Genomic DNA, 67,536 nt, shown 5'->3' with positions numbered 1-67,536 from the left:
CTGCACCCTTGCGCCTCAAATACAATATCACATGTCCCAATCGAAGTTCTTTGCAGTGGATGACGGTTGTCTTGCCACCTGACATGCTTCGCTATGGGTGATGGTCGTTGGAATGGCTCAAAACTGTGCAGTTGCGTCTCAGACGTGGCCCAACTATGGCAGCCAGCATTGTCAAATAGAGAGAGAGAGAGAGCTGCTTATCTCGAGAAAGAAGGAAGGAATTGATCGCAAGAGAGAGGTGGGGGATGGACTTTTAGTATCAGAAACTTTATGATAGTCTGAAATCTATGTTCAATCCTAAATATAAAATTTTCACATTTAAAAAATATGCAGATCAATATCCATAAACATTTAAAAATCATGAAAATAAGTGGTCCATATAACTTGTTAAATATGCTCTACTTTTAGGACTTGGGATTCTTATATATATATATATATATATATATATATATATATATATATATATATATATATATCTATCAAGGTCCACATGATCAATTAGAAGGTTTTTTGATGACGAAACTCTCTTTTCGAGTGGCTTTTGAAGATACTATCTTGCTTTTATAGCATAAAATTGCAACCTTATATAAACTTTTTCCTCATTAGATTGAGAGATGGAGAGAGGATCTCATCTGTTTGTTCTTTCGACATATCCAGATAGGAAATCTTTTAGTGGTGGAAATGGGGTTGTGTTCGATAGAGAGAGGGTAGAGTTGTATTATGCTATAGTTCACATTCTCTTTAACAAGTATAGAAAAGTTTGGATAGCCGACGAACATAGAAAAAAAAAAAAAGACAGTTAAAACTGCCTCTATTATATTAATGAGTGAGAATAATTATGACTTCTATTTACAAAAGATAATCCCCGTTATATTATTATCGTAAAGTTCATTTCTTTTGGTAGTTTTTCTGGTGTGAGCTGGAGTTTCATAGTGGCTTACTTCGCCCTCGAATGGACGTTAATCTAGCCGCCCAACTACTAAACTAGTTGACATTGGTTAGGGATAACATAAACAAACTACTGGGTTTAATTATTTATTGACATTGGTTAGGGATAACATAAACAAGCCACTGGGTTTAATTATTTATTATACCATACCCATCACTTCTATAACCCACCCTATTTCTACTATAATCTCTTTAGAAAATGCCATCTGATATGAAACTCGACATTTTTAAAAGGCAGTGTCTATCGGCTCAGAATTATGCTTATAGCTTGGATGGTAGAACGTGTTCATCTTTTTTTTTGTCATTTTTGCACAATTGTAAATTAAAAAATTGTATTACATTTAATTTGTTATTTCTTATGCATTAAATTATTTTAAAATATAAGGATTACTTGATGGTTGCTTGAAGAAAGATCATGCAATCATTTCAAATATTTTTATCTTGAGTTGCATATAATTATTTTTTTATTATCATTTTTTGCATATTTTATTTATTTATTTATGTTTTTTTTTTGCATATATTTTACTATATTTTCTATTGATATTTCAGTTATTATTTTATTTTATTTAAGATTCTTTATCTTTGAGCATTTCTTCTCTTTTTTTTTTGGTGATGGAATGATTTTTTTTTTTTTTTGACTTTGTTTTTTGGTTAATTAGGTGATAACAAAATATGAAGCTATCAACTAAGATTATTCTTATAGCTTAGATGGTAACCTGCCTACATATTTTTTGTAATATTTTATTTAAGTTAAAAAATTTATTGTATTTAATTTGATATTTATCATGTATTAAATTATATTAAAATATAAGAATTACTTCATGGTCTTTAGATAAATAACCGTGTAGTCGTTTTTCTCTTTTCTTTTTAAAATGTTCTAAATTTTTTCACTTTGATGTACATTGCAATTGCTGAAGAATTTGCTAAATTTAAGATCTTCAAGATTTTAGTCCATATATTTTTTATTTTAAATACTTATTAACTTACTTCATATTCTCTATTTTTGCTAGGTGGATTAATGTTTTATTTTATTGGATAATTGGTGTTAGCTTATATAGAAATATTATTTTATTTTATTTCTAATGTTATCACGGGCCCCTAACTTAGATGCTCTCTTAAGAAATAATTTTATAAAAAAACATTTATGACCTTATGGGATGGGAATTTCCCTAATATTTAACAAACATTATAAGATATTCATTTTTGGATCTCTGTTTTTTTTTTTTAATGTTGCATGTATATGCATTAGCAATATCTATTATTAAATTGATAGATCAAGATATTAGTCCTCTAGTAAGTGTAGTTTTTATTAATGTTGATAGTATGTGTAGTTCTCCACTCTTTGATTTAATTGTGTATACTGAAGTCTTTGGACTTAGTACACCAAGTAATTACTTACAATGCATGTGAAATTTATATTTTCTTTTCTATTTTGTTTTTTAATAGAAGTGAAATTCATATGTTTTACCAAAAGAAGAGTATAGAATGAGACCATTTACATTTGATACAAGATGGTCACAATTATTCTTGACCATTGGATGTGAAATTCAGTGGCTGCATTTATTCCATTTACCAAGCTCAAACTTCAAAATAAATTTCCTCAAACTTTGTTATACATCCAAAGCTATCAAATTTCACATTGGATGTTTGTAAGTAATTGTGACCACCTTGTTTCAAAGATAGATGGTCTCGTCATATACAATCCCTTTATCAAATAACCAAATATCCATAAAGAAAGTTGAGCTATTGAATGTACAAAGGAGGAGAAATAGTAATGACTTTTGTATATTCCAAATTATTCATGATTTTTTATTTTTAGATTCTTTAATTTTCATTCTATGGGTTATTCTTGTATTTTGTAGGATACCAGGGTGTTGGTGAAAATAGTAAATTTTTATTTTTGTAACAAATTTCTGATTTTTACATAAATCTTTCATATTTTTACTTTTTGAATTTTAAATTATTTCAATTTTCCATGGCACATTAACATATTTCTCAAGGATTTTCACAATATAAAACAGTATATTCTTAGATAAGTTTTGTTTCCCTATAAGAGTAGTTTTTTCAACTATTTTTATCATACAATTATAAATTAGCAAAGTTTTCACAAAACCCATATAAGCTGCATTTTTCTTTTTGATAAACAAAACAAAAATCAGTATCATATTAAAGTATTTTTTAACACAAAAACAAAAAATGTTCTATATGGCTGGTTTTAAAAAGTTTGTAACAAATAATAATTAAGAAAAACATATTTTGTACTTTTTACTATCTAACATCAAATGGTTGCCTAATAGATCTCTAACATCAAACTATTGCCTAATAGATCTCTTTGGTCAGTCTTCTACCAATCAATTTTGCGTGCAACCCATTAGTTAAATTTAAGAAAATCTTTTAACAATGGATAAACATTATAATAAATACACATGAGATTCCTCCCATAAAAATAAATTTTGTGTGCAACCCATTAGTTACATTTAAAAAAATCTTTTAACAATGGATAAACATTATAATAAATACACATGAGATTCCTCCCATAAAAATAAGTGAGGCAACATGAGGCCTCATGGCCACACCCGCCAGCACATATCCTAGTTAAACTACGAGACAAAGCTAAGAATAAGTAAGGTTCCAATCCTAGTTTAACCACTCAAAGAATAATAAAGAACATTTATCAAAAATATCTGAGTGATGAACTATTTAAGATGCCACCCATATTATTTGGTTTAATTTTGAAATACCTATCAAAAGACACGTAATCATGAGTTAGGAATATTTATAAAAAGATTAAACATTGAATGGTTCATCTCTTATGGGCATTTTAATAAACTTTTCAATTAAAAATGAGATGAAAAACTCAGCAGGGGTTACTTTTGAGCTGGAAGTATGAGAAGAAAAGGCCATGGGAGCAGTTGATGCAATCCTTTGCACCCAACGAAAGCACCTTCACATGAGGAGGACGTGCTCAGCACTACCTGCCACTTTCTGCCCATATATATGCCCCTGTGAGAAATGGATTCCCAAAAATTTGAAAACATTAACAAAAGAATTCTAAATTAAGTTATATTATTATGGCCTGTGAGAAATTTGACGTGTTTGTTAATTGTTTTCATTAATGAAAATACCTTAATACTGAAAGTTTGGTTGCTGTTTGAGTTTGATTTTGGATTTAGATCCTTCATATGTCTTGCAAGCCATGAGAAGTGATCATGAACATGTTCTTATAGAAAATGGATCCAAATTGAGAGAGAATGTGGCAAATTTCATACAAATCTTCTAGATAACTTATAAAAGAAGAATATGCCTCAAATTTCACAGAAAATGAATGAAATGCATGAAAGAGGCAAAATGGCGGGTTGCCTTCCGAAAAGGGAAACAAATCTACGCAAATTGTTCCTCTGGTTTCTTTGATTTCAGATTTTGATCCAAGAATCGCACGTCGATTTTCTCCGACTTATCAATGACCAACATAATGACTCAAATTTTAGAGAAAACAGTTGAGTAATGAGACAGAAAGGAAAAAGATTTGATCGGTCCTTTGAGCATGAAGAAATCATATTCAAATAGTTGAAAATGGTAGAATACCTCCGGTCTTAGGGACCTAGGCATTTTGTCAGAATATCGCCCATTTCACTAAAATGCGGGTGAGTTCATGGTCACTTATGTTTGAATGTACATTTAAATTGATGTGACTATATGTGTATAAAACATACATAATTACTATTCCCGACTATTTGATCTAAATGAATGGTTGGGATAGTATATGTATAATGCCACAATTATGTCTTATTTTTATTTTTTTTTAGAAACCATGTTGACGTGAAATTTTGCGATTATTCTTATTACTAGGGCACACTTAATAAAAATGAAAAATAAATATTTTAAAAAATAAAATAACCAAAATACCACTACAAGTTACATGAATATTTTTATCATTTGCTTTCATCAAAAATATTTTTTCTTATTTTTATTAGATGTGCCTTTATAAAAAAAACTAGCCATGCCCTAAATTTCATATTAAAATGATTTATAAAAGAAAAAATAAAACCCAAACACACCCATAATTACCTCTAAGGGAAAATGTAATATCCAATACATATGGTCCAGGTAACAACTATTAGTGAGGTTTATCACGGCCCCCCAAATTTTGCCCATGCGTGTAAGTGTACATTCCACTCCTGTGGGTGTATAGATTCTTTTTTTTTTTTTTGTTTATTCTTATCCAATTACTTTTGCAATGCATTTTCATCAAGCAAATGTGGATATAAAGGATTAGACATGTTCAGGGCCTGAATCAATCAATGTCAATCTCGATTGGATATAACGTTTATGAATTGCTAGTTTTTGTCATTGATCAAGGACAAGTACCAAATTTCACAATGAAGGCCAAAACATAGATGCGTGTTTCCTTTTCTTGCTTCGTATTGGAAATTATGTTATTATTTTTTGGATTTAACTCACTACCATGTCTGAAAAGTTATTTTTAAGAGGGCAAGCGAATTCAGGGCACTATGATGCGGACTAGGAATGCAATGTCATACATGAGCCCATTTTCTTTTTTTCTTTTTTTGGGTGAGTAAGCGGGGAGAGGCCCCTTCCCTTGGTAAGGACGTAGCATTACAAATTATCAAACACTAACCAATTAAGCCCGGGTTCTTTTCTTTGAGTACGTGAATTTTAACATGACCAGAGAAAAAAAAAAGAAAAATGTTTATATAAGGACGCAACCTTATAATATAGAACTACGGATGCACTTCAAAAATCTATTGAAAAAGGTAGTTTTAATGTTGAAAAACCCTTTGATTGATCATCTCGACATCGAGATGTATGACCACGAAAAATAAAAAAGATTTTAAGTCTTAGAAATAGTATATTTTACAACATATTATCTATACCGTTCATTTTCATATGTTTATAGATCTACTTGACTTTAACCAATTTTGAAATTTAAAATTTTATAATTAGATATAAAATAGATTTTGAGATAACCCTAAGAACATTTTACATCAAAATTATATACCATGATAAAATTTGAAGGTGCATCTTACCTCTACAGCTACAGATGCATCAGTATGCAAACTGCACCCAAAGGAAACTGGTTTGAAAAGGCCCTATCAAAATAAGTCCCCACCTCATAATTTATCTAAAATTACAATTCAAGCATTGGAAAACCCTTACATTAATCATCTCAACTTGAATATTACGGTTGTAGAAAAATTTCTAGATGGTCCATTTCGCTCTAAAAATCAGTGTTCATATCTGCAAGATTTGTACCATTTATTAGAGTTTCAATTTTTATTTCGGTGTTGGAAATTGATTTCAGATCCATCTTGGTGATTTCCATTGCCGAAAGTGCTTTCCAGATGAGTATTTAAGGTGAGGCTTTATTTTGTTTTTATAAAGCCTTGGCCTTATAAAAACTTCATCCGTTATTATAAAGGGGAAAAGCTTTCTATGTTCCCCCTACAACATAGAAGTTCTATGTTCCCTCCACCAACCAGCCGTCCATTTTTTATCAAGAGAGTCACTCACCGTTTGATCTTAGATCCGACGTCTCAAAGTATTTTATTTTTAGTTTTTTTAATACAATTTTTTCAATATGGGATTTGGTACGTGCCATCTTCTCATTGGGGCGCACCTATAGAAAATATTAACAATAATTTTTAGATAAAAAAATAATGACCAAAATACCCCTTGAAGCTTTTAGGGGTATTTTGCCCATTTTTATTTTATTGAAAATATTTTTTTTATATTTTTCGTTAGTGGGAGTTTAATATAGGAATGGACGTTCAAATTTTGGTGTCAAAACAGTTTATAGAAAAAAATTAAAAATAAAACAGTTTAGAGACGTGACATTATGATTGGGGCAATCTTGGCCCTCCATTAAAAAATAGACGGTTGGATAAAGGGAAACGTAGAACTTTTATGTTGTAGGGGAACATAGAAAGCTTTCCCTTATAAGGGTGCGACTCTTTTTTAGTAAGTTTTAGTTTTAACATAACTCGAAAGATTTCATCATCATGTGGAAGTACACTAATTATTTACACCCTCAAATAAAACATAATCTACAGGTAACTTTAGGACCTAAAATCCATAAATCTAAAATTTTCAACACATAGACTTTCCATATAAAAAGGAAGAAAAAAAATAAGAAAAGTATCAAATGAAACTGTTTACATTTGGTACAAGGTGATCACAATTTAATATTGACCATTAGATATAAAATTGGGTGGCTGCATTTATTCCATTGTCCAAACTCAAATTTCAAAGAAATTTTTTCGATTTTTGTGACATACCCAAGCTATCAAATTAGACATCGGCCGGTTGTAAGTATAAAATCCAAAAAAAAAGAAACTTCTAAATTGTACTCTCTATGCACTTGAAAAATTTAGTATCTCAAAATTGAATAGAGACCATTCATTATGTGGAGAGTGAAATCTCAGTGCTATGAAACTCAAAACTTCATATATGTTTTTTAAAATAATCATTGCAGCTCTAAGGTGTTTCCAAAAATGTCAAATTGAAAAAATCCTCCCAAACCAATTCCCCACTGATTTGCCCCCGAAAAAAAAAGTGCTTATTAATTTTCACTTTTATTAATCTTTTATGTTCTTTATGGATCTTCGTTTTTATTTATTGCTTTCAATTTTCATCTCAGAGCTATGACTTCCTCGTTTTTCTTGCATAATATCAGAAATTATGGTCTGATTTTTTTGATATTATCAGAAAGTGAAGACTATTTCATAAGAATAATAAGGGAACCCTTAATAATAGGGTTTATCAAACTTATTTTAGAAGAATTAGTTGATTTCATGTGGTCTATGGTCGGTCAATTGTTAGCTGAAGCTTTGAGATATTCACGAATAGCTAGCTCTTAGCGAATTGGTTCTCATTGAAATTCGAAATGATTTTTTTTCTTGGTTGATTCTTTTGAACCAATGTAATATTATAGATGGTGAATATGGCCAAATGTACATTCAATGCTTATTGGATAATGTGTTGGAGTTTTTTATTTGGCCTAGTGTTTCTATTGGTTGTTTCATTAGGTTATGGAATGTTTAAAAAAATTGGATGGCAAACCCAGATCGCTCATTTTAAAAACCAGCCGGGATCGGCAGATTAATATTTCGGATCGGTAGATCGGCCGGATCGGCCAATCTGGCCTTAAAAGAATTGCAAAAGAGGTATTAAAAAAATGTTTAAAATATTTTCTTTTGAGTTTCCAAAAAAATAGGGTAGTGCATTATTGACATTCAATATTTTATCTAAATTTAATGTAATACTGTTACAAAAAATTTATACTCATTTTGTGATTTTTAGCAAATAAATGAGGGAGAAAATGTTTTTTTGTGAGTTTTTATACAAATTTCGTGATACTAATTGTGACTTTTTATACTAATTTGGTTTTTTAAAAAAAAAAAAAATTTGCATACACCTATCAAAAGTACACTTCTAGACAACCCCTCGACCAAACTTCTTTTGGATAAAAATACCCTTTAGTCAAAAAGTCACATTTCTCAACATGATTTACCTACGGTCCGGCACTCTAACTAAAGGGTCCGGCACATCCGTTTCTCGGTCTGGTAGTTGTGGCTTGGTTTGTCTTCACGCGGCCAGCACTTTTCATACTCAATTGGGCACTTTGGCTTATGTCTCTTTCGCGGTTCGGCAATCTCATGATGGGCTCCAGCAAGTGAAGAGCAGTCTGGCAAGTGGTTCCCTTGGTCAGACATTATTTTAAAGGGTATTTTTGCCCAAAAAATTATGACTTTTTGTTTTGGGGCGTATTTGCCATTAAACTTGATTTTGGGGTAAAAGTCAAAAAAAAATTTTGGTAGGAGGAAGTTGTCTAAAAAGTCTACTTTTGAGAGGCACTTGCAATTCTCTTTTTTTTTTCTTTTTTTTTTTTTTGAGTGGTAAGAAGAGAACTCAAATTCACTTAATTCAAGTCACATCTTATGAACCAAATTCCATTAGAATGAACACGAACCTATGGTATAAATGCCGAAATAATAGGTGTTTTGGATCCGAACCATTTAATTCGGTTTGGAAAAAATGGATTTCAAACGTGCTGTGCTATTGCCATAAAAATATAGATGCCGTAGTGGGAGCATGTAGAAGAGAATACCACAAAACTAGGGTCGGCAATGGGGCTGACAGCCCAGCCCATTCAGCTCGGTCTTAAAAAAAAAGGTAGGGCCTGGGGCACAAACTATAGCCCAACACTAGGGCTGGCTAGCCCTTGCCCATCATGCTGCCACCCTTACACAACAGAGAAGTGCCTCTTATCTACAAAAATTGGCTCTTTATCTCTTTTTCTCTCTACTAGGAATCGAATATTAGGAGAGTTCGCCGCTGTCCAGCAAGATAACCAATACGCCATTGATAATTTAGAAATTTAAAATACTAAATATACATATTAAGTATTTGTTTTCTTTTTTTAAAAAAAAAAAAATGAGTTGGACTCTGATGAGTTACTCGGACAATCCCGAGCAAATTGCCTTGGCCAGGGCCCGTGTACTTTGGCCGAGTCGATTTTTGAATACCGATCGGTCCTTTCATGTATATGAAAATACTGCTCAATAATGCATGTTTTCCCAACATGTAGGGGTTCATCGGGTGGTGAACTCTGAAGATGCAAATCATAGACATTCATTATTATGACATATTGTGGAGCACAACCTTGGAATATGGAAAGCCTTCTTTCCATTTTATCGGATATCTCCAAAGAGACAGGAAAGCACACTTTCTAATGTTGGAACCAATTTAAATATACATTTCGTACATAAATCAAGACTGTAAATTCCATAGCAATACTACACAACTCTGGCAGGATGAGAAGAGCCCAATCCAATGTGAAGATACGGTTTTATAGGCGGACACTTCGAGGAACAAAGTCGAAAAAACTATAATTTTGGGGGACAATTGAGGGACAAAATTATGGTACAAATATGGGTTGCTTATCGACCTGGTCAAAACCACAATTGAAACTGACATGGATAAGTCGCTCTCTCTCACTCTCCTTATATCTATCTTCTTTGTTTTTTTCTCTTGGGCCCCTTAATTCTATCTTCTTGATTTCTTCACGGGAAAAGTTGTGGGAAAAGTTGTAGAAACACTATTTTAAAACTGGCAGTGGTTTTTCTGAATCTTTAGGACCACATTATTTTAGTAAAACACCTAGATCATAGATCACCATAGTCTATATTACCTATCTTGGATCCAAAATCTTGCAAAATATTTTATTTTACCAAAAAAGAACTCCAAAAATAGTAAACTAACTCTGTTTTACCCAAATTTTTTTCAGAAGCATCACAAGAGCATGTGGAACATACCTGAATTAAAAATTGTTTAACTTTGGTCAGTTTTGGTCTGAGTGACCCTGGTAGTGCCGCCCAACCCAGACTAGGTGACATTGGCAGTGCTGCCCACCAAACTAGGCAACGCCTCCAGTGTCGCCCGGTTGACACTGGTAGTGCTGCCCAACCCAAACTGACCCGAATTTGAAGATTTTTGGCCGGACAACCCCAAAATATGCCCTACATTGGAACCTACCATTTTGGGTAGATCTGGTCTAACCTAGATTGACCCAAAACGGACGATTTTTGGTAGGCAGCATCTTGACAGCTCCAAAATCTACCCTGAATCGGAAAGTGCCACTTTTGAGCAGTTTTGTCTTGGGCGACACTACCAGTGCCGCCCAGATCTAAAACCCTGGATACGGCAGTTTCTGCATGCAAGGTTGTCCCTTCCATTTTTTATCCAAGTTCAGTGAACCTGGACGATCTTTGGCTGGGCGACACTGCTGGTGTCGACCAAGCCCGAGACCCCCAAAAAAGCAGTCCAAGCTGGGTGATTTGCTGGTTAGGGCATGTTGCCTTTTTCAGTCGATTCCCAGTCCATAAAATGACATTTTTGTGGCTGCTTGAGGGGTCTACTCTGTCGGCTCTGGAGTTAGGTCAGAAAGTTGAAACCCTAGCTGGAGAACTTTTGTAAAACCCTAAACCTGAGAAGCCTAAACCTAAGAAAACCCATTCAACCAGGCTAAGGTCTGGTCAACACACCCATTCAACCAGGCTAAGGCCTAGTCAACACTTGGAGAAAGAGAGACAAAGAGAATACCGGTTCTGATACGGGCGAGGCCTTGAAGCCTCGGGAATCCTGAGCCATCTAGCCCGATTTGGTATCGTTTCTTACTCTTTTTATTATTTCTTTTCTTTTTTATTCATTTAAATTAGAACTACTTAGTTTTATTGTTTTTATACGTATTTCATGTCTCGGATCTATGCTGGCTCTGCCACTAATCTGAGAGCAAATCTGCTCACTCTTGAGTAGATCTGACCTCATATCATAATTCGATTGTCCTCACTATCTCTATCATCTTTTTAAACTCAGTTTGTGGTGTTCAATATCTGAGGGATCTCAATTTGAAGTTCCCTCTAATTTTGCATTATAAACAAACGTTTATATAGAGCCTAGGCTCTAAACAATCAAATTCGAGCCTACCTCAAAATATTCAGTAGAAGAGGTTGTTTTGATGCCCAAATATCATCAACTTGATCATCTCGACATCAAGATGCATGGACATGAGAAAAAATTGGATTTCAAGTTTTGGAAATAGTGCATCATATAATACATTTTTTGACAGTCAATTTTCAAGATTTTCAGGTTTTCATAGATCTGCTCGATATGCACTATTTTTTAAGCTTTAAAGTTTATAACTAAAAATGAAAATACAATTTAAAGCTATCACAAAACTTTCCAGTTTTGAAACCATATTTCTCAACATTATTTGAAGGTGGGCTCTAATTTGATTGTTTAGAGCCTCGGCTCGATACAAACCTCACCCTTACTTTAAACACTCAGTATCATACTTGCTATATACTGTTTGGGTGTGGTTTGTATAGAGCCTACCTTTAAATAGTATCGAGAAATGTGGTTCCAAAACTAGAAATCTTTGTGATAGCCTTAAAATATATTTTTATCTTTATTTATAAAGTTTAAAGCTTCAAAAATGGTGCAGATCGACAGATCTATGAAAACTTGAAAATCTTGAAAATTGAGAGTCACAAAATGCATTACAAAATACATTATTTTCAAAACTTAAAATCAATTTTTTTCTCATGTCCATGCATCTTGATGTCGAGACGATCAATTTGAGGATTCTCATCTCATCTAGTAAAATGTTTGAGGGAGGTTCGAATATGATTGTTTAGAGCCTGGGCTCTATATATATATAAACTTCTCCCATACTTTTTTGTTATAACGTACTTTGAAGTCACTAATTTGTGAATGAACAAGACTGCTACAAATTAACAATGAATGGATTGATCAGAGGGGGAGAGGGAGAACACTAACAACTCTATGATCTTAACCATTCATTATGTAAATGATGACATGGATAGTTACAATTTAAAATTCCAATCAAAATTTAGGTTTTAGCCTCTAATCATTGAGTTTCATAACCAACAATTAAATCAAGGGTTTCCAGATTGCTAGGTTAGCAAACAGGTGAAAATACTAGCATCAGATTTTTTTCTCGGTTTTCACAGGCATATTGTTAAACAAGGTTCAAGGGTTCTCAGCTTCCTACTTTTTTCTCAGGCTCCGAGTTTACTCAAAGATTCTCCAGAAAAACAGCTTTCTCAATTACCGAACATGGCAGGTTGACACTAACACGGCTTTCATTGTATAGCCTCACTAACCATGACCTACTCATAGTTCGCTCCCGCTCCAGAATCTCGCTTCAGCGTTCTGGAGTCAGGATCTCACTCGAAACCCGCTCTTATCTTTTTGGGATCTCGTTCAAATTTTTAGGATTCTCGATCCTATTCACAACGGAGCTTGCTCCCGATACCGCACGGAATGTGCTCCTTAAATTTTAGGATCTCATTCCTGAATAAATTAGATCCCGCTCTCAGAATTTTAGGAACGCGATCTCTACATATCTGGAACTCTATCCCTATTTTCCCAAAACATCCTAAAAGAAACTTCTTAAATAAAATTAATAAAATAGTTATATTTTAAGCCAAATTTTCATAAAAGTAGAGTTTTGAGATGGGAGCGTAGATTAATCATGCACAGAACGTTATCCTTCCTTGAATGGAGCTCGATCCTTTCTAAATAGGAATGCGGTCATTCTTATATACAGGCACAATCATGTTGTTGATGGGAGCACAATCCTAATGAATATGGGAACACGATCCCATTTGACATGAAAAGCGTTCCTGTTAAATAGGGATCTCAATCACGATGTATTGGGAATGTGCTCTTGTTCATACGGGATCTTGATCCGTTACTTTTGCCCTCACCGGAACTTGCTCCCCGAGTTCCGAAGCTTTGGGCAAACGTCGCTCCAACGCTCCCGTTCCCAGAACCGGAGCTGTTCCCGCTCTCGCTCCCGGTACCTATGGTCCTACTTATTCTAGCCGCAATGCTTCCATATTCATCCCAGCCCAATATATGGTTCAAAATCGTGTAGATCTATAAGCTCAAAAATAGCAGTATAACCAAGGAATTTTTATATCAAAAGCTTGCTATTTATGGTCAACCCAAACAAATCAATTAATAAATAATTCTATGACAAAAGGTTAATGAAGATTGAGATATCTGGTGCAGTCCATGTCGGCAACATTAATTTAAAATGATAAGAGTACGTTGGACGGGAATCAACTCACCTAAGGTTTTGATTAGGGGTTTATAAAGACCTTACCTAATTTACTTCCAATGTGCATGATTGGTGTACTTTTGTGGCAGGAAATTCTCCAGCATAAAATAAAATAATTGCAAGTTTATATAAGGTTGCAATCCTAAAATGTAGAATTGAGGTGCTTCTCTAAAATCAATCTTAGAAGATTATTTGGATGTTGGAAAATTCTCTAATTGATTATCTCAACATTGAGATGTATGAATATGAAAAAAAAAAAAAAAAAGATTTCTAGTCAGTGTATCTTGCAACAAATTATCTAGATCGTCCATTTTCAGGATTTTCAAGTGTTTATAGATCTACTTGATTTGAATCATTTTTTGAGTTTAAGATTTTATATTTAGAGATGAAAATAGACTTTCAAACCAATCTAGAATTTTTACACCAAAATTATATTTATAATTTTACACCAAAATTTTTTACACTAGAATTTTTTACACCAAAATTCCAAGGGTTTAGAGATTTACCAAATCTATAACATTTGTGGATTTACAAATTTAATAGAATGGAGTAGAAATAGATTTTTAGGCCTATTTGGCGCTAGAATGGCAAGCTTTTAATGTGTAGTTTACTTTTTAAAGCTGAGCATAGGCTTTACTTGTAAAGTAAGGGTGAGGTTTACATAAGGTGCCCTCCTTGTACTGTAGAAGTAAGGCATACCTTTAAAAAAAAATTTGGAGAAGTAGTTATGTTGTAAAAAACCTTATGATGGACAGTGTAAATAATGTGTTGTAAGATTTGGAACTTGAAATCTTTATATTTCTCCATATCAGCATTGAGATGATCAATTAGATTTGTCTAACATTAGAACAGCCTATTTCGATAGATTTTTTAGGTGCACTTTAATTCTACAATATAAAGTATTAGCCTTGTATAAACTTTTTCCTTAAATAGTTAAAAGTATGCATCCTCAAATATTATCAGAGGCTACAATTCTTATACTTGAAAATTTTATAATAATTTGAAATCTTTTTCCATTCCTCATGATAAAACTTTAAGCTCGACAGAGCAAACAACACCTATAAGTACTTGAAAATCCTGAAAATAGATTATTTAGGTGAAGCAAAGTCGCCTTGAATGCAATAGACCTCTATTGTAATATAATGAAACAATTTTCAAAAATTGTGTTAGGGTCGTTTACCTGACTCCAACTTTTAAATATACACTATTTCATTCTATTGAACAATCACAAAAGGTATTGAAAATACACCCTAAAAGTGTCCTTTGGGACCAATTAACAAAGGTCGTCTATTTTATTGTGATGCTTATATCTAGGTCTTCAAAAGTTTTTTTTTTCCTTCCAAACTTTTTAGATAGTTTTATATTATTAGATGAACAATGTTAAAAAAGAACAAATAGTTTTGAGTTCGTAAAGGCTTATATCTTGAAATTCACTATTTAGAAGACCTAGATTCATTGGTGTAGGGGACTCATTTTGACTAGACCTTAGATGCAAATTGAATTTTATTTTTTTGAGCATTGCTTATTAAGATGAAGAGAAAGTGTGTGTAATTTTTGTCATCGTACAAATGCCAGTAACATGGTTTTCTAGAAGTATAATTTCATTATATTATAATGTCACGGAGACATGAAATCACATACACTTAAACAATAGAATTAAGGAGCATATCTAGAATCCTTTGAAAAAGGTTGTTTTGATGTTGAAAAAATATCTAATTGGTTATTTCAACATCAAAATGTATAGATATGAAAAAAAAGATAAGTTTCAAGTCTTAAAGATAATACATCTTGTAATACACTATCTAGACCGTCCGTTTTCAAAATTTTCACGTGTTTATATATATGCTTGACTTGAACCATTTTTTAAGTTTAAAATTCTATAATTAAAGTTAAAATAGATTCTCGCACCATCCTAAGGATTTTCAACACCAATATTACATCTCATGGCAAAGTTTGGAGGCGCACCTCACTTTGATTGTTTAATATTGCATCATTAGGCAAACCACACCTGAATCTAGAATTTAATACTCCAAAAATTTTAACATCAAATGGCACAAATTTATATTAAAAATAACTTACTCAAAAAATTTTAGAAAGATATTTTTGTAATTTTAACTTACATTTAAATCTCAATCATCATTCAAAAAGTCAAATAAATAAATAAATATATATGAGACTAGCCACGATGGTAATTATGTAAACGAAAAGTATGTAAATGGATGCACTGTTATATCTAGCGGTAAATATTCTCCATAGCAATTTTTTAAAATTATTAATCTAGGCTATTCCTAAATACACTGTCTATCCATTTGACTTGCTTCCTACTTCCTAAACCCATTTGATTCCTGGCTCTCTCACTCGCTCCTACATACAGTCTATCTTACACATGAAAAGTCCTAACCATACTCCCACTCCTTAGACCGAGTTGAGAAACGTGACGACCGTAACGGGAGACCTCACCACGTGCTTTCCATCCGTCCACGTCACAGTCCCGTGCGACACCTTCGATTCAGGACCAGGAAAATGGATCATCTCCTCCGACTCCGCCTCCGCCTCCGCCCCTACCTTCTCCACCCTCACCCTATAGCTCAGCTCCTCCCCCTTCCTCCTGAAAACCAACTCTTGAGGCACCACGCTCACTCTCACACCTTTTGGCTCTATCACCCCCACTCTATATGTAGCCACCTCATTATCACCAACATTTTTCACCACCCTCCTCATCTCCGCCACTCTTTCTCCCTCAAAAACCACTGTGAAGGCTGGGTAATTCAAATCCCCCACCCAACCCTTCGTTCCACAGTGGACCTCCCTTTTTGTTATCGTCCTTATGCTCGTCTCACTGTAATTCGAGTTGCAGAGGAAAGCAATGTAATCTTCGGTGTTTATATCGTATACCAGGCCAGGATCCAATGCCTTCTCGGGATCCACATGGCCGGCGCCGGAGGCCAGTGGCGTGGACAGGTTGCCATTGGCCTCGTCGTGCAGTGTGCCGCCAATGTTGTCCCTCGTATAAGCTGTGGTCATGAGTGCCGACCTCACCATGGCCGCGCTCCACTCGGGATGAGCCCCCTTCAGCAACAAGGCCAGCCCTGCCACATGCGGGCAAGCCATGGACGTTCCAGAAAGCACGTTGAATTCCGCCTTTCGCTTGTCGGAAGGCATGCCGGAGGGCCCCAAGCCATCGATCCAAGCTGCTAAGATGTTCACTCCTGGTGCCAGGAGGTCAGGCTTCAAAATCGTGTGCGACTCAGGATTGGGGCCACGAGATGAGAACGTAGCAACGATAGGAGCTGGGTGGACGCCGAGCGCGGTCCCTCTGAAGATGAACTTGGCTTGAGGTGGTGAAGATGACTGGTTCGTGTACTGTAGGAGGAGGTCCCCAGCTCGTGCCCCAATTCCAACAGCAGGGAGGACGTGGGAGTCGGCAATGAGGCCCTCGCCATCGGCAATGGAGTTGGCGAGGATCATGCCGGCACCTCCTGCCCGCTTCACCTCAACCCCCTTGGAAGCGCGGGGGCTGCTGCCGCGCTCACAGATGACAATCTTGCCTTGGACTGATGAGGGGTCGAGGGAGTTTTCCATGCACAGTGCAGGACCGAAGCCGCCGGGATGGCCGGCGGTGCCAGCATAGATGAGGGGGGCGGGGGAAGAGACGGTGGCGTGGCCTCGGCCTGTGTCTTTGTGGCGATAGATCGAGACACCGGATATGACCCTGCGATCATCAAGGTTCCAAGAATAATGGCCGTTACGATAGTCATGTGAAACTATAACTATTTCTTTCCTAATTTCCATGTTTACTATCAGAATGAACGTTACCGCTACAGCGGACAGTGTTATCTATGAATTAAACCAAACCTGCCATCGCCAAGCACGACATCAGCCGGAAAACCCCGATCAATCGTCCCGGCACCGACTGTGGTAATCCACGGTGCCACGTTTGTCACCGTCATCTCTCCCGGCCCTTCGTTCCCGGCCGATGCTGCCACAAAAACCCCTTGCTCCACCGCTCCAAACGAACCCACCGCCATCGCATCCATGTAATAAGGCACCGCCCCGCCACCAAGAGACATCGACAACACATCTACCCCATCATTCACTGCGCTATCCATCGCTGCTAAGATATCAGAGTCAAAGCACCCCGTCGCCCAACACACTTTGTAAACAGCCAAACGCGCCAACGGTGCCATTCCCGATGCGACGCCGCGGGCATACCCCAATGCGGATGCTCTGGGCACCATGTTCCCTGCAGCAGTCGAGGCCGTGTGCGTGCCATGGCCATCAGTGTCTCTCGGTGACTTGCGCTCCAAAGTCTCGTTCATGGCACCGGCGGCCGCCTCGTAACCACCAGAAAAGAAGCGAGCACCGATCAATTTCCGGTTGCATAAGGTTTTTGGGAAATCGTAGGTATCTTGACACTCTCCCTTCCAACGTGAGGGGATCGGGCCTACTCCCGTGTCTGAGAAGCTTCGCCTCTCTGGCCAAATTCCGGTGTCCAGGACACCGATTATGAGATTTGAGCCATAGTCAGATTTCGGCAAAATGGTGTTGGGTTCTTGGGAGAGGCCGAGGAATTGAGGGGAGCGAGTGGTGTGGAGTTTTCGGGGTCTGTCTTCGAAGAGAGATAGAACGGCAGGGTGGTTCGAGAGCTGAGAGGCTTGTGAGGGGGTGAGCTTGGCTGAGAAGCCATTGAAGACAGTGTGGTAGAGGTGGATGAGGTTTTGGGCGGTGGGAGAGGAAGAGGCCATGCTTTTGTACCAGTGCTCATGGGTGGGAAAGACGGTGGGCTTTAGGTCATGTTGCACCCTAACTATGAAAGTTCTTGCTCTTTCTTGTTCGGAAGAGGAGCATGCGCAGGTCCACAAAGCAAAAATCACAAAAACCCATATCCAATTCTCCATCACACCCATTGCAGGAATAGTAGAAAGAAAGAGAGAGATAGTTTGAGGAAAGTAGCATGGTTGGGCTTCATTTTATGGGTGGAGTGTGGAAGCCAGATGTAAATGAAAGGGATAAGAAGGTCAGAGAGTGTGCAACAAAAGGCAGGGTGAGTGAAGTAAGGCTTCTATGTTTAGTAAGACCCCATTCTCTCTAATTAATTTGGAGTGGGATGCGTTACCAAGTGAAGTGAGAGAAACGTGGGCATTGGCCACATAAAAGTGAAAAAGATAACTGCTTTTACTGTATTTTAGGTTAAAGACAGTTGCAGGCTCTCTCTCTGCTGGAGATGTTGCAATTCGCTTCTTTACTTTCTACTCAGAAAACGCTTGGCCGAATTCTCCCCACTCTCCTTCTCCAACAATGATAAAAAATTAAATAAATCGGCGGAGTTGTTTCTACTCACTGAGTTACTCGGCCTCGGGTACCTGTCGAGCCCGAGTTGTCTCGAGTGAGTTTCCAAATTAAGGATATTAAATAAAAATAAAAAATTATTAAAAAAATCGATCTATTAAGAATTTATTTGGGATGTGTTTGTTTATGTTTTACATCATTTTAGCAAATATTGAAAAGTATTTTGACAATAAATACTTATTTTTACATTTTTTTCATTTATTCGGATTATTGAAAAAATATCTCTAGTCACAAGTTATTTTTTAAAATCTATTTTTTTAACATCATTTTAAAGTGTTTTTCTTAATCTTACTTTAAAGTTTAAACGTACATTTCCTGTTGTTTTGGAATTTTTATATTTTTTATAATATTTTTGACCTTTTTTTTTAATAGTACAATATTTGGCACTAATGGCTCGGACCGGAACTGATTACTCGGTCCAAGTCGCACTTTCTAACACTGCCCTCGAAGCTGAATACATGTTGCCCAGATGATCGTTATACCTTTGTGTATGTACTAATGTTGTATATGAAAAAGATGTTCCCAAAACATGCATGGCCTCTCTCTGTATATTTTAGAAGGTGCTTGGCGCCTCTCTCTACATTTCAGAAGCCTTTAATATATGGTTCCTTCGTGCGCCTCTAATTAATAACACCTTTTGCATGGCAAGGCCTCGGCCCGGCCGTCGAACCTAGCCCAGACCAGCGCTCTTCTGCTATGGTCCCCTGAGAGCCTCGCCACCGGGCTATCTCAGACCTGGTCAAAGAGGCCTTGTCCCAGGCTTGTCTCAGCCCTATAAATGGGGATAAATAAAATTTTAGAAAATAAAGAAATGAAGGTGTCAGGCCCACCCCAGCCACAAGCCGAGTTCCTTTTGTTTTAGAGCCGGGCTGATCGGGGCAGGCCGGGCCATTGTCACAACGATAAAAATTAAAGATACATGGCCGTATTTTGCTAATACAAAACCTTTCATTGTCGTATAGTTTGGAAGTGTACAGAAGATGTGGCGCAGTTGGTCGCTTGATTTAGACGCGTGTTCATCTATCCTTGTTTTCTCCTTTTGTCTACGTTACATTTGTAATTTATTACTCATTCCAGCTTACCTTATCTGCCAAAAAGCTTTGATAAATCTATTCTTGGCCCTTGCAAAGGAAAGGGTGTATTCATTTGAATTAAAACCGGGAGTAGGGACGCACTCTTTTGGAATCATGTTAGCAAACTTAGACTGTGTTACCTCGCTTTATTTTGGATAATTTTTTGTGTTACCTTCGTAACTTGTAGAACTCCTCCTATGCTATGGAATACTTATCAACACGGTTCATAGGGAGAATCATGAGCTTCATCATCGTCAAAGCTTTTTTCTAGTTAATTGAGATAAGCTTTTTTCTAGTTAATTGAGATCAGCTACATGCATTCTGATATGTCATTCTGTTTTATTAGAGGTCATATCTTCAGTGGGTATGTTGTTTTTTGAACACTCAACATTTTGCCTCACAAAGTAAATTTCGTCTCAAAATTGTCCTATAGAACTTGCCATTCAACTTCATGGTAATGTGGCAATCATATAAAACTCTAATTGCATATCTCCACTTCGCCCACCTGACTCTAATTATATATGCGACATCTCCCTCAATCTCTCCATTTTCCTTGATTATTGACCCAATATCAAAAATAAGCTCTTTTCAGCATTTCTTGGCCATTAATCGTAACTACTTCCTTGTTTATACTCCTATCATTACTAAACTTGCATTCCATATACTCTAGCTTTATCTGGCTAATTTCAAAACCTTTAGATTATAAAGCATCCCTCCAAAGTTCTAACTTTGTGTTGATGCCATTTTGGATCTCATCAATCAAAACTATATCATCTGCGAACAACATACACCATGGTACTCCATCTTCTAGGTGCCTAGTTGAGTTATCCATAACTAAGATAAAGAGCTATTGGCTCAATGTTATCCCTAATGCAGACCTATTAGCACTAAAAACTCACTCATTTCTCCACATCATTACTAACTTACCCATCCAAATCCAATCATCTATAACTAAAACAAATAGATATTGACCCAATGCTGCCCCCTAATTCAAACTTATTGTCACTGAAAACTCACGCATTTCTCCACATCATTATAAACTTACCCATCCAAATCCAGTCGGCCATCTTACATCATTGGTTGTTCCGGCATTTGTCTCGATTAACTTAGAACCGAGGATTCAGAAAATGTGATTATCATGGTTTATATTGGATGTCATAACGGCAATGGTCATTGGCCTTTCCAACAAATATTGCCAAATAACCACTTGTATTTGAATAACACTACAGTAATGCTGGACAGTGGACCTAACAGTCACTATAACGGGTTGAAAGTTTGAATCTATTTTCTGAACCGTTATATTGAAAATGCAAAACACAATGCTCCTGTTGCATCGCAATAACGGGGATGGGGTTGGGACATGGGTGTTAGGCGGGCAGATGCCTCAACATATCGCCTCAACACAACGTCCCACCCTCCATTCCCACCGTTAACATGTCAAAAAAAAAAAAAAACAATAGTTTTTAACTATCAAGTCCAGGACAAGCGAGGGGCTCAGAGAAAAAATATCACGTTTTTAGCCATAGCAATATTGGCTGCCAAAATGTACAAGCTTATGTCTAATGCCATAGGCTCCGATTCGGAAATCTGAAAAACGATTTACTAATTTACAAAACCAACAAAAAGTTTAATAAAAAAATGTAAGAACCCATTGTGCTAAATAATAAGAAGTTAAGTAAAAAGAATATGAATGCATATACAATAAGTTACCTTTAGTACAAAGTCCCAACCACCCTTAGCCCTCAAATATAAATTGGGTGGGGCTTCTTCAAACTCGAAGTTCAAAATAAAATTCTACATAGGATGACTAAAAGTGATTATAGTTACCAGTCTTATAATATACAAGCTCAACTATTAAAAAGAGAAAAAACAAAAGACTCACTTCCAAATAATATAGGGAAATTAAATTATTATCGCTTCTTTTTGTCTATTGTAATTTTTCCCAAAATGCCTTTAGTTTGTTACTCTGTTCTAGACGGCACTGAATTGTTTTTGCGAAAAGAATTGTTCAATACTGATTGTACCAAACATAGTCATGCCATTGATAAAATTTGGTACTACGAGTACGGAATGAAATTGTTCTTTTAAATTTTATATTCAGCACTTTTAATACCAAACTATTGCCTTTTTGTAATGTTTCGTACTGAGAGTACCGGAACTATTCTCTCTCTTATGTTTGGTACTCTCAGTTCAAAAAAACAAAAGAGTTCTGCATTTTGGCAAAAATTAACTAGACATGAAAAAAGAGACATCAAAGTGAAATTCAAAAGTTTTCAAAGTATTCTTTAAATTTCCAATACTGTACTCGCTGACTTAAAAAAATGCTCAAGATTAACCCCACATCCGAAACTGACATTGGATCACCTATTATCAGTTTAAGGTTTTAAGATAATCTTTTTTTCTGATTGTCAATTAAAGTATATACGAAATTTTCAGATTTAAAAATTGGCACAAACATGAAACACATGCAGAAATTTGCATTGTAGAACTATGAAAGCAGCAGCTCATAGAAAAAAGTGCACAAACCCATTGTCCAAAAGGAAAGTAAAGTGTTTAGTCTACTTAGTGACATTTAAAATGAAAAAATAATAAACAAATAAATAAACAACTCAAAACGGTAAAATCTTAAGAAATGATAGTTTCAAGAACATCAGAATGATGCTCTTAAACATTCAAGGTGTGATTTAAGTTCTTATACAAATTAAACATCTCTTACTTCCGGTATTAAAAAGGTTGCAATCACCTCTAGCCATTACAATTGAAATTGGGACAAAATTGAAATTGGGATGTTACAGTGCGCCATAACTTCAACCAAAAAGTTTTTTGACTTCGTGTGAAGTTGAGCATTCCAACTGCCAATTTCACATCTATCAACTGGGGTTAACTGTAATCATGTACCAAAGATAAACGGTCTTGCCAATGTGGAGTTATTGCTGACACGATTGTTTCTAGCTAACTAAAATTCCTCACTTCCAAACTAAGGTTAGCCCACAGAAAAGGGTACATCTTTGGCAAGTGAAAATATCCTTCAGTAACCTCCACGTTATGGTATCTTTCCAATACCATGAGGCCTTATCGCATGATACTGATGCGTTATACATTTTCACTTTGTGATGATGATTATTTTTGGTGGGTAGGAACTTAGAAAATCATCTGGAGATTGAAAATGTGTTGAAAACTTCAAATATTTCCGAATGCGAATTTCAAACTCACTCATCATATGAAACCCAAAAACTACATGACCGAATTCATTCAAAACTGGGTTGAGATCAGTTTAAATTCAAAACAGAAGACCCCAATGAATTACAGGCTAAGCGTCACCAAATGTAGCAACAATATAAGTATCAGTGAAACTAGGATTCACACAAACACTTGCCGGTAACAAAACTCAAATTTTATTGCTCTAATTGCTTGTCTGGAATTTTCAGCATACCTGCATCTATAAGTGGCTCTAACTCCGGTTTCACCATATCTCTAATTTCAGGATCAGAGCACTCCAAGAACGCGTAAATCACCTTTCCACTAATTAGTAGAAACAAAGACGAGAAACAAAATAAATCAGTCCCACCATCTATGGAAGATGTCAAAACTATCAGGAAAATATCAAAACAGTACCTGAAACATTTCTATATATCATGCTAGTGCTCAAGAAAGCCAAAACTTCAAAACATAAAACAGTAGTGAGATAGATCACATTTTAAAATGATTTGCCCCCAGCATGGTATTAAAAACACCAAAAGACAGCCTATATTTTTTTTAGTAAAAATATATAAATGCAATCATATGGTTTAACCTCAGGTGACCTCACTCCCCTGCTCTAAACAAACAGCCCAAATTTTTCTACAGAAAAAGTAACTCGATTTGTAAAATCCCAACCCAGAAAAGGCAAAGACCATAAATTCAATCAAGAGAGGCAAAGTAAACACAACCAGCCTGACCTGTGGCCTTGAGCCCACATATTGCACTTCCCTACAAGTGCCAACTTCCATAGGACTTGAGCAAAAGAAGGGCAGTCCATTACGAGTTTCCTAATTGTCCTACTCGAATGGAAATTCTCAAATATGTGTTCCTCTTCTGGACTTCCAAATTTAGGCAATGCTCCAAGATTAGCTATAGCTTCATGGAGAGCAGTCAGACTATCAGCTAATGGTTCCCAAAGGACACCTCCAGCCGCACCTGTCGCAACCTGCACATGAAACATTTGATTTAAGGAGAATTCAATAACAAAATCTAGAGGAGACCAATTTATGAGGACATTACCTCATATAAAACATCTTTCCCAAAGTTGGATCGTAATAGCTCTCCACAGCTAGCAATGCATGTATCCACCAGGCTCTGCAAGTGACAGCAACCATAATGGGCACCATGACTCATCAAGCATTTACAAGTACCTCCGAATTATGGGAAACGATTGCAAAAATATCACAAAATTTTGACGCATTCTTGATACAATACAACAGTACTCGATAGCCCATTAAAAAAAAATATCACTGTTACAAATATCTCCTTTTCAAAATCTCAGGGAGCTATCAGGTATAATTCAAAAGAATTTTCTTAATCTAGGAGGATTCCCCCATTATCCATTTCTCGAACAACTTTCTGGAAAACTAAAGTGATGCTAGAATGTAGGTTCAAGTTTACAAGGAGGACAAAAGTTCCAAGTTTCTCGAATGTTAGTTTATAAAGAAAAACAAGAAAATATAGGCTCATAAGAGAACAGGGGAAAGTATGCTTTTCGCTTTTCTCCTTTTATAAGTTTTTCAAATTTCTGCAATATTTTCTAAAAAGCTTTATTGAGAAAAACAAAAATGGAGAAAATATCATTCACATAAATGAGATTTATCAGTAAGCATATATCACTAGTTCAACAGTTTAGCTCTCAACATAATGTTGTTAGAAATTTGACTTGAGCATCACAGCAATGAGATGAAGGCAAACCTGAGCAAGCCCACTATCTACCAATAGCTCGAATCTCCTTTTGGATGGAGCTTTTGTACCCTTCTCCACCGCATGCTGGATGGTCCCAGAGGTTCCAGAATCATGGGTCTCTTCATCTGTCACTTTTGGAGCATTCAGAGCTTCATTACCAATGCTTGAACCATTTGAAACACCATCTGATTGCTCACATCCAACATTAGAAAGAGAAGGAATCGACTCATTTAGAACAGCAAGACCATCCACACCACAATATCGTTGTGATTTTGGATGAAGTAATTGCAATATAGGCCGCCTTCCATTCTTACAGAGAACCCACAAAGAGAAAGGACTCAGTAATGTGATAATAAAAGCCAACTTTCACAAATAAATGTGATTACAATAGAATGAGCAACTATGAAATCTTAACATGTAGCCACTTTAGACTCAGCAATCCATAATTCGTAAAGAACAATAAAAAGAAATTAAGAGAGAGAAAATACCTTGTCCAAGATTAGGTCCTTCAGGTTAGTTTGAAGCTCCCGAATGACAACCTGATGTTCCATAATGGCAAAGAAACTGGGAGTAGTTAGAGATAGTAAAGAAAAATACTAGATATCAAGGCATGCATTTGAGACTAACCTTTGTAAGAATCTTGGTATCATCAACTAAAGAGAGAATACAGGCAAGCACCTGCATAACATAAAGTCCACTGCCATTAATTCTAAGAACCAAATTTACTCCATACCTACTAGGATACAAGTTAGTATTTCAAACATGTCACTTAAGAACCTTGAGATTCTTACCATACTTCCATACTGATCATGAGCAACTTTTTGTACATGACCTTTCATAACTTTCACAATTTTCTTCCTTTCCTACATTAAAAAACAAATCAGAAAAACTTCAGGCATCAAAGAGTGCCAACTCTGTGGAAAAGGTTGTGATCAAACACAAAGACTGATGTTTGTAAACCAAAAGCAACAGAACTTAATCCATAATTATCCTATATATATGACGATGGTTAATACGAACAAAGAGTTGTCAAGAGAAAATAGAACAAGCACAACATACTAATTCCAAGGGCAATAAAAACTCTAAATCTGAAGTTGTGCCTTGTAATTAGTGTATTCTGCTGCCGCATCACTTCAATGGATGGTGATTTACTCAATGGACAGAGATGTTTTGATAGTGCACAGTATTGTAATAGAGTTTCCCTGCAGATGCAGTATTCTACGAGATATATTTTAGTGGCTGTTAAGTAGGATAAGGCAGAAATAGATTCAAGCAAGTAAACAGCTAATCACGAAGCTCAAGAAGTCTCATGATTTACTGAATGAATATATAATAGAAAAACTCAGCATGAATTATGTCATACCTTCGCACTCCCATGTTTGACACATAGAGAACCAACTTTTGATCCATCTCTTGTATGAATCATACGAACAAGAAGAGGTCCAGATAGCTGTAAGATCACATCTGTGGCAGATGACTTCAAATAAACTCAAACCAAATTAGGCAACCAAATCCAGGTGGCTGGCAAGAGTCATTTATCCACAAATTTATAAATAAATAGATATATAAATAATGTATATATATATATATATATGGAAAATGTTTATATAAGGTTGCAACCTTAAAATATAGAATTAAGGGGCACCTAAAAACCCATCATAAAAGGTTGTTTTGATGTTGGAAAACCCTCTTATTGATAATTTCAATATCGAGATGTATGCATATAAAAAGAAAAAAATCAAGTCTCAAAAATAGTGTATCATGTAACATGTTATCTGGAGCGTCCATTCTCAAGATTTTCATGTGTTTATAGATCTACTTGATTTGAACTATTTTTTGAGTCTAAAATTTTATAATTAGAGATCAAAAATAGATTCTCAAGCAATTCTAAAAAAATTTTCACCAAAATTACATTTATAATAGAATTTGGAGGTGCACCTTATGCAACCTTATGCAAATATATATATATAGGGATAGTATGAGACCATTTACCTTTAGTACAAGAAGGTCACAATTACTTATAACCCTTCGATGTGACATTTGATAGCATTGGTATGTCACAAAGTTCAAGAAAAAAAAATTTGAACTTTGAGCTTTGTCAATAAAATAAATGCAGCAACCCAATTTCACATTCAATGATCAAAATTAATTGTGGCCACCTTGTATCAAAAGTAAATGGTCTCATTGTATACTTTTTCATATATATATATGAACAATGATCCAATGCAACGGTTGTATCATAGTATAATGCAACGACACTTTTAAAAAACAATGTTTGTGGTATTTGTATGACCTCAAATTTTGCACACACTCTTTCATCTCAATAATCAATCCCCCAAAAAGAAAAAGTTCAATTTGAACCCTAGATATGATCAAAATGAGTCCCCTCCAAAAATGAATCTAGACCATTCATTTTGTAAATTTCAAGATCTTAACCTTTATAAACTCAAAATCATTTTTTTTTTTTTAACATTGTTCATTTTGCCATCCAAAAAAATTGGAAATGAAAAAAATCCTTCCAAGGCCTAGATATAAACATCTCACTAAAATGAATGGCCTATGTTAATTAGGCTAAAAAATACTTTCTAGGATGTGTTTTCAATTTTTTTCTTTTTTTGTGATTGTTCATTAGACTGAAAAGAGTGTATATTTCAAAATTTGGTTCAAACAAATGGCCATAAGATGGTTTTTTAAGGTTGTTGCATCATATTACTATACAACAGTTGCATGCAATCATTGCCCTATATATATATATATATATATACACACACACACACACACCCACGCATACACAGGCTATATATATACCCACACACACATGCGTGCATGCACACACACATGCACACGTGCACACGCACACACACACACACACACATATATATATATATATATATATATATATATATATATATGGGGAGTGATTCAATGTCACCATGTCATTATAATATGATGAAACCACATTTCTAGAAAACCAAGTTTGTGGCATTTGTATGACCCCAAAACTTGCATACACCCTCTCTTTATCCCAATAATCAACCCCAAAAAAAATAAAATTCAATTTGCAACCTAGAAATGGTCAAAATGAGTCCCATCCAATAATGAATCTAAACCATTCATTTGGTGAACTTCAAGATCTAGGCCTTTACAAACTCAAAATCATCTTTTTTCTTTTTTAACATTGTTCATGTAATGATAGTAAACCCATCTAAAAAATTTGGAAAGGGAATAAATCGTTCTAAGGCCTAGATCTAAGCATCTTCCCAAAATAGACAGCCAATGTTAATTGGGCTAAAAAAACACTTTTTGGGTTGAGTTTTCAAATTTTACTCTTTTTTTAGTTGTTCATAAGAGTGTATATTTAAAAATTGGGGTCAAACAATAGCCACGGTTTTTGAAGATTGTTTCATTATATTACTATACAACCGTTGCATGAAATCACTTATCTATATTATATGTGCATAAAATCACTTACCTCTATTTTATATATATATATATATGGAAAAATTTATATAAGGTTACAACCTTATTTGTAGAAATAAGGTTGCAGTCACCTACACCATCCATTCTATTTAGACAGTGTAGATTGAACACTATCTTAAAAGACGTGACATCCATTGAAACGGTCTTAAAAAACGATTCAAACCTACACAGTCCAAGTAAAATGGATGGTGAAGAATATCGCAACCTCATTTCCATAGCGCGTACGCACACACATACATACAGTCCAAGTAAAATGGATGGTGTAGAATATTGCAACCTCACAAACGCACGCACACGTAAAATGGATGGTGTAGAATATCGCAACCTCATTACCATAGCGCGCACACGCACACACACACACACAATCCAAGTAAAAGTAGAATATCGTGGTGTATAATATCACAACCTCACACGCACACAGAGACACATACAGAAAACAAAACAAAACAAGAATATCAGAGGATCTAAACCACCACCTTGTTAGCAATGCTGAGGTACTCCAGTAGCACTTTGTGAAGGATAGAGTGGTCCACCAGACCTTTCTTTAAAACCGGTTGAAGAACAGAAGACATACGCTCTAGTACTGAAGACTTTTTGAGAGAAAGCTTAGATATTAAATCTTGTAACCTGATGTAGACAGAAACAGATGAAAACAAAAGTTTCGACTAAAATACAGTTACAAAGGAACTGACAAAATAGATGTAGAACCTTTTTTCCAGTTGTCAAATAAAAGTACGTACAATCAAAGGTATCTAGTAATCATGTATGCAGTACAGCTAAATTCCTAAAAAAAAGAGGGCACCATCCCCCACCTCCCTACCTGAATCATATGAAGGATCTGGCGTTCGAAAAATTGAACAAACAGAGGAAATATAGAAAATATCATACAAGAAAACTAGGAATACAGAGAATTGAGCTGCAAATGTTTATTGGTGATATAGACCATACCTGCACCACAAGAAAGAACTGCCGTAGAAAAACAATAAGCAAAGGGTGGCGAGAAAGAAGCTCAAGGAAGAAAGTCTAGGAAATCAAAAGGAGCTGAGCTCCATGATTTATCAATGGTATTCAGGAAGCAAAGAAAACCACTAGGGTGCAAATTGCAAATGCAAGATCTTATCTAACATGAGATGTTTGGTTCGAGCTGAGCTCCATGGGCTTCTAACATGAGATGTTTGGTTCAAGCCACGCAAAGACACTGGACCTATCAGTCCATCTATTTGGTTGTTAATTAAAGGAAGTCAGTGGTTTTCCTCGGTTTCTAGGGATTTGCATTTCATGGTTCTCCTGTTTTATTTTTCAAAGTTTTTAAATGGAATATTATTCCGTATTTTTATTTAAAGGAAGAGGAAGTATTGAGTGTTGGAAATTTTACTTAAATCAACATACACACCTCCCCTCTTTTGTTGATATCATGCTCTTGAATAACTGGAACTCTGAAGAATATATTTCTAACAAGAGACTTTGCTTCTGAGCCCCATTTGCCAAATTGAATGCATGTTCAACAACTGCATGGATTGTAAGAAAGGTTAGAAGTGTTCAACCCAAATTCCAGATTGATCCACATTGTCCCAACTATGCCTGCATTGAGCACTAAATTGTCAATAGGAAATAGAATGACTTGACATTTATTTTCCCCTATATCCTATATGCAAGCAATCAACGCACTCAATTTGACAATAAAGAAGTCATTACTAGGAAAGCACACAGCAAAACAGAATGAATACAACTCGCTATTATAGGAATTTAAGGCACAGTGGCTAGAAACAAAAATAAAGCTCTTCTTACAATATGAAATGGACTTCTTGACATAGAATTCACAAAAATCCTCTGCATTGGCCTGAAATTTGAGAGCAATGGTTCACCTTTTGCGACCTCAACTTGAGTAGGAATTATCAAATTCTACAATCAAAGGCCCCTAGGTCCAGTCTTCAAGAGAAGAAATAAATGTTGTTCTTAAAACCAAGGTTTCAAAAAACTCCGATCCGATCCAGATTCGCCCAATCCGGATCAGATATTGGTGGAACCGTTCAGGTCTTGTGAAAAAAGGGGATTCGGCGATTATACACAGTAGAATCGGTGTGATGACATCATGAAACAGCGATTCTGCATAATATAACATTAAAGGATGGCGAGTTGCTACAGTGAACCGGAATAGCCTACAAGTTGCTACAGTGAACAGGAGATTTTTAAACATGTTTCTTATAAAAACTGCTGCATTGGGCCCCACCAACTGCACTTACATCACGCTTACCTCGTCCATCAATAAGTTGTACCCTAACATCATGCTCACCTCATAAGCATCATCGCTTTATTCATGATGTTGAGGTCACCTTTTTAGGGTGGCATGCTCTCCCCAAATCCTTGGATGTGGGATTACTTTTAGCCTTCTACATTTCCAAGGGCAAGTTCGTTATTGATAACATTTCAATACATCATTTAAGGTTGTGCCAAGTATTTAAAAAAAGGGGCAAGTTTCTCTATGCTTGATTACTTCTATCTCTCTCTTTCTGATATTTGTCTACATGAAATAATCTACAAAATAAAATTTATTTTTATTTTATAGATTAATAATATTTATTTTCTTTTTTATAATATACAAAAAATAAAAGTACATATAGTTAAGTTTTAATTACATATAATCACATAAAGAAAATCTATTTAATTAAATTACAAAAATTAGTATAATTATGTTGAGATTATTATTGTTTATTTATCTAAATGGCTTGTTAAACTTATGTCAGTATCAATGTTTAAAAAATGGATCGGTGACCCGAATCGGTCTCATCCATACCCGTGTCAGATCGGTGGATCGAAACGAAGAATTGCCCGAATCAGCAATTTTTGTCCCAAAACTTTTTCAAAAAATCACTATAAATCTCTAAAAATAGTGTTCTTTTAGTTTCTAAAAAAATTAGGAGTAGTAAATTATGTACTTTCATTACTTCGTAAAAATAAGCGAATACTGAGACGTGTTCATATTTGGATGTTTTTATAATAATTAAATGTATTATAGTATTATAATATTACATCAAAATAATTTAAAAATATTAGAAAACACTTCCATATTGTAAGATTAAAAAAAATTCTCATATGAAGTAAAATTAGTATCACATCAAAGTATCAAACATTTATTAATTCGTTTACTCATCCAAAATTATCACAACCTAACTATAATATTATATACTGAAATTGAAATTATTTGTTTATGACTTTATATTTTATAATCATTTTACTATACAAATAAAAACAAATCTAAAATGTCTTATAATATCATCTAATTTAAAAAACCTTATTTACAACTATAAAAAAAATAATACATTACATAATTTATAATATAAATAAATTAATAAATAAAATACAAGATTTGGTTATCAATGTATAATTATTAATTATAATATAATAATAAACATGATTAAAAAATTATTAGAAAATGCTTCCATATCATGATTAAAAACAAAATAAAATCCCCTATAAAATAATTTCAATATAATTATACTAATTTTTTTAAATTAATTAAATAGAATTTTTTATGTAATTGAAACTTAACTATTAAGTACTTTTATTTTTTGTAGATTATAAAAAGGGAAATAAATATCAGTAATCTAAAAAAAATTTATCTTGTAGATTATTTCATTTAGACGAATATAAGTAAGAGCGAGATTGAAGCAATAAAGCATAGGCGAATTTGCCTTAAATGATATATTGAAAGTTTTAATATGAAGTAGGGCTTTGCGTTCATCCTTTCCCAACTCAAAATGACTTATTCACCCCAAAAAAAAAAACTCAAAATGGCTTATTAAAGGCCCCTATAATACAAGGAGCACAATATCACCGCTGGACATCCAATGAAGCAATGACGAACTTGCCCTTGGAAGGAAATGCAGAAGGCTAAAAGTAATCCCACATCCAAGGATTTGGGGAGAGCATGGCACTATAAAATGGTGACCTTAACAGAACTAATAAAACAAAGATCCTGAGGTGAGGGTGACGTTAGGTGGAGCCTCCTGATGGATGAGGTCGACATGATGTGGTTAGTGTAGTAAGTGGGGCCCAGCCACAATCATTTTTTATAACAAAATTGTTCAACTCCTGTTTTCTGCAGCGACTCGCGGGCCATGACATCACACTACAGCGAATCGCTGGGTCTTGATGTCATCAATCAGATTTATCGTAGCAAATTGTTCGGATCCCGTTTTATTAGCGAATCCAAAACGGTATCGCTGATACCCGATCCGAATCGGCCGATCCCAAATTGGGTCACTAATTGTTAAAACACTAGTCAATAAATCATGTGAATCTAGTCACATTAAAATTTATAAGGGGTTTTATTTTTGTTTTTAATCATATGATATGGAAGCATTTTCTAATAATTTTTTAATCATGTTTATTATTATATTATAATTAATAATTACACATTGATAACCAAATCTTGTATTTTATTTATTAATTCATTGGTACTATAAATTATGCAATGTATTACTTTTTTTTATAGTTGTAAATAAGATTTTTTAAATTAAAAGATATTATAAGACATTTTAGATTTGTTCTTATTTGTATAATAAAATAATTATAAAATATAAAGTTATAAACCAACAATTCCAATATCAATATATAATATTATAGTTAGTTAGGTTGTGATTATTTTGGATGAGTAAAGCGAATTAATAAATGTTTGATACTTTGATGTGATACTAATTCGACTTCATATGGGAAATTATTTTCTTTAATCTTATAATATGAAAGTGTTTTCTAATATTTTTAAATTATTTTGATGCACTATTATAATACTATATTGAAATTAATAATTATACCAACGTCCAGACATGAAAATAATGTCTCAATATTAACCTATGTTTACAAAGTAATGAAAGTACATAATGCATCACTCCTAATTTCTTTTAGAAACTAAAAGAACACTTATTTTAGACATTTATAGTGATTTTTTGAAAAAACAATGGCCCAAAACTTGCTGATTCGGCCGATTCTACAATCCGACACAACGATCCACTGATCCAACAAGGGTATGGGTGAGGACAATCCGGGTCACCGATCCATTTTTTTAAACCTTGCTTAAAACTAAGGTAGCATTTCAATCACCATTCTATACATGGATTTTATGCATTCTTCAATGAAACTACATATGAAAATACCTTCTTGTATCTCAAAGGAGGCACCTTTGCGATCCTCATTTGTATACATTAATTGTCATGTTTTTTTCATATAAAAATAAATTGATGTACCTCAAAAGAAGTTCACCTTTATTTGCAATTTTCATCATAACTTCCATAAAACATTTCTTATTTCTTTGTTTGGTTACTGCTAACCATTTCATTTATACATTTTCATTAAGGTCTGTGTATCTTTTCCGATGTTCTGGGGCAATGGGAAATTCACAATCCTTGACTACCATGTCACTCGAAATCTAAGTACATTTGTAAATATAATGTGCTCTAAATTCCACAAGACATAGCACAAGGCATCTTCTGAACCAATGTAGTTTTATGTTCCAAAATTGCATTCCCATTGTATTGCAGCTCTAGAAAAAGCAGTCCCAATGTTAGGTATAAAGTCTCAGTTAACTCCCTATTCTCAACCATGCTACCAATGCCCACAAGCTACCATCCAAAGTTGCAAAGACATCAACAGCAGCACAGCAGTAATAAGCTTGCTCATTTTCAATAAATGATATCTCATTCAACCTGCCTTAACTTCTAACCAACATTCAAAAGCAGAATCTGCTTACACAGAGATTGATTGTTAAGACCAGTGTTCCAAAAAAAGGATTGGGCCAACTAGTCCATACTGGCCCAATCCGATTAGTCCGACCGATTCCGACTAGATCGGCCGATTAGTGCCCAAGTTTTTTTTGAAAAATGCAATTTTTGTAAAAAATCCCAAAAAACTCAAAAAATCCCCAAAAAATTGTAAAAGAAAAAGGTTTAAATTTTACATGTATTTTTTTTATATTGTCACATAAAAAAAGAAAAATAAATAAATAGTATAAGAATAATTGGGTTTCAGAGAAAATGATTAGGCATCTGAAGCAATGCTTTTTCAGTGATCAATATATAATAAATATATATTGATATTAATATTATATATTATATATAATATGTAATCAATATATAATATATAATATAATATGATATAATATTATAAGATATAATATTTCAACTCAAGACCATGTTTGTTTTTTGGGTATTTTAGAATTCAATTAAAAATGTAGGTAAAATATAAAATTGTTGACTATTTTGATAAATTTTCATCTCTCTCTCTCATATTTGTGCGTCTGTGTATGTTTATGTGCCCCTCAGGGGTTGGTGATGTAGGTTTTATATTGAAGATCCAATCAGATGAACAACGAATAAATTTTATATCCGCCGAGTTGAGGAACAAATGGGCTTGGCACCCTGTCGGGCCTGACCAACTCTGGTGCGTCTAAGTCTACTAGCCCAAGGCGGCAACCCTTGCACTAAGCAAATAAAAAATTTGTAATAATATATAAAGTTTTGAGTAGAGAAATAGAAGGAGGAAAATTCTTTCATATGGGCTGGACCGCATTTCTACAATATGCAGTCCAAAGTATAGAGCGTCCATCTTAAAGGCGGATACAAATAAGTAGTCCATCTAAAAACAAGTGTAACTAACGGTCCAAATATTTTCTTAATATAATTATTATTTCTAACTTTCAAATTATTATTTTTTTGCATATTCATGATCTCCATGTTAAATATTATATATTCTCTAAAAATATTATATATATTTAAAAAATATATTTATTGCCAAACCCACATTTCTACAATATGCATGCTGGCCGCGTGGAAACCGTATCCATAGAAGAATAGGGGGGAAAAAAAAGAAATATATAAAAAATGTTATAAGGATAGCTTTGCAGACCCTGCACTATGACAATGCACTTATCGGCCGATTTTTAGAACAAACCTTCGATTAGTCCAATTAGTCGACCGATTAGTGTACTAAAAAAAAATTCCTGCATGCATGACCGTTGGAATTGGGCCGGATCGGGATCGGCCAATGACCAATCCCGAGCTAGTCTTTTAAACACTGGTTAAGACAACTATGAAAAAATACAAACAACCCTCATGCTTTGAAATTCAAGGAACCACAAGAAACTTCATATCAATAGTCATTCTTATTTCAAGAATGGGGCTTCAGCTAGATGGGTTGAGGTGTTGATTAAAGCAATGTGCATACATGTGGCCAAAAAAATGGATAAAGGCAATTCACACAAGCAAAAATGCAAAGACATTTTCAATTAAAAGTGTTTCTACACTTACGATGACAGTTCAAAATCTCCCAGGCTCAGTTGAGCAAGTCCTTTGACTAGCTAGAAGACCTGACACGTTACGGGCTGCAAATTAGGGTGAGGGTGAGAAGGCTAAGGGACACAGAATATCAGCCTTAAGGGTGAGGATATAAGTCTCCCCAGTATATCCAAAAGTATATGAATCTTGGGGGGAGTGTGACCTTGCCTCTTCACCAACGATGGCCTTGGGAATGGGGTTTCTCTCTCTACAAGTATTTTGGGATTAATTGGGGTTTAAACTTGCTAAACTAGGTTTAGGATCGATGGGTGAGGAAAATCTCTCTCTGGGGTTAGGAAGACTTGAGCACTAAGTTAGGGTTTTTCTCTCTCTACAAGTCTCTCCCTACATAGCACTTTCTCTCTAAACTTCCGAAACCTCTAACCCAAGAAATTGCCAAGGTTTGGGCCTTAGATAATCCATGGGTGGATTATACTTTTTGTCCCATCATTTTCCAAAAAGGGCAACTTTGTTCTGGTGTTTATGGAGAGAATATCATGAATTACACTTGGAACCTAGGGAGATCTATAGACTTACCCAGTCCCCTACTTATTCAGCCTTTTTTTCCAACATTACATGGCAATTTTGGCTCCATAGATTCATAGATGATTGACCTGAGAGCATTTTGCATCAAATTTCACTCAAAAAGTCCAAATATTGAGGGAATTGTGAGTGTTTTTTGCACGTGTGGATCAAAATTTAAGTAACACCAAAATTTTCGCAACACATGGACTTCAAAATAACCATGCATCTTTATAGAGACCATGGCAAATCTTATGGATGAAAAAGGGAGTGAGTCAATGCCTTCCTCACAAAATTTCATCTCAAGATTCCTCCTGGATTGGAAGAAATCCACTGTAGAGTGGGCGGAGGTCACCCCGGCTGCAACATTTGAACTTGTCTAAACTCTTCATCTTTTCTCCTTGAACTACCTGTGATCTGGGACATGAACCCCCAAGTATACATATGGAAAGCTCTCCCAACAAGGAACAACATATCCAAAATTCAGCCAATTTCACCATAGGAAATAGGAGAAATGGCCAAAACAAAAAGGGGTTTGCAAGTTATTTTTGCTGTATTTTGGGCCACAGTGAATGGTACTCAAGTAGCATTTGAATAGTATGCTACCATGAAGTTGGGTTTGGATTGAAATTTTAATATTAAGCTTTTTTAGGACTTTTCTATCATCTCTCCAATTTCCTGCTCCATCGCGTACCAATTTCCAGGGTCTCATCGTAATTCAACCCACTTTCCGTGCTACCCAGGTTACTATCCATCATTGTTTCAAAAACGATATGCCAAGCACCAGGCAAACCCCAAGATGGATGCCCAGGACACCTTGAGCACCAATACCTGGCCGTCGCTTAGGCGTCGGGCGCACGCCCAAGCCTAGGCAGCCCGCCCAGGTAGTACTGGCTCCAAGGGAGAGCCGCCCAGGGCCTGCGCCTGCCCTGGGGGCACTTTGGGTTACTGTTTACCCACAATCTCTTCATAAAGGACCTTCAAATATATTGGAATCTAAGCCCCAAATCTAGTGATTTTGAGATCTCCGAAAAAATAATCTGAGATTTTTTAAGTTTTTTCACTAAACCCAAAAAAAACTATGGACTTTTTAAAGTTTTTTCACTAAATTTTCTATGATTTGACATGTTTATTCTTAACATGGGATACGATTGTATAAAAAAGCTTAGTTACAATATGCATAAATGCAAAACATTGCAAAGTTAATGTTCATATATGCATATATGTGCATTTGGACAGCACATATGTGTATATATCTGCATAATTTTCACTACAGTGGAAAACATGTGCTTTCGCGGTTGGCAGGTTTCCCTTGAACGAGGACCATCATCTACTCAACCGTTCAAGGGTGTTTAGGGTAAAATGAGGTCTAGATGCCCACCACTAGATTTTAAGCTCGTTTTCAGGAACAGGTTTCCATGTAATGTTTGCCAGGTGCTCTGATACAAAGCTACACCCAAAAAAGTAACAATACACATTGAATTCGATTCCTACCACTGAAATACCAAAAGAGAGGAAAAAACGAACAATAAAATATGCCATATCTAGGGAACTTGAATCCTTTTCAGAAAATCAGTATTATCTCATAGAACAACAACATACAGCTAAGTGTTTGAATAATACCAGCTGAGCCAACCAAATGACGGAGAAGAGGAGCTACATGCCCCTGAAGTGAAGAAATGAATGCCTGCAACTGTTTTTTGTCGGCTGTAGCAAAATTTGCACAAATGTTACGGAAGGATAAAAGAAAACCCACACAGTTCTTTGTTGACAACAAGTGAAGTGAAGCCCCACACAAAGTAATAATGTAACATATAAGCCACTTGTGAACCTATTCTAAGAACATACCATTGTCTAACATTTTCTTCAAAAGATGAACAGCATATGTGTTGCGCGCAAGTCCAATAAAATGTGGCCGAAGTTCCTCATAAACACTATTTCTCTCTGATGGTTGGCAATATTTAACACATGTCTATAGAGTTTCAAGATAGAAGAACAAGTTAGATAGGAAAATGGCAAACAGTTTTATGAAAAGGAAAAGTATACTTTTAATACAGTGGGCTATGACATCCATTTGTGTAATCACCATCCTGTTAAAATAATGGATACCGACAGAGAGCGAGAGCAGGAACAACCAGAACAAGATATGAGGCCAATGGTGGTTACCACTCTCTCATGACTGAATGCTCTATGATTGTTCTATAGCCTAGCCAATAAGACTGTTATTATTCCATTGTCCACTAGATTACACTAAAGTTTGCCTCTTGGAAAACACATCAAGCTCTAGTGACAATAGCAGTTTGAACTTTTAATATGGGTGTCTACAGTCCAACTTCACTTAAAAAGTCAGGGAAATTAACAAGCCCAAAACAGTGAGTCATTGTGAAATAAAGGTACCTGTAGAACACGTGAAGAAACATGAGAGCCAGCGATTTCGGGTATCTTGCCCTTCATCTTTTGTAGAGCATCACTTATCAACCTAAAGAAAATCATCAATTTATAAACAGAAACCCACTAAACAAAAATCAAAATAAGAAATACGAGAAGAGTACATACTTGGATCTTTCTTCCTTGGAAATGTCATGGCGTCGCATCTTTTCCCATAGTAAAGCCAGTTCCTGAGTGTATAAGAATAAACCAATCAGTTAAAGCTCAAAAAATAACAAAGGCCAATTATTTGAAGAAATGGAAAGGAGACCTGCATCTATGGTGATACAAGCAATTTTGATATATGGCGAAAGAGGGAACAAATCCCTTGTATGCATGTAGAAGATACCATTTGGACATATCTAATGACTAAACATCTATCATTGAGAAAATACAAATAGATCATACAAAGGAAGAAAGGAAAAATGTTCCTGAATGTCCTGTACCAAAGACCCATACGCTACTCAACTTGAATCCCATAATAATGAAGGAAAACACAGAGGTATGAGTGCGATTTCATAATAAGCAAATGAACATTTTTTGTCATATCCCAGTAATCATATAATGGAGTCATATCCCAGTACTCGAATTATATCCCAGTACTCAAATAATATCCCAGTACTCAAATAAGTGATCGACTACTGGTTAATGGATATTTATAACGAACAGATAACACCACCGACAAGGTTCTCCAGTACACATGAGTCCATCCCAATGTTGCTTTCTCGGATCATGCAAAATTTAATTGAAGCACTTAAGTCACAACTTCAAATTCTACCAATGCAATTTCACATGATCTAACACAGCAAAACAGATTGGCAAGAAGGCATTTAAACCATAACAGTGTCATCACAATGAAAATCGAGGAAGAAATTACATGAGCACCAAGATCATAAAGAAAACCTCAATGTCATGGGACAAATGATGCAAAGACTAGATCGAACTGGCTGATCAGGACCGGGAACTGCCGGACCAGGGGCCAATCGGTTAGTCCAAGCTCCTGAGAACAGAATGGCCATCATACCAGAGCAAAACCAGTGGAGTGGCCAGTTCACATATAGGTTAAACTCAAGGTTCCCATATAGCTCAAGTTTGACGAAAATTTACCTCTTTTTTCAACTTTTGGGTCATTTTTTGTTAGTTTTTTTGTACTTTCAAAATAGAAAAGGGGTGCTCTTTTTACAAATTGGGAGGTTTGGAGGTGAATTTTTAGAGGGATAGCTACCTTCCTCAGACCCACCCCCAAAAAAAAAAAACTGGTGTCGGGGGGGTGGGAAAGGGGAATATTTAGCTGCAATGTTCAAGAGAATTTGGGCCATCAATCCGCCTAGTTTAAAGCCCCAAGTAAGTTTATAAAACTATTTTTTGTATTTTTTGTCTCATGTTTAGAAAAATAGAAACAAAAATAAATCAGACTTTTAGGGTGTTTACAATAAATGATCTTCTTTTTCAAATTAACGCATTAGGTTGTTTCATATAGAAAATTTAATGGTTGTTTTTACTTTAATATGTAGGTTTTTGCTTGTTAGAAAAAAGCTCTGATGATGATGATGATGATGTAGGTTTTTGCTTATTTGGCAATTCATATGCATTAGAATTAGGTTTTTCCAGTTTTCTTTGTTTTCATTTGCTTTTTCATTTTATTTTTGGTTCTTTAACACTTCAATGGAATTACGAAGAATTTGTGCAGTTTTTGTATTTTTCAGTTTTATTTACATTGATATTGATATGATTATATAAATAACTGATTTGCTTGTTCAATTGCTTAATTCAATAATTCGTACATATTGAAGAGTTTTTATATTTTAGAAAAGTAAGGGTTTTTATAATGTAATCCTGCAATGACCAACGGGTTTGCATTTGTGTGTTCTTTGGTGTAGGGTTGTGATTTGTGGGTGCTACCCCACTTGCATGAGTGTATGCTTAGGCGTCAGTTTATGCATAATGGAAGTTGGTCTAGGTAGACGTCAGTAAAGTAGAGAGGCCAATACATGCCTCTTGCCACTCGGGAATCCCGCAGCATGCCGCCCCCTCTGTGACTTGTTGGATGCCGTGTCAAAGCAAGGAAGAGCTTTGTTCTCCCATATTAGGAGACCATAAGTTGCTCGCGTTAGGGATGCAAACAACAGAGTGATTAAGATGCGAACAATAGGGCAATGATCGAATGATGGAGATAACAAGAAGCTTGTGAGATTGATTAGGCTTGGATTTTGAGGAAATTTGTGCGCATTTAGGGGTTGTTCGGCAGCGCCCAGAGATTACAAGCAAGCTGGCCATGGGCTTGATGCCCAATATCGGCTCAGCATAGCTACCCACATTGTACACAGCGTGGCTACCACCATTGTACTGAGATCGGGTTGGATGCACAGCTTAGCTACCCATGGTGTAACCAGCGTGGGCTACCCACGCTGTCACCAGTATGGTCACCCACACTGTGCTCAGTGTGGCTACCCACGCTGTCACCAGCGTGGTCACCTACATTGTGTTCAGCATTGAACCCATGCTATAAACAACATGGCTTCCCTAGAGGTTAGTGTGGCTACCCATGTGGTACCTTAGGTGTCCACCCACGCTGTAAGCAGTGGGGGCAAGCTGAAGGCTTCCAACATAAATGCCCTTGAGGGGCACGACCATTGATCAGACCAAAATAGAGTTTTCAGAACCATCGTGGTCGGGTGAGACAAATAAATGAAATCAAACTTCAGAAAATAAAATTTGGAGCATATGTGCACGAGAAATATGCACTAAATCCCAACATGGAAGCCTACTAGGGTAGAGGATAGTGTTGGGGTGTGTAGTGAACAAAACCGGCCATTTTTGAAAAAGTTAACCTTTAATATATGGGAGAATAAAGTACAACCATCCGAGAAATAAAGGCTATCCACAAGGCAGAAGTCCCATATACAAGAAAACTCCTTTTTGAAAAGGGCGAAAAAACAAAGAGAATCAAAAAACCATCTTTTTAAGAGTTACATAGATGTAAAATCAAAGCAACCGACAAAAAGACACCCGTCCAAAAGAAAGATGCTAAGAGCCGTGCTGGGAAGCCGCCTCCTTAGCTAGAGCATCCGCTTGCTGGTTTCACTCCCTCTAAGTATGCCTCCATAAGACGTGCATATCTCTACAAAGGTGATTACTCTCATCAAAAATGTGCACCGAAGTCTGGGGGTGATGAATTTAAAGCCCAGACAATCACATTCTTAGAATCCCCCTCTATAATAAGCAAAACAAGAGGGGATGGACAAGCTTGAGTCCCTCTAAGACAGTCGTGGCCTCCGCTTCCGAAGAGTCGGTATGGCCGATGTGCTTGCAGGTAGAGGCAATCTCAGGTGGTCCCTAAGAATAGTGTCTACTCCTGCAAACCCGAGATTTCCCAATGAACACTCGTCGAAGTTAAGCTTGAACTGCCCCGGATCAAGCGGTCTCTAGTTAGACGCCCGAGGTAGGTGCTTTCGAATATGGAGTAGGGTCACAGCTCAGTCCTGATCAAAGGCAGATGGAGGAACCCTTTGAACCTTTTAGATTGGTTGCACAAAACACAACCGAGGATTTGAGCTTGGTGAAGATCTTGTACCACGAGAAGCACTCGCCTTGGAAGATCCTATTGTTGCCCTCAATTCAAATCGCCCAAACAGAAGCCGCCACCGAGGATTTCCACAACAAAGTTCCCGCTTTAGGCCAAGGGAATGATTGGATGGAATTTTAGATAAGGGGTACAATGACAGAAAGAACCCATTGAACTTTAAAAAGACTGAGGAGTTCTCCCCAAATCCTAAAGGCGAAAGGGCAGTGTAAGAAGAGATGGGCATCAGTTTCCTCATCTGCAAACAAAGGGTGCAACGATTAAGTAAGGGGATACCTCTTCTTTGTAGCTGGTCGACCGTGAGGACCCTCTGAGAGAGGGCTAACCACGAGAAGACCTAAATTTTGGGAGGGGCGAAAGAGGACCAGGCTTGTGCTACAAGGGAAGTGAGGAAAAGTGGGTGGGTTGAATAAGCTTAAGGTAAAAGGAGGAAACAGTGAAAGCACCTGATGCACTTGGGGTACAAACAATACGGTCCATGCCATGAGAGGCAATAAATCAACCTTGAAGAGCAGCCGCAAGTTCCGAGAAATGAGAAATTTCGGACCCAATAAGTGCTCGTCTAAAAGCTAGGTTCCACGAGCATGAAGACGCAGCCTCAATCATCTCATCCGTCGCCTCTTGAGAACGAGCAAGCGAGTAGAGGTCTAGGTATCTCACCCAGAGAGGTGTTTGACCAAACCAAAGGTCTTTCCAAAAAAGGATCGGCTTGCCAGCTTTTGGGCGAAACCTAATGCACCTTTGGAACAGTTGTAAGGACGAGCAAATGGATCTCCATATCCCCGAAGAGCTATTATTAGTCCTACAGTTGGGTAACCATGGGGAGGAGGGGATACAATATTTGTGCCTGAGGATATCAATCCATAACTGATCACTTTGGGTTGTCAAGCACCGCCACCACTTGCCCAGAAGCGCCACATTATGTTTTCTCAATACTTTGATTCCAAGTTCCCCCAAGCCTCTTTGGTCAACAAAGAGTTTCCCAAGAGAGGAGGTGAAATTTGTTATTCACGAATTCTCCGGACCAAAAGAATCTACAAAATAACTGTTCCAGTCGAGAGCTCACCGCCATGGGCATATGAAAATAGACATATGGTAAATAGGGTTGTTAGCCAAAGTGGCTTTAATGAGAGTTAACCTTCCAGTTAGGGAAAGAAAACGACCCTTCCAACCCACGAGTTTTCGATCCACCTGGTCAATAAAATTCGACCACGAGCTCCTCTTAGGTTTACCATTGCAAAAGGGTAGTCCGAGGCAATTGGATAAGAGATGTTCTGCCTCACAACCCCAATTATCTACATACTCTTTGAGAGTAGGAAAGTCAACCGCAACCCCCATCATCTTAGATTTATAGAGGTTGACTTTGAAATCCGTGGCAAATTCAAAGCATTTAAGGAACAGGAAAAGGTTTCTTATTTCTACGGGAGAAGCATTGAAAAAAACAAGGGGTATCGTCCACATATTGGAGATGGGTGACAATAGGGCTGTGGTTACCACAAGAGAAACCATTCGACCTACCCATAGCAAACATCCGAGAAATAGACTGACTAAAAACTTTAGCGGAGATGGTGAAGAGAAAGGGGGAAAGGGGATCACTTTGTCTATGTCCCCTAATAGAAGGGAAATAACCTTTTGGTGATCCATTGATGAGAATGGAGAAAAAAGGGTGTGAGTAGCAAGCTTTCACCCAAGACCTCTACCTACTGCCAAAGCCCATTCTGGCCTAAGTCTCTACTAAGATATCTCACAAAATTAGGGTCATTGTAACACAAGAAGCTGCGTCGGGTCAATACAACACAACCTTTCGTGTCCACTACCTTTCTGGTTGGCTTTCTACGTACATCCAATCGACTTATGCGTTGAATCTCAACTTGGAAGCCCTCCTAGGGTTTACATCCTCCAAATATGTGCGAGAATTAGGAGGAATCCGCTACTTCCAAATAACATACACATCATTCTAACTAGTCGACGTGCTATGCTCATCATCATTCTCACCGGCTCAGAAGAACTTACCCTTGTGTTCGCACCTTCATCATTATCCACTATTGGTTGCCTCCCTCTTGGGAATGTCACAAGGTATCAATCTTCTCCTAGCAAAACTCCTCAATGCCTTCTTGAACCATGAAACCTCTTGCTACATGGATTGAACAAATGAGAAGAGATATAGTGACTTACGATTTGACTGAGAGTATGGCCCTTGAGAGAACGGAATGGCGGAAAAGGATTAGTGCAACTAACCCTAAATAATTGGGTTTAGGCTTGGACGATGATGACGACAAAGTGTGGCCTATAGAATGTGGAGTTCTGAACTTGTTGAGTTGTGAATTGGCTTTTTACTTCTTCTTTTTCCTTTTTTCTTTTTTGTATTCCTTCATAAAGACAAACGTGATTATTGCTTGATGAGTCATTGGAGTAAATCATAAAATATGGAAATATGGCAATTTATAATTACATGTGTTCCTAATAATTTTCTAAATTTTCCCTTTTTCTGATTTGTGTTTTTTCATATTTTCTTCATTTTCATTTTTACGAATTTTCTTTTTTTATTTTTCATTTTTTAACTAGTCTGACCAATGAAACGTTCCAATCCAACCAAACCAGTGTCCTCACATTCTTGACCTACGATCCGGCCCTAGCAACCATTCATAGAACCTCAATGCAAGTAGAGGACTCGTCCATCAATCGAGCCCATTTCTTTTGATCGATGACACATCCATTAATCCATTTTGACGATTAGCTGATTACCACACATAACTTGGGGCCATAGGTATATTCCACAAATTTCAATTGAAATTAAGAATATCATCAGCATCATCAAAGCCTTTTTCCAAGTAATTGGGATCGGCTACACAAATCATAGACCGTCATTCTGCTCTATTAAGGGCCATACCCTCAGTGACCATAAGTCCGCATCTTTTTTTCACTACTTCCAATCATATCCTTTTGGTCCTACCCCTTGCCCTTTTTGAGCCTTCAACTTAAACTAACTCGCGCCTCCTAACAGATGTTGTACTAGGCCTACGCCACACATAGCCAACCACCTAAATCTACTTTCTCTCATTTTAGTGCCTATTGGTGCCACACCTAAATTCTCCCAAATGTATTCATTTTGAACTTTATCCATTCTTATCTTGTCACTCGTCCATCTCAACATCCTCATCTCAGCTACACTCATTCTATGGGTATGTTGTCTTTTTACCGCCCAACATTTCGCCCCATAAAGTAAAACCGATCTTACATTTGTTCTATAGAAGTTGCCCTTCAGTTTCATTAGTACGCAGCAATTACATAAAACTCCAATTGCACATCTCCACTTCGCCCACCTAACTCTAGTTTTATGTGCAACATCTTCTTCAATCTCTCCATTTTCCTGGATTATCGACCCAAGATATCGAAAGTGCGCTCTTTTTGGCATTTCTCAGTCATCAATCTTAACTACTTCCTCATCTCTACTCCTATTATTACTAAACTTGCATTCCATATACTGTGTCTTTGTCCGGCTTGTTTTTAGATTCTAATGCATCCATCCACAATTCTAACTTCGTATTGACAACGTTTCAGATCTCATCAAGCAAAACTATGTCATCCACGAACAACATGCACCACGATACCTCATCTTGTAGGTGCCTATTTAAGTTGTCCATGACTAAGACAAAGAGATATGGGCTCAATGCTGACCCCAGATATAGACCTATTGTCACTGAAAAGTCACTCGTCTATCCACTAGTTGTTTGTACACTAGTTTGGCTCCCTCATACATATCTCTAACCAAGTTGATGTAGTGTCTAGACACTCCTTTCCTTTTCAATGCCCACCAAATAAAATCTCTACGTACTCTATCATAAGCTTTCTCGAGATCAATAAAGACCATGTGGAGGTTTTTTCCCTTTGCCCTAAACTTCTCAATCAGTTGCCTAAGTAGGAAAATAGCCTCACTTGTTGACCTCCCTAACATAAAACCGAATTGGTTTTTTGATACACTCGTTTCATGCTTTAGTCGTTGCTCAATAACTCTATCCCACAGCTTCACAGGTGGCTCATAAGTTTGATCCCACAAACGTTCGCACTATTTTCCATGTCTCTTTTGTTCTTGTAAATAGGTACTATAGCACTTTTCCTCCCTTCGTATGGCATTTTCTTCGTTTCCAACACCTTGTTTAATAGTTTGGCCAGCCAGTAAATAACTCCCCCATGCACTTTCAAACCTCTATCGGAATACCATCTGATCCTAAAGTCTTTTTTATATTCATCCTTTTTAAAGCTTCTTTTAAGTCAATACCCTAATCCTACAAATGTATCTATGACCTCCGCCCTCATTTATGCCAACAGAATTGAAACTAAAAATATAATTTATAAATATCTATTAGAACCCCCACTCCCCTTGTGCATGTGTGTTTGAAGAGAGACAATTATCTTCCTGATTCTAATACCAAGACACATGAGATGCGGCAAGGCATATCCAAATACCATCATAACAGCCATTCCTATTGGCAGCCACCTAAATCAAAATCTGAATATGCAATAGCACATTTGGAGAAGGTGACATAAGAAGCCTCGGCTCCAAGTAATATACTGAATGAAGTTATGAACATAGAATATGCTACTCTCTATTTTTAGCCATGAATTGCTTCTACACAAGGACATAAACCATAATATTTGTTTTAAAAAGAAATACATATAAGAAGCAACCATTACTCTGTCAATATTGAACGATGGATTGTACAAGATCACTCAAATGAACACTCTAGTGGAGCACCTCACATTTAACTAAAGTGAAGTGTCCATAGTCATTTCATTCATGCATTGAGTTCCAGTAGCGAGTTCCAAAGCTTATTAATGTCATCATCGGATGAATCCTTGTTGAAAATCTCTTAACAGATACAAACAGGTTTATTTCCAAGGCTGTTCGACGTTTCAAAAAGGCATAGGTCAACTAAACGGTGCAGGACCCTTTTTTTTTTTTTCTTTTTTTTGAGTGAGTTTTAACTTAAATGGTACAGGCCCTTAATGCCTACAAATTAAAAGAGGTGCCCATGCAAAGTTTTGCCAAAATTTCATGCACAACACCTCCCTATCCATTCCCACAATTTGAAGAATGTAAGATATCAATGCAGTATGTAGAAAATCATTAATCAAGACCAGTTGCACGCTACATGCTAATTTTCTGAAAAATATTGAATTGAATTGTACAATAAAGAGACCTCTTGGATACCCACATAGAAGAACCTTCTACATGCAGTTACTCCTGTGAATAAGTAACTAATAATTACTTTCTCTTGTTCATTCTTGCCCCAAAACTTTCATCCATACAATCATCTCAGTGATATTGATAATAGAATCATTGAATTCAGATTGATGAAGTCAAATGTTTCTCTAAAAATTTGTATTTTTCTTTTTTTGAAATTTCCCGAAGCAATCATTATCTGATGGGTAGCTAGCATTTCTAGATAACCCCGCTGTTCTACAAGCAAGTAACAATTCAATCAACATGAAGCAACACCTTTATAAGGAATACTAAAAGGGTTACCAAGAAACACTAAAAACGCTTCTCTTCCTATACACACAAGCATCCAATTGAGTAAATGAAAAATAAATAAACCCTCCATTTTATTACACACCAAATTCCAACAAATGAAAAAAGAGGGGGGAAATAAAAATCCCAACAACCTACTTGTTGAAGGCTGTAGTGTCTCTTCCTCTTCTTCTTCCTTGCCTCCGCCATTTCCTACACCACAAATATCAAAATTAACCAAACAAGGAAAGCCATTCTCTCAACACAAAAGTAAGGAGGGAGAGAAGGCGACACAGAGAAAGAGAAGCTAACTTTGGAGAGACGAGATGCAGACTTCTTTGGTGGAGCTTGGTTTGTTTTGGCATCATAGCCTTGTGATTGTGTGGTTTTGGAGTCTCTAAGCTTCGTGCCATCACCGCCGCCCGTCTTAAGGCGCTGTTTTGCAGAGGGCTTTGCTATATTATTCTTATTCTTCTTCTCTTTCTCGGAGGGAGTGGTGGTGGCCGCATTTCTCTTCCTTTTGATAGCAGCCATGGATATTAGGTCACCGGGTGTTCAAATCTGCTCGAAACTCGCCAGAAACCCTAAACCCTGCTCCCCAAGTTAGTCACCTCTCGCCATGGTCGGTGTTACATTAAACAAATCGCCTCTCTCTCCCTCCCTCTCTACCATAGGGCTGGCAACGGACCGAGCGAGAGTCGGGCCGGTGGCTCCCAAGACCACCTTATTCACTTGAGGCCCAGCTCCGCCCGGCTCTCACCCTATCAGACCGGCTCAGCCTGGCCAAAATTAAAGGTAAACAAAGCAAAAAAAAAAAAAAAGATGAAAAAATAAGGGCGGGCCAGAGGCATGTCTTGGCCTAGTTTTGTACGGTCGGGCCACCAACCCTTTTGCCAACGACGAGCACGCATCAGGTTGTATACTTTACTTCTACTTCCACAGTCAGCATATTTACTCGGTAGACTTTTTCAATTTCAAAAATTACAACCTACTTAAGAATGACTAAGACAATTATTCTCAAAAAATTGAAATTTGAATGTTATAATACTTAGAAATCACTATCTAAAAAAAGTTTAGAGGGTCTCTATTCAATCTCAAAACATTCTTTTTTCAGGTGTATAGAAGGTACAATAAGAAAAAAAAAATTATTGATGTCAATCTATGGATCGAAGAAATATTGATGTTAATCTACGGATTAACAAAAACTATTGATGTTAATCTATAGATTGAAGAGGTTACATCCCTTAAGTTTTGGATCCTCAAATTAGTTCTAAGTGGAGTATTATCCAAAGGAATAAATGCACAGTGTAATCATACGGGAGTATAATACATTTTGGCATCATCCAAGCTATTTTTCAATTTTAAATTTTGCGTAGATTTTTCTTTTAACCTTTCTATTTTGAACAAATTCTTATTATCTTGTCACTGTCAATTTCAAATCCTACCAAGGGTTGCTTTTTGTGAGGAATAGTATTAAGTATGATGAATACGAATATATTCATGTCTTTAAACAAATTCAGTGCTAAGAGTGCCAAACAAATGAAAAATAAAAATGTTTGGTACTCTTAATATTGAACATAAAAGAAAGATACTCGTTTGATGCCGAGTACATAACATAGTATTTAAAAAATAATAATAATTAATTAAAGGTATGCATAGTATTTAAAAATAAATAAATTTAATTAAAGGTATGTATATATTCAGTACTCTCGGTACCGAAAATATTTGTCTTGTGATTGGAAGGTGCATGTCTGATTGGTGGAAGAGGCAGCTATCAAATGCACCACTTCCATCAACTTCAGCATGGAGGCTTCTACTTTTGATTGTAAATTTATACTATTTGGGAAATCGCTAGAACGCATAGTTTTCAAAATGGCACAGCACTTCCCATTTTAACAAACATGGGAAGTGCTACGACATTAGGAGCAACAGACTTCCACTAACCGAACATGTCCCAAGAGTCTTCTCGATGGAAGTTAGGTTTTTTAATGTCGAGGAAATATAATGTTTAATAACCTATATAAGAATTATAAGAAGCCTAGAACTTATTTTTTAAAAAACTCCACCCCCTTTTGTGTTGCTTTACTGTCAGCTAGATCCTAGCTGCAAATAATTAAACATAGCGCTTTTTTTTATTTGATTTCAGTGAACGGAAAACAGAAGAAAAAAAACTGTGGGGGCAATAAATAACTCACTTCGTATACTTTTTAAAAGATTGGTTTGGATGTAACTAAAATTGTAATATGTTTGGATTGCAATCCAAAAATCTTGTGAAATAAATTTGATCCGTTTGGACAACTACTTAAAATTGTAGTATTTTTAAATTGAAATAAAAAATCCTATAGTTTCAAGGCAAAAGTTACCATAAAAAAAATTCAAGTTAGATTTGAATTTTTTCAGATAAGCCGTATCTCATCAGTTCATGAACAACATAAACGCCCAAAAACCCAAACCTCATCTCTCTACTTTCTCTCTCTAAACTTGAGTCACCAACAACCAAGCAATCCCAAATCCCATCTTTGTAAAAACTATCCATCTTTTGCTCCAAGCTTCAACACCGAAAGAGCTGAAAACCCCAAATCTCATCTCTGTAAAAAAACACACATCTTTTGCTCCAAGCTTCGACACCGAAAGAACCGAAAACCCCAAATCCCATCTCTGTAAAAAAACCATCCATGTTGGTTGTAAAAAACCCCAAATCCCATCTCTATAAAAAACCATCAATCTCTGTAAAAAATCTGAAATCCCATCTCTGAACCGGCGTACCTTTTCTTATAATTCTAAGTCTGACCGCAGTTGCAGAAATGGAAGAAAATGGATCAAGAAGAAGAGTTGTAGAAATGGAAGAAAATGACTGAGAAAGAAGAATTGTATGGTCCGAAATGGAAGAAAATAGATGAGAAAGAAGAGTTGCAGAAACTAGGGTTTGAGCTTTGGCCATGGTGCCATTTTCTCTCTCTAAACATCAGTTGCAACTCATTTCCACTCCACCACTATGCTTGGCTGTCCGTATAACTACAGCACCAGCTTAGAGTGAGGCACCCATTTTCTCTCTCTCTCTCTCAAATGGAGCTGGTAGGACTTGTATGAGGAAAGAGCGTATGTTATTGTGAGAGGAATGCAAATATGCCTTCCGCCCACCTCTGCACTGTCCCTCCGCGAAACTCATTTTAATATATTCATACTATCCAAATTGTCCAACAAACTAATTAAAAATAATGATAATATTTATTAATAAGGTTGAAAAAAATTACAATTTTTTTCAATGTGAAGGTTTTTTTATTTGACATATAAACTGGCCCGATTGAATGGAGTAAACCCTTACGAAATGAATATCCAGCTACTTGCATATCATCATGTAATTTTTTATACAATGTTTTTTCAATTATTCTTTTACCTGCAAATGCTATATGGCCATGGGGTTCGACAATAATGATATCTCCCAACACATTGAAACTCATGGTGACTCTACCGATTGTAGGAGATGTAAGGACAGATACATAGAATGACGTTTTTTTTTTCGATAATTATATGAAGTGGGGATTTTGGGAACTTGGAGATCTAGAACACCAATTTTGACCATTCATCGTTTTTGTTTTTTTTACCAATGATACACGGTGGTGTTTGTTAAATAAATGAAATTTTATACTCACAGCTCACTCACGGTAGGTCTAACAAATTGGATACTATAAATCCCATAAAAAAAGGAAAAAGAATGTGGTTACAAGTCCCAAAAAAACTAGACAATCAATCTAGTTTTATGTTTATGTATCGTGTTGAGCTAAACTTTTAGGCATCCATACCCCTCACCCCTCGTGCACCCCTATAATATATGAAAAATATTTTAGATAAATAAATGGCTGATATAACCTCAGGGGTATTGTGATGGTTGTATTTTATTTGCATTGCTTTTTTATATTTTATATAGATTCTCCCCAACAAGGTGCGTAAACGCTTCAAATTTATCCTGATCTAATGTTCGAGAAAAAACAAAAAGAAAAAGGATAAATACCAGGGCAAAAATTTTAAAATGACCAAATAGTCTATAGTGTAGTTCACCTAAATGGCATCAATCTCGCTCATCTGATCTTATTTACATGGTTGAGAGTATGTTTAAGTATTTAAATTTTATTTTTTTACATACATGGGAATGGGCTGAAATTTCCATTGTCCATAATTCTAGCCTTTATTAACCTTTTTAAAAAAAATGACCAAAGTACCCTAAAACTTTGACGGGCATGAAATTTTATTTATATCAAGTTTGAGAAAAATATAAAAATTCACGACAAGTTGGAAAATGATGCACCACTAAAAAAAAAAGTATGAAGCCTCCATTTCCTAAAGTTGCATCTTCCATGGGGCAGCTAGAACTTTATACTTCCCATTGCGAAATCCCCCTCCACCCTAAACAATAGCCAAATAAAAAAAAGTTATTAAACATGGTAGTGTTATTGAAAATGAGAAATTGTGGCTTCTTGAGTCACAACTTCTCAAATTCAAGCTCGCCGATCATCTTAACAATTCGTGTAGGCTATCCCAAATTAGTGATTGAAAACTCAACCGTTCGAGTCAAAAATTGCCCCTGACGATTTTGAAAGGAGAAGCCCCAAGATCGGGTGTCTCAAACTCTAAATGCAAGATTACCCTTTATTCATTTTCTACAAAAAAAAAACAAAAAACAAAAACAAGACCTGGGAATTAGCCCATGACTCGGCTGATTTTGATGGACCGGGGCTCATGACTCTAGCAAGTAGAAGCTTGATTTTGACTTTTGAGACACCAATTCTAACCACTGCCACATTAATTCCAATGCTCTTTAGATTTTCAATCAAAATCAGTTCCTCTCAAAAGCTTCCCCTTTTATCCTTGGGAAACTTTATTCGTATATGTCTGATCTATATGAATAGTTGGAATAGCTTTAGTCGTAATATTAAGTGTATGATCTTGGTTGGATGGCTCATAGTATTTTATTTTAATATCCATTACACAAATAATTTTCACATGAAATTTGACATGCTCTCACTTCTCGCAAGGGTGTACATAATAAAAATAAGAAAAAAATATTTTTAATAAAACATTTGACCAAAATGCTTTTAAATTTCAATAGGTATTTTGGTCATTTTATTTTATTAAAATTATATTTTTCTATTTTTATTTGATGCAACAATTTCATAATTACGTACATCTCCCAAATTTCATGTCAATATAATTTATATAAAAATAAAATAGTGTTAAGTATAGCATTATGACTGAAGCTAGCACAATTCTCTATATCGATCAAATAACGGTCATATTTTATAGGGGATGGTGCACATCATATGGATGCTTGAAGCGTGTTTATGCATCCTTTATTAGTTCAGTTTGTATCTATGCACGATTCATTTTATTTTTGTTTATACTCCTATATTTTATTGGCGTTTTGGTCGATTTTTGCAATTATTTTTCTTTTGTCATTAAATGTGCCTTATAAGTTCACATGTACACTCAATTTTCATGTGAAATGAACTTAAAAATAAAAATAAAAAACTAAAATTAATTTGTGTCCCTCCAATCGACTTAGATTCAATTGGCTCATTGAAGAAATTCTTGTGTACTAGTGCACCCCTTCAAATGTTCAAATGATCCCACTCTACTTTTGTCTGTTATAGACGTGCCCTAATCAGCAAGGAACAATAATATATCGTTTACCACAAAGTCAGCCAAAAATCAATTTTAGTCTAAAAATTAAATTAAAAATTTGGGTGAAAAATATGGATAGACAAAAATACTACAACTAAAAAGATCCGTCTAAACATTATGTAGATATGATTAATTTTATAATAACATTTATAATAAAAGATATAATTATTATAACATATTATCATCGTTCAAGCATTTTCCCAACTATTTACGTTCGGCTATATGAATCTTGTTTTGTCTTTTTTATCTATCAACAGCCAGGCCCTCAGTAAGACAATTATTATAATATATATCATAAAATTATCAATTTATATGTATAATATGGATAATATTATATGAATTTATTTTATTAATTTATATATATATATATATATATATATATATATATATATATATATATATATATATATATATATATATATATATATATATATATATATATATATATATATATATATATATATATATATGTGAGCAATGATCCAATGCAACGGTTGTATCATAGTATAATACAACGACACTTCTAGAAAACCATATTTGTGGTATTTGTATGACCCCAAATTTTGCACACACACTCTTTTCATCTCAATAATTAATCCCCAAACAAAAAAAGTTCAATTTTAACCATATATATGGTCAAAATGAGTCATCTCCAAAAATGAATCTAGACCATTCATTTTGTGAATTTCAAGATCTTAGCCTTTATAAAGTCAAAATCATTTTTTTTTTCTTTTTTAACATTGTTCATCTAATGATAACAAAACCATCCAAAAAAAATAGAAATGAAAAAATCCTTCTAAGACCTATATCTAAGCATCTCACCAAAATGAACGGCCTATGTTAATTGGGCTAAAAAAATACTTTCTAAGTTGTGTTTTCAATTTTTTCTTTTTTTGTGATTGTTTATTAGAATGAAAAGACTGTATATTTCAAATTTTGGATCAAACAAATGGACAAAAGATGGTTTTTTAATGTTGTTGTATCATATCACTATACAACGGTTGCATGATATCATTGCTCTCTCTCTCTCTCTCTCTCTCTCTCTCTCTCTCTCTCTCTCTATATATATATATATATATATATATATATATATATATATATATATATATATATATATATATATATATATATATATACCCTTATGGATGATGTTAAAGACTTAAGTCTTTAATATTGGTAGGAATATATATATATATATACCCTTATGGATGATGTTAAAGACTTAAGTCTTTAATATTGGTAGGATATTTAATATGGTGTGATCTTGGTTCCGTATATATTTGAAATTATCATCAACTTTATTATTTTATTTATATTTAATTTTATTTTAATTGTGTATAATGCTAATTAAATACATGTTTATGTTCAATGCTTCATTAAATAGCCTACCATGCTACTTTATGTACACATTAGCTAATTAAGCTTGTGAATTTCTTTGAGGTATGTTATATGAAGAGCATGATCCCCTGATGTGTGTGTTAAAATATTATTTATTTATGAATATATTCTTATATTTTTAATTATTTATTTGTGGATGTGTATATGTATTTTTTTATATTTTCCCATTTTATTAAAAAACAAGAAAGAATAAACAATGGTTAGGTCAAAATATCATTTTTGGGATTATTGTGATGAAAGAGAAAAGAAATTGTATTGCAAATTTTATGGCGAAGGCTTTATGCGGGGATAACATGATTCAAATATCACTTATCAAGATAATAAAGAAATGATATATTAATTTTGATCACTCTACCATGTCTTATATTTGATTTTAGATCATTCTAATGAATATATTATACCTTAATTATTTTTCATTTTTGTTTTATTTTGCATATAAATTTGGATGATGGATGAAAATCATGAAACATCTAAATTGATTAATTTAATTATATCAGTTTAGTAAAGTTTTTATAAATGGATTACTTTTGATGGTTTTGGCAAATTTTTTGTCTCTTAGAATTTTAAAATTTTTAAACTTGTTCATTTTTTTCAATCCGATTTTTTGAGCCTATTCCAATATATTCACCATATTTTCATATGAAGTATTTTTTGTTATCCGTTTTTTTATATCCCCTGATTTGCTAATTATGGTCCCACCCACAATACACAATACAATTTTCCTAAACATTATATTTATGTGATTTATTTATTATTATTTTCCATGTTATTCTAGTAGGAGACCTTGTATTCCATGCAAAAGGGATGCTTACCAGTTTTTTTTATCTACTGTGATTTGTGATGCCCATTCCCATTGTGTATGTGGCTTGCTTCCCTTACCATTGCGTATTCCAGAGATTTCAAATAGGGTAGTTGTGAGTATGTTGATGATTAAACTTAAAGTTCTAAAAAAAAAAAGTTATCCAACTTGATGACACATCCCAAGCTATACAATTTAACATTTAATAGCTAAGAGCAATTATGACTTTCATGTGTGAAAGATGAATGGACTCATAGTATATAATCCAATGTTCGCAAAATCGAACCGAAACGGTTAATCGGATATCGGGCCTAGAGTGGTTAGAACCGGAACCAGACTAATCGGGCGATTAATCAGAATAACTGGTCCGGTAGAATTGTTTTTTAAAAAAAAGGCAAAAAATCCCCAAAAAATAAAAAATAAAAATGTAAAAAGAAAAACATAGATTTAGTGTAATATTATTTTATTACCTACATTAGTCTTAATAAAAAAAAAATTGTAGATGACCAAGGTGGATCAATAACCACTTTTCTTGAGCCTTCTATCAAATCCAAAACTTAAAATTTGAGAGGGTTTCAGATCATTTTGCTCGAAAACATAACGATAAGTTAAGAAAGCAATAGAAAAAATGAATATTTATTCTACAACAATGAAAACTAAAGTAGCATCCTTTGAGACCATAATCAAGATAAGATGTTGTTATTGTTATGCATTTCCATATAAAAACAATAGAACAAAAAAATTTATCAAAAAATAATTTTATTAAGAAAAATAGAAAAACACTTTTTATATTCATCAAAAAAATATAATTTTATTTAAAAAATAATTTTATTAAGAAAAATAGAAAAACAAGTTCCATATTCACCATAAAATATAATTTTATTAAAAAACCATAATTTTATCAAAAAATAATTTTATTAAGTAAAATAGAAAAACACTTATCATATTCATCAAAAAATATAATTTTTTATTAAAAATATATTTTTATTATAAATAATTTTATCAAGAAAAATATAAAAACACTTCCCATATTGATAAAAATAATAATTTTATTAAGAAAATTATTTTTTTTAGAAAAATCAATTTCTCAAAAACCCCTAAAATTGAGCAATATTTCGAGCAAGAAACAATCCTCAATGTTTGGATAATCGAATAAATAAACACATATGCATTGTAAAGGCTTTGATTTTCTTTCAAATGCACCAAATCTCATAAAAAAATATTTGGTATTTTGGATGTGATTGATAAAATGGTAGACATTTCAGATCTATGCAATTTTCATGACATCGTGCAACAAAAAATTCATATAAAAAAATTTACTCAATCATAAATAAACATACCAATTTTATTTGAGATATGAAGCCTCAATGATCAAAATCTACAACACAATTTGATAAAAAAAGACCAATAAATGGATAAAATTTTTGTGTTTTTTGGATCGAACACAGGTTTTCTGGGCAACAATTTTTCGGGCAAAAATCAACCCATGATCTTTGGTTTTATGAACAAATTGAAATAAGAATATATTAAATACTTCGAATAGCAATCAAACCCCTCAAATTTCTTTAAGAACCATTAGGTAATGAGGAGATTATTGAAAGAATGGCTGAAATTTTCAAAAACCTAAAAAGTCCACCATTTCAATTCAAGAAACTGTTCTTCCTTTTTTTCGATGTTTAAATCCAAATTCCTTATTTTATATTCATTATATAGTGATTTACAATACTAAAACATGAAAAAAACAAAAAAATGGCCAGAAAATGAATAAAAAAATATGAAAAATTGGATCCGTGGTTTTCCTGCTACATATAATGGCCCCTATTTCAAAATAACATTGTTATTTATACATTACCATTATTTACTAAAAACAACGCTATTATATCAACGAACCGGTCCAGTTAGCTGAAAACCGACTGGTTAGACAAAAACATGGCTAGTTTGACGCTTAATTGGCCAGTTTTGGGCCATAAATTTTATGGGGTTATCACCTAGGCTACTAGACACACAAAACCGGCCCAAACCTGAACTTGAAACCCCAACGGTTCCAATCTAACCGACCGATTTTTCTAACGCTGATACAATCTCATCTTTTTATTACCAAACTAAATTCACTCTGAAAAGCATCAGCATCCCAAATTGTTTATTTAAAAACTTGGCTGTGGAGGCATTCGTGAACAATTTGTCGCATAGACAATGGGCAATGGAGGCATTCACACATGGTTGTTAATCTCAAATCTCTCTAGGGATCCTCTAACTTATTGACGAGTTCTAAATCTTCCTATGTATCTAATTTTTTTTAGTTTTAAATTAGTAAAGACTTTGGTGTGTTTTTGTTAGGGAAAAATACCATATGTTATTTCAAAATAACATACTTTTTGAATAGTAATTTTTTTCAAAAAATGTGATTTATTTTACTTATAGAGATAAAGAATGGGTTCTTGTCCTACATTAGAGAATAGATAAAGGAAAGTTATATTTAAGGAATGACTAGTTCTATAAGACAACAATGAATCCAACTTTGCTTTATAGGACAGAATGTAGCAGTCAAGAAACAAGATACCTATAGAATGAATGTAGCTAAAATAAGAAAATGGAGATTTATGAGTGATAGGACAAGAAGGGACATAATTCGAAATTAATACATTTAGGATAATTTAGTTGTGACTCCAATAAGTGACAAGATCAGAGAAAATATCTTTCCTCAGCAATAAAATTCGTAATATTGTAAAAAAAAAAAGAAGAAGATAGGATGAGAGAAAGTAGGTTTAGGTAGGTTGGTTATATGCAGCACAGACCTAGTACAACAATACAACACATGTTAGGGTACGAGTTAGTTCAAGTGAAAGGCAAAAAAATGACAAGGGGTAGGCCAAAAAAAACATGCTTAGAAGTAGTGAAAAAAGATATGTAGACTTATGGCCTCACTGAAAACATGGTCCTTAATAGAGCAGAATGATAGAATATGATTCGTGTAATTGACCCAACTGATCCAATTAGTAGACAAAAGCTCCAATGATGATATATAAGAAAATATACATAATAAGATTATTAACTTTTGATATAAGAAGGTCACAATCATTATTGACTTTTAGATTTGAAATTCAGTGGAAAAGGATGTCATTGTTTGGGTATAAAGTCTAAAATCAAAGTTTTTAAATGTTATGACACACTTTAATCTATTGAATTTTACATATAATAACTAAATATAATTGTGACTTTCTTATACAAAAAATAAATGATATCATAATATACAATCTTCATGTTTAAATATACGAACGTCCTCATGTTCTAAGATCCAAAGAAAGGGAAGCCCTACATAGATCACACTTCATATGCATAAGCATAAGCATGTGCAAGTGCGAGGATACCATTTGTCCCACTAGTGATATAATATGCCCTTTCTCCCACCTCTTGTGGTGAGAGTGTGATATCTTAAGTTTATGGGTGTTGGTTTTTTGGATCGTGAAAATGCTCACATTCCACTAGTGACCATTCATTGCTCATATTGACGATGGAAAAGTCACAACTCTTCATCTGACATGAACAATGAATGGTCCATTAGTGGCCGTATCTCCTATTTTAGGGTTTCTAGTTTAGGTTTTCTACCGATTTTAAGAGGATAGATGCGAGAATTAGGGCATTTGCATAGCCATCTGTTGGAGCTCCAGCCTATCAAGCAAAGGAAATGGAGAGACTAATTGCAAAACAATCACTAGGAAATGGAGAGAGTCATTGCAAAAGAATCATTGATGCTCGCTGCTAAAAAGCCAAAACTCGGCAATGTGTATATATATATATATGGAGAGAGAGAAAATATATATAAATTCGGATTTTTAAAACCCAAAAATACAATTTGGTTTTTGAAAAACCGAAAACTGACAGATCTATCTTTTTCTAAAAAATAAATGTTATAAAGTTGAAAAAACGGGTATAGACGTAATAACAAAAACTTGAAGATAATTCCGATAAATATAATGGATATATACATTATTTTCCTTTTTTTATATATAGTTATATATATATATATATATATATATATATAAAGTGATCCTGTGAGCAAGTGGGTTTAGAAGAAAAAATGAGCCCAATATTCTGGGCCGATTTGACGATCACGGATGTCTAGTAGTATTTGAATTTTAATTTTTTTTCTGCAAATCTAAATTACGTGAAAGTTTAAACGTATGTTCTTCTTATCAAGCTGCACCTAATAAAAATATTAAAAAAATAACCGCAAAAAACAAATTGATCAAAATACCTCCGAAACTTTATGAGGGTATTTTGGTCAAAGTTTTTCATGTAAATTTTTTTTTTGATAAACACACGCTTAAAATTTCAAGTGATTTGGATTTGTAGAAAACAAATTAAAATTCAAATACTATCGAGCATCCATGATCTTCAGATCGATGCAGATTCAATCTGGGCCGTTGGGCTCATTTTTACTTGTGAGCCCACTGGCTCACAGGATCATTATATATATATATATATATATATATATATATATATATATATATATATATATATATATATATATATATATATATATGGAAAAAGATGGGATTAGCCCACTAGCTCATATGAACATACGAGCCCAACGGTCTAGATTGAATCTGGGCCGATCTGACGATCGTGGATGTCTAGTAGTACTTGAATTTTATTTATTTTTCTATAAATACAAATCACTTAAATTTTTAAGTGTGTGTTCTTTTCATCAATGCGCACCAAATAAAAATATTAAAAAAATTATTCGTAAAAAAATAACCAAAACCCTCGAAACTTTTCAAGGGTATTTTAATCAATATATTTCATGTAAAATATTTTTTTGATATTTTTTGAAGATTCAACTATTTGTTATGAACATACGCCTCAAATTTCAAGTAATTTAGATTTGTAGAAAAAAATAAAATTCAAACACTACTGGACATCCGTGATCGTCAGATAAGCCCAGATTCAATCTGGGAAGTGGGACACATATGTTCATATGAGTTAGTGGGCTAATCTCATCTTATATATATATATATATATATATATATATATATATATATATATATATGAGTAATGATCCTATAGGATCCTCCCACACCCATGTGTGTAAGACCCCAAAAGATCACCATGAAAGTTGGCACGGATCTCTAAAAAAGTTATTACATGGGTGGGACTTGACTTTTCTATAGATCTGCCCTAAATTTAATGATGATCCTTTGAGATCTTACACACATGGATGGGGGAGGGTCCTATAGGATCATTTCTCTCTCTCTCTCTCTCTTTATATATATATATATATATATATATATATATATATATATATATAGGAAAAAGTTTATATATGGACGTAACCTTATAATGTAGAACTACGGACATCGGAAAAGGTAGACCTTTGATTGATCAACTCGACATTGGATGTATGACCATGAAAAATAAAAAGATTTTAAGTCTAAAAAATAGTGCATTTTACAACATATTATCTGTACCGTCCATTTTCAAGATTTTCATACGTTTATAGATCTACTTGATTTTAACCATTTTTGAAATTAAAAATTTTATAATTAAAAATAAAAATAGATTTTGAGATAATCCTAAGAACATTTGACATCAAAATTATATACCATCATAAAATTTGAAGGAGCACCTTACCTCTACAGCTACGGATGCATCCGTGTACCAACTGCACCCACACATATAATATATAATTATTTTTAACTTTTAGAAAGAACGACTCTGAATCTCATGTATAGTTTTTGGATCCGGATCTGATCGGATCTGAATCTAAATCTAGATCCCATGTAAATTTTTTGAATCGAGATCCGAATTTGGGTGGATCCCAACCCCATCCAAAAATATTCTCGGCTCTTTCAAGCTGAAAAGATTTTTTGCTCCTGCAAAGGCATTTTTTCATTATGCCGCGTTGGGTATTTTTGGGACCTCAAGTATTGGGATTCAAACCTCTCAAACCTAGTGACTATTAAAGAAAAAAATAATCAGCAAGACTTTAAGCTCTTAAAATATTGAAACAGAGATCATTCAATTTTTAAAACTAAACTCAAGTTATTTTTCTCAATATGATTATTTAGTGATCATTAGTTGATATGCCAAAATTTTAAATTCTAAAAGAGATTCTTCGAAGTGTCTTTTTCGCCCTAGGGTTCACTCTTGTAGCATGATGGAAGCATTGAACTTCAAAAAAGAAAACACTTGAGCCAACCCAAGTTTTGCGAGAGCTTTTGAGGCGTCTAAACCTAACGTGATTTTTGGTCGTGTGCAAACTCCTTTTCTATTTAAAACAGCAAAAAAACAAGGACGGTTACGAGTCAACTTTATACTATTGAAGTAAAATGTACCTCAAAAATCCATCGGAAAAGGGTGTTCCACTTCTGGAAAACTCTATAATCGATCATTTGGACCTTGAGATGGTGGACATGAAAAAAAAGATAAATAAAAATTTTAAGTCATGAAAACAGTGCATCGTCTTACGCTTTATTTGGACCTTCTATTTTCAAAATCCTTATCTATTTGTAGATATGCTCGATTTGCACCATTTTTAAAGCTCTAGATTTCATAATTAAGGAAATCTTGACAGTTTAACTGATCAAATAACTAGAGCTTTAAAAATGGTGCAAATCGAGCATATCAGATCAAGACAAAACTTGACAGTTTAACTGATCAAATAACCCATTGATGTCTTGATTGGTCTGACCCAAAATAAAAATTAAGTTTAATTGAATATTAGTTAAAGTTAATATCTTGCCATTCCGACTTATCAAACAAATTTGGATAACAATTTTATAATATTTTTTATATTTCCGAACTATCATTCACATCTTTTTTTATAAATTTAAAATTTGATCCAACCAGTTCATTCGACGAGCACACCAGTTTTGGCTAGTTCATACCATTCACCAATTCGGTGGCAGTCCAACCCTGATATCACATGTTTGTACAACATTAATGGAATCCATGATGTGAATAGATCCAACTTTGTTAGTTACACATACTATTTCACTAGAGCAAATTTATTAGGTGGTTGTCACTATTCAAAGGAACTATCATGCACTTAATTCGACCATTAACTTGTCATAACTAATGGTGGTCATAAGATCCAATACCAATCACATACACTGTTGAGTGAAGGATACTTTAATTGTCAACAGTGAGGGTTGGTCTTCACCTTCATACCGCTTGCTCTAAGCTTTTCCATTTATGGTTATGTTTTATTGAAGGAAATTTTTTATATAGAGCTGAGGCTCTAAACAACCAAATTAGAGCCCATCTATAAACTTTCACTAGAAGAGGTTATTTTGATGTCCAAATATCCTCCAATTGATCATCTCGACATCAAGATACATAGATATGAGAAAAAATTGGATTTCAAGTTTTAGAAATAGTGCATCTTGTTATGCACCTTTGGACCGTCAATTTTAAATATTTTCAAGTTTTCCATAGATCTGCTTGATCTACACTGTTTTTGAAGCTTTAAATTTTATAATTGAATATGAAAATATATTTTTTGGCTATCACAAAGATTTCCAGTAGCGAAACTATATTTCTCAACACAATTTGAAGGTACGCTTTACTTTGATTATTTAGAGTCTCGGCTCTATACAAACCACACCCTTTATTGAAACATAGTCTAAGGAGATGGTGACCGGAACAATATAAGGGTTTAATTATTGATGTTTGTCTCTTAGGGGTGTCAGATTTTGTTTTGTTTTTCTCTTGTTTCTCTATGTGTGTCAGATGTGGTTTAAGAAACACATGAAATGGGGCCTGGAGTTATGAGAGGTATGGTATGGAATTGATCATGCATGTGCATATAGTTGTAAAAATGTGGTCCCCTTAACTATGAATTTATTTTTTCTTTCTACATTTTCGGTATTCCAAGAAAATGACAGTGGGGGAAAGAGATGGCAAGGGGACAAGCTCTGAGAGAGAAACAAAGAGAGAGCGAGAGAGAGAGAGAGCGGTGTTGTAGAGAGAGAGAGAGGTGATGTAGAGACTCTAGAGAGAGAATAGAGAAGAGAGGTGTTGTAGATAAAGGGGGAGAGGTGTTGTCTCTTTCATATTACTATTATGCAGTGCATCTTGACCATTCATTTAGTTAGCATCCTGGTGGACATGTGTGTTCCCTTTGGTTTATCTTAAGTCAAAGTCTATGGTAACATATGCACGTGGTATTGGTGTACCCCCACTTTCAAGCCTCATGCCATGTGAAAGATGAAAGCATTTTCATTTGGTCGTTAGGGACTAGGGTATGAGGCCATATCCAAATAGGGCAAAATAAGCTATTTTTTGTGTGAAAAGTTTATATGTGGCACAACCTTATAAAAGCAAGATACATTTCAAAATCCGTTGCTGTGAGAGTGGAAAAACCTCCTACTTATTATTGCATTGGATATCTTCGATCACATTATCTTGACAGTCTATTTTCAAGAATTTCAAATATTTATAGATCTACGTGCACTACTGTTTTTCTAAAAAAATATTTGACCTACTCGCACCATTTTTGGTATTAAATTTCATAAACGGGGCGAAAAATTGATCTTTAGAAGGGCTTTTGACACTATCTATAGCAATGTAGGAAAAATTGAACAAGGCTGGTCAACCGGTCTTCAGCTGATTCCGAGTAACTTGGAACCGGGCTGGTTAACCAGCTCGAGTCGGTCAAGTAAAAAAATTGTGTTTAAAATGGGCCAAAAAACCCTAAAACATAAATTCAAAAAATAAGAAAAAAATAGAGATTTTATATATATTTTGTGCCAAGACAAGAAGGGATAGAATATATATACATAGAATGATTGTAGCGGAGAAGAGGATATTGAGATGGATGAGTTACAAGACAAAAGATATAGAAATCACAATGAATCTATTCGAGATAATTTAGGTGTGGCACCAATAAGTGATAAAATGAGATAGAGTAGACTTAGGTGGGCTGGTCGTATGTGGCACCGACCAAGTACATCACTTGTTAAGAGATACGAATTCGTTTAAATGGAAGGACTGAAAATGACAATGGGTAGACCCAAAAGGACATGGTTAGAAGTAATCCGAAAAGATATGGAGAATTATAGCCTCATTGAGGATATGACCCTTAATAGAGCAGAATAAAGAACCAAGATTCATGTAGCTGACCCCAATTAATTCGAAAAAAGCTAAAATAATGATGATGATGATGGTAATATATATTTTGTTATTATATACAATTATCTTGAAATAGGGGTGGCAACGGGTCAGGTATGGGTTAAGTCTGGCTGGATCCGGATCCAAACAGTATTCAGGCCCATGTTTTGGACCCGAACCTGACCCGTTGGATCCAAAATTGGACTCATACATGTACTCACCGGGTCCCGAGTCTACATGTCAAGTCCCGGGTCTGGTCGGGTCCATTGCCACCCTATGACTATGAGCTTCTTTTGTTTTTGGCCCTTTTTTAACCATCATATACCTATATTATTGATAACAATGTCACAATCACCTGCCATTAGATTTCAAGCCGTATGATTTGTCTTTTAATAGCTAAAGATGGCTACGAGTTTTTATTGTTTACGATCTTTAATACACCCATATGAATATGACTTAAAGTAAAGTATTTTATCTCCAATGGTTTACAGGTACGGGTATGGGTAGGGTCTAGCTAGACCCGGACCCATAACTGAATAGTGTTCAGGTCCAGGTTTTGGACCCAGACCCAACCTGTCGAGTCAAAAAATTGGACCCATATATGAACCCAAGGTCGGGTCTACCCGTCGGGTCCTAGGTCTATTGCCACTCCTATCTTGAAAAAAAATAGAATTAATGAAAAATGACAATTGAAAAAACTTCTTATATAAATTCATATATGAATAAGGCTTGGGAGATATAGAACACAATTTAGAATTTGACATACATTACTTCAACGGAGGGAGTTGAAAAATGCAAATAATACTGGCGAGTAATAATAAGAGTGGCGAAGGGGCTCAAGGTACTCGTGTGTCTTACTATCAAGGTTCATTTAGACAAAAATATGAGCAATCTCTTGTGGAGTTTGCAATGCCGCAGTTGTGCCCCCTTGCTAATCAGAAATATTACCCATGGTACCCCTTTGGCCAAAGTCTCCTAGACCTGTCCAGCCTTCGTGCTCTCCCCCACCCTGGCCTGTGTTATGGCTATCGGCAACTTTAACATTTTTATCATCCTCAACAACCAGCTTACAGTACCGGCTACAACTACATCTCGCCCTTGCCAAGTATATGTTATGTCTCAATGTCTGAACTTCCTCTCGAACCAATCTCAATTAATTATCTACCTCTGTCGAGTAGTTGTTATGCCTCAATGTCTGAACTTCCTCTCGAACCAATCTCAGTTAATCATCTACCACTACATGAGGTACTGTACCATGTCGTGCCCTTTCAATCCCCCACGATTGGCTTTTGCCAATTCATTTTCCATTATCCCATTTGTTTCTTCATCTTCGTCATCTGCATACTCCTAATTGTCGGTGTCCATGTCCTCTGCTATGTCTCCTTCGTTGTGTTACAATGTTATAGATTAAAGATGCAAAACTAAAAGATAAATGAAGTGTGAGACAAATTCTCAATCTTTTCTGTTTTGATAAAAGTTTTCGAAAACAGACCAGTGAACCAGATAGGCCACTCCAACTACCGGGTCGTATTGGTGGATCGGAGAATCTACCGGATTGGCCTAACAAAATTTCAAAAAATCCCTTAAAATAGTGTTTTTTGAGTTTTGAAATAAATTGGGGGTGATGCATTACATACTCTCATTATTTTACAAAAATACGTGGATATTGAGACGTCTTTTTTATGTCTAGATCTCTGTTGACCATTGAATATTTTAGGGTTTTTTTTTTTTTCTTTTGCATTGTCTTAATTTCTTTTGAATGTTAAAAAAACCCAAAAGAAAAAATAAGATAGGTGTTGCATTGTCTTAATTTCCTTCGTTACTAAAGTTTCCTTTACACCATATAACTTTGAAACTAGCTACAAGGTATAAAATCAAAGCTATATGGTGAAAATAAGGTACGGTGTAAAAAATTAGAAATTAGGTAATTTAGAATGATATTGTAAATTTTTAAAATTACTTATGGCTTAAAATTACTATGTTGTAGATTAACTATGTTTAAACTATGGCATGAAGAAAATATAGCTAAGTTTAAATAAAATAGCTTTAATTATTAAGTTTAAATAAAATAGCTTTAATTATTAATATAGCTAAGTTTAAATAAAATTATTAACTATGGAAGTACAGTAAAGAAACTATATAAACAGCTATTATAAATGCCTCGTATATAAAATTGCTCCCAAAGGTTTGTAAAATGTCTCGTATGTAAAATTGCTCACAAAGTATTGTGATTCGTTGAATATGAATAACCAATTGGTATCAATTTGAATCTGTTATAGACATTTATTCACAGTGAATACATGGGAAATTTTGTCCCATATCAAATATTAGGAGTGAGAGCTTCTATAAAAGCATCAAACGCCATAACTCCCTCCCTGATGACGCGTGTGCGATGAAATCGTTGGGGTTAATTAAACCGGCAGCCTTCTTGACAATTAAAACTATAGGGGTGTGGCCCACCACCCTTATACCAAAAAAATATAAAGTCTCTCTTGTTAAAGCTCCTCAGCTTAGAACAAGCCGATTTTGCTCAGATGGGTCCGGGCATTTTTCGTCAGGAACTGGACTGGATTCGACGATTCTTTATCTGAACTTGGTGATTCTGATTTTGATCACCAAATTTTCAAACCTTGGTTTAGATCTACTAAATTGGAGCCATAATAAGATATTTAGGTTCATTACGAACATTTGAATCAAATTTCAAAAGATTTGATTCGGAACTGAGATATAA

At 35.0% G+C, this 67,536-nt stretch overlaps 2 protein-coding genes across 4 annotated transcripts; both read right to left on the bottom strand.

Annotated features, from left to right (window-relative positions):
- Nucleotides 1-15,825: 15,825 nt before the first annotated feature.
- LOC18431322 (subtilisin-like protease SBT1.5) lies at nucleotides 15,826-19,368 on the bottom strand. Its single transcript, XM_006841447.4, has 2 exons — nucleotides 17,471-19,368; nucleotides 15,826-17,327 (listed from the first exon to the last, which is right to left on the bottom strand). The coding sequence occupies exons 1-2, from the start codon at nucleotides 18,520-18,522 to the stop codon at nucleotides 16,031-16,033; spliced, it is 2,349 nt and encodes a 782-aa protein (XP_006841510.3). The 5' UTR covers nucleotides 18,523-19,368; the 3' UTR covers nucleotides 15,826-16,030.
- Nucleotides 19,369-23,258: 3,890 nt separating this feature from the next.
- Nucleotides 23,259-48,413, bottom strand: PUM24 (pumilio 24). Of its 3 annotated transcripts, XM_006841448.4 has the most exons (16): nucleotides 48,131-48,413; nucleotides 47,978-48,031; nucleotides 38,853-38,914; nucleotides 38,694-38,775; nucleotides 38,145-38,268; nucleotides 37,920-38,003; nucleotides 29,840-29,954; nucleotides 28,923-29,073; nucleotides 26,330-26,443; nucleotides 25,758-25,829; nucleotides 25,594-25,644; nucleotides 25,455-25,505; nucleotides 24,976-25,275; nucleotides 24,298-24,372; nucleotides 23,976-24,223; nucleotides 23,259-23,559 (listed from the first exon to the last, which is right to left on the bottom strand). In XM_006841448.4, the coding sequence occupies exons 1-16, from the start codon at nucleotides 48,350-48,352 to the stop codon at nucleotides 23,433-23,435; spliced, it is 1,932 nt and encodes a 643-aa protein (XP_006841511.1). In that variant the 5' UTR covers nucleotides 48,353-48,413; the 3' UTR covers nucleotides 23,259-23,432. The 3 variants fall into 3 exon arrangements, with proteins under 3 accessions (XP_006841511.1, XP_088714927.1, XP_088714926.1); XM_088858800.1 differs by lacking the exons at nucleotides 23,259-23,559; nucleotides 23,976-24,223; nucleotides 24,298-24,372; ... (2 more) ...; nucleotides 25,594-25,644; nucleotides 25,758-25,829 and adding an exon at nucleotides 25,977-26,168; XM_088858801.1 differs by lacking the exons at nucleotides 29,840-29,954; nucleotides 37,920-38,003; nucleotides 38,145-38,268; ... (2 more) ...; nucleotides 47,978-48,031; nucleotides 48,131-48,413 and having other exon boundaries at nucleotides 26,330-26,430; nucleotides 28,923-29,052.
- Nucleotides 48,414-67,536: the final 19,123 nt, after the last annotated feature.

This window comes from Amborella trichopoda, chromosome 2 (genome assembly GCF_054954075.1).
Source record: "Amborella trichopoda isolate Santa Cruz 75 chromosome 2, AtrichopodaSantaCruz75HAP2 v2.0, whole genome shotgun sequence".
Classification (NCBI taxonomy): domain Eukaryota; kingdom Viridiplantae; phylum Streptophyta; class Magnoliopsida; order Amborellales; family Amborellaceae; genus Amborella; species Amborella trichopoda.
This window is presented reverse-complemented; position numbering and strand designations above follow the sequence as displayed.

Excerpts from the sequence above, each read along its gene's own strand:
- LOC18431322 (XM_006841447.4), bottom strand. The coding sequence starts at position 18,522 with ATGGGTGTGATGGAGAATTGGATATGGGTTTTTGTGATTTTTGCTTTG. Across the intron at positions 17,328-17,470 it reads GTCGTGCTTGGCGATGGCAG|GGTCATATCCGGTGTCTCGA; the intron begins GTTTGGTTTAAT and ends TGATGATCGCAG.
- PUM24 (XM_006841448.4), bottom strand. The coding sequence starts at position 48,352 with ATGGCTGCTATCAAAAGGAAGAGAAATGCGGCCACCACCACTCCCTCC. Across the intron at positions 29,074-29,839 it reads ATATCAACAAAAGAGGGGAG|GTTACAAGATTTAATATCTA; the intron begins GTGTGTATGTTG and ends TGTCTACATCAG. Across the intron at positions 26,444-28,922 it reads ACCTCAGCATTGCTAACAAG|TCATCTGCCACAGATGTGAT; the intron begins GTGGTGGTTTAG and ends GTTTATTTGAAG.